Source organism: Cydia fagiglandana, chromosome 27 (assembly GCF_963556715.1).
Source record: "Cydia fagiglandana chromosome 27, ilCydFagi1.1, whole genome shotgun sequence".
Classification (NCBI taxonomy): Eukaryota; Metazoa; Arthropoda; class Insecta; order Lepidoptera; family Tortricidae; genus Cydia; species Cydia fagiglandana.
The window spans coordinates 87,708-159,212 of NC_085958.1; the positions used below are offsets into that span (position 1 = coordinate 87,708).

At 39.8% G+C, this 71,505-nt stretch overlaps 4 protein-coding genes and 1 long non-coding RNA gene across 5 annotated transcripts; 1 reads left to right on the forward strand and 4 right to left on the reverse strand.

Moving 5' to 3' along the window:
- Nucleotides 1-22,324: 22,324 nt before the first annotated feature.
- LOC134678056 (zinc finger protein 888-like) lies at nucleotides 22,325-26,989 on the forward strand. Its single transcript, XM_063536500.1, has 2 exons — nucleotides 22,325-22,606; nucleotides 25,090-26,989. The coding sequence occupies exons 1-2, from the start codon at nucleotides 22,408-22,410 to the stop codon at nucleotides 26,166-26,168; spliced, it is 1,278 nt and encodes a 425-aa protein (XP_063392570.1). The 5' UTR covers nucleotides 22,325-22,407; the 3' UTR covers nucleotides 26,169-26,989.
- On the reverse strand, nucleotides 26,983-30,441 carry LOC134678057 (zinc finger protein 583-like). The gene is made up of 2 exons (XM_063536501.1): nucleotides 30,150-30,441; nucleotides 26,983-28,147 (listed from the first exon to the last, which is right to left on the reverse strand). The coding sequence occupies exons 1-2, from the start codon at nucleotides 30,319-30,321 to the stop codon at nucleotides 27,474-27,476; spliced, it is 846 nt and encodes a 281-aa protein (XP_063392571.1). The 5' UTR covers nucleotides 30,322-30,441; the 3' UTR covers nucleotides 26,983-27,473.
- Nucleotides 30,442-38,105: 7,664 nt separating this feature from the next.
- Nucleotides 38,106-41,623, reverse strand: LOC134678033 (zinc finger protein 91-like). Its single transcript, XM_063536468.1, has 4 exons — nucleotides 41,415-41,623; nucleotides 39,172-40,924; nucleotides 38,743-38,894; nucleotides 38,106-38,336 (listed from the first exon to the last, which is right to left on the reverse strand). Exons 1-4 carry the CDS (start codon nucleotides 41,549-41,551, stop codon nucleotides 38,186-38,188), a joined length of 2,193 nt encoding a protein of 730 aa, XP_063392538.1. The 5' UTR covers nucleotides 41,552-41,623; the 3' UTR covers nucleotides 38,106-38,185.
- A 2,732-nt stretch (nucleotides 41,624-44,355) lies between these two features.
- LOC134678042 (uncharacterized) lies at nucleotides 44,356-45,391 on the reverse strand. Its single transcript, XR_010100156.1, has 2 exons — nucleotides 45,311-45,391; nucleotides 44,356-44,599 (listed from the first exon to the last, which is right to left on the reverse strand). It is a non-coding gene; the product is annotated as an uncharacterized LOC134678042 (long non-coding RNA).
- A 1,528-nt stretch (nucleotides 45,392-46,919) lies between these two features.
- LOC134677782 (uncharacterized) lies at nucleotides 46,920-52,450 on the reverse strand. The gene is made up of 5 exons (XM_063536210.1): nucleotides 52,066-52,450; nucleotides 50,503-50,566; nucleotides 48,750-48,993; nucleotides 47,715-48,023; nucleotides 46,920-47,003 (listed from the first exon to the last, which is right to left on the reverse strand). Exons 1-5 carry the CDS (start codon nucleotides 52,274-52,276, stop codon nucleotides 46,920-46,922), a joined length of 912 nt encoding a protein of 303 aa, XP_063392280.1. The 5' UTR covers nucleotides 52,277-52,450.
- Between the last annotated feature and the right edge of the window lie 19,055 nt (nucleotides 52,451-71,505).

A 71,505-nucleotide genomic window follows, 5' to 3' on the forward strand; every position in this document is an offset into this window, starting at 1 on the left:
CGTAAGGTTATCGTATTGGTAGCATGGTATAATAATATACTCCGCCTGGTACTCTCTTCCCGTCTTTTCTAGGTCACCTTACTGACACAAGCCTACGTCATCATGCGACAGCGGTATATGATAATAATATGCGATAGCGCTATATATAGCGGCCATGTTATTATGGGAAGAGAAGACCATGTTTTATTAGACTAAGTATAGGTAGGTTAGGTTAGGTTTGTTTTATCGCAATCCTGAAAAGTTACGCGTTACTGAGAAAAGCAAAATTAGTAACGAAAATGCGGACAAACAATAGGTGCATAATGATTTTTATAGGAAACAATAGAGACGCGAGACAGATAGCGTTTCGTTACTTCCGTTTCGTTTCTCTGCGACCGATTGTCATCTCATTTCATTCGTCTCCGTTCATTCCAGCGGTTCATTCGGTCAAGATCCTAATCAATTATACACAGCCTGCACATGCAACAAACTAAATGTACTTACTTTAACCTGAAAAAAGCAAAACATTCATAAATTAACATAGGTATTAAAACATACTAATACCTACCAAGCAAGTCTAAATTCGAATCCGGCTTATATTTGATAACAAATGAGGCTAGAAGAAGAATGAGGTTGAGGAGGATGGGGTTCAGAATGAGCGGGGGAGGAGGGGGGAACTCCATCAAGCGGGGCTGGCCAAGACACGCGTCATACTCGTGAACGGGTGCTGATTGTGGAGACTGATTTGTATGAAAATTACCTAATTTATTATAAATTTTTCGACACTTTTTTGGAATACCTACAACCGAAACCATGCTCTCATTTGTAAACGACATTCTGAATTCAGAACATGAAATTTAATATGAATATTCAAATTATGTGTCTGGTGTTTAGTTTTTAATATCGTTCATCACCTCATTTCATTCTCACCTTTTTAGGGTTCCGTACCCAAAGCGTAAAACGGGACCCTATTACTAAGTCGGACTCGCGCACGAAGGGTTCCGTACCATAATGCAAAAAAAAGCAAAAAAAAAACGGTCACCCATCCATGTACTGACCACTCCCGACGTTGCTTAACTTTGGTCTAAAATCACGTTTGTTGTATGGGAGCCCCATTTAAATCTTTATTTTATTCTGTTTTTAGTATTTGTTGTTATAGCGGCAACAGAAATACATCATCTGTGAAAATTTCAACTGTCTAGCTATCACGGTTCGTGAGATACAGCCTGGTGACAGACGGACGGACGGCCGGACGGACGGACGGACAGAGAAGTCTTAGTAATAGGGTCCCGTTTTACCCTTTGGGTACGGAACCCTAAAAATACTGATTGTATATTATGAAAACTATTTTGAAATAAACATATACCTACTTACACGTTTTAATTTGTTTATTTTTTATTTAAAAATGAGGAAAATATAAGTAATACTTATTTATTTATGTCGAATAACATTTAGATGTTAAAAGTAATGTCGATATATTTTTTTGTCAATAATATATTTTGCTACATCACTTTCGTATAGATGCTCCGAGTTATCCCAGGTATGGTTATGAACCCTGGCAGGGTTGACACACTCTTTATTTCATTTACGCGAGCGGAGCTGCGGGCCCGTCTAGTTTTCAATGAAATTTTTATGCAAATATCGCTTTTTAGCTTAGGAGGGCAGAGTTACGGAGTCAAAAATTGTGTTCCTTTGGCCTACTGGGTTTTCAACTTTTCAGTCACTTTATAGAGGATTAGAGGCAGCCCCCTGGTTGTTTGCACCGCCTGCGGTGCGCCGCGCGTAGGTATCAATACGAGCTCGCAAGGAGGGTTCTATAGGCCTGTTATACCTTTTATAATACTACATGGTGACAAACATACGGCCCATCTAGCGGTTACCGTAGCCTATAGACTCCAAAGCTGTTACATGCGCGTTGCCGACACCCCGCACCCTCGTTGAGCTCTGGCGAGCTTACCGGCAGGAACACAACACTATGAGTGGGGTGTAGCGGGCCACGTAGTTATCTGGTTTGTCCATCTTTTGTACATAATATACTATATAATATAATATACTATAAATATGACTAACGTAATTGTTACCTGAGGTGGTAGTTGCCGCACCATCTATGCAACGTCTCCGGGGGCTGGCTGGACACGAACTTCTTCCACGGCATGATACTCGACCATGCAATCTCCCGCCTGTTTGGCAAAATACGCCAATCAAATTAGATCTTTGCCAGGAATTAATTCCCAGCATCCCAGCGTCCCTCAAATTCGGTGTACTCGACTGCGATCGCCAACCCGCCTGCCAAGCGTGGCGATTATGGCATTCAGCCCCCAAAAAAGGGGGAGGCCTATGTTCAGCAGTGGATGTCTTATGGCTGAGATGATGAATTCCCATCAGCAAGCTGGAATTTGTCTTAAGACGAAACAGGAGCTGAGTTTTAAATATTTTAGGTATATATACCCGTCTCGCTAACGGAAGCGGCTCCTAAAACTAGTGCGATAAGCTCAAGGCGAAAAATCCCGCGTAAAAATATCATAAATCGACGTTTCGTACTCGACTGTTTCCTCCTCCAAAACTTAACCAATCCTAACCAAACTTGGAAATCTAAATGATTATGTAATTATGTGTGTCGGACCGTTTTGCTTTTTTGGCTGATTGATATCAGTTTTGAATACTACGCCTCTCATTGCGGCATAGTCAATGAGGCCATTATGGCCATTTTTGAAGGGCTCTAGCGCCATAAAAAACAAAAATATCAATAAAAGCAAAACGGTCCGACACAGATATTGACAATATTAACCAGTGTTGAAAAAATCATTGCTCTAGCATCAAAACCCACGGAGGAAACAGTCGAGTACGTTTGTATGGAGAAATGACCACTCCTGTTGGCTCTTAATACCTTCATTTTGACGACCGGTCTGGCCTAGTGGGTAGTGACCCTGCCTGCGAAGCCGATGGTCCTGGGTTCGAATCCCAGTAAGGGCATTTATTTGTATGATGATACAGATATTTGTTCCTGAGTCATGGGTGTTTTCTATGTATTTAAGTATTTGTATATTATATATATCGTTGTCTGAGTACCCACAACACAAGCCTTCTTGAGCTTACTGTGGGACTAAGTCAATCTGTGTAAGAATGTCCCATAATATTTATTTATTATTTATTATTTATTTATTATTTGGTTCTAAATTAGTGTAATCCGAGTTTACTCCATTTTAGGAGTTGTGGAAAAAATATTTCTCTTTTTCAGTTTTTTGGTTGTAGGTAGTTCAAAAACGGCTGTCGCACATACCGCTAAAATTTGCTCTAATCATAATAAAAATTTACATCTGTGGATCGGAAAGATACATTATTAATATGAGTTCGTAGTCAAAGATTGTATATGCGACTTGCAATCCAGAGGTCGCGGGTTCAAACCCCGGCTCGTACCAATGAGTTTTTCGGAACTTATGTACGAAATATCATTTGATATTTGCCAGTCGCTTTTCGGTGAAGGAAAACGTCGTGAGGAAACCGGACTAATCCCAATAAGACCTAGTTTACCCTCTGGGTTGAAAGGTCAGATGGCAGTCGCTTTCGTAAAAACTAGTGCCTACGTCAAATCATGGGATTAGTTGTCAAGCGGACCCCAGGCTCCCATGAGCCGTGGCGAAATGCCGGGATAACGCGAGGAAGAAGAGAAGAGTCAAAGATTGTAAAAAAGCCGCCACATTGAATTTCTTTCTTTTTGTATAATCGTGTTAAAATCCGATTTTTTTTTCACCAGTGTCTGATCCACAACCCACAACAACCTTGCTGGTAGTGACATTGTAACTAATGGTGGGTCCCTTCTACATCGAGTGGTTTTATCAATCCAAGGTAAATTATACCTCTAAAGGGCAAAATGTATCCACACCGCCTGGGATGGAGCAAACTCTGATTAGTTATACGAATATACTTAGGACCTAATGATTTCTAGCTTGCTGGGAATTAATTCCTCAAAACGCTTTTTTAGGGTTCCGTACCCAAAGGGTAAAACGGGACCCTGTTACTAAGACTTCGCTGTCCGTCCGTCCGTCCGTCCGTCCGTCTGTCACCAGGCTGTATCTCACGAACCGTGATAGCTAGACAGTTGAAATTTTCACAGATGATGTATTTCTGTTGCCGCTATTGAAGTGGTCAGTACTTGGATGGGTGACCGTTTTTTTTTTTGCTTCTTTTGTTTTTTTTTGCATTATGGTACGGAACCCTTCGTGCGCGAGTCCGACTCGCACTTGCCCGGTTTTTAGATCTAATTTGACTGACCTATAGGTAAATAACATACAATTAAACATTGTAAAAACGCTTAAAATCTTAGCTATAGTCAGTAGTATAGTAGTGTAGTAGTAGTTAGTGTAATCTAGTAGTAGTGGCGAGACTTGAACTCGCGACTCCGGATCACCAGCCCAATGCGCTGCCAACCGAGCTACCGAGACCCATCCGATTACATCGAATATTCCTGATGATGATGATACTGCCGTATAAAATGTTCTTCCCCGGGACTCAAATCTCTAAGTACCTATATAGATGCCAAATTTGAACTTAATCAGTTAATTGGTTTATTGGAAAAGATAGCAGACAGACAGACGGACACACTTTCGCATTTATAATATTAGTATCGATTTAATATGTAGAGTCTCACGCAAGTTTAGTTATTAAAATTATTTAAAAAAACATATAAATAACAATGTGCCAAAGAAAGAGAATTTTGTTCAACGTTTTTGCCAACCCGTCCTATGCCGGAGCCACGCGATACCACAGAATAAGTAATAGTATTATCATACAGAACGGATACGCACCGCCCCGCCCCGACTCGGATTACCTCGCCCCGCGACTGAGTTCTGACGGACTCCTGACATACTCTCAGTTCGGCTAGCAACGCCGCGGCGCGATGACGCAACGTTCAAAATGCCGATGTATTTTGCGATGTATGGTTGTTTTTCAAATTCACGAAATAAAGAACATTTATTTTTATTATACATATATTAAAAAGTAGGTAGCGTTTTGTAATTATTTAAATTTAGTTGTGTATCGACAATTCGACATGACATTTTTGGTAATTTATTGCCGCACCATACTTTACGTAATATTTTACGGCCTTTACGGGTTACGGGTGAGTTCGCATATACGTTCAAATAATATTAGCTGTGACCTGTGAATAGAACAGTTTATTATAGCAAGGATCTAGGAGAAAATACCATCTTGTAAATTAAGTTTGTTTCTTTAATTTTAGGAATAAAAATGTTTGATATTTACGTTACGAGTACAACGATAACGCTCCTTGAACTCAAAAACATGTAAATAGTAGCCCTAAGCGACTTACTCACACAATGACGCGTGTACAGACGTGCCGTTCACACATATACACGCAAACGAGTTTTGATGTATGGCGTGTCCGCCCTGTGACGATACTAACGGAAACGGCGGGAATCCCAAAATGGCCGTATCACAGAAGAAATAATAGTACTACCGTACAGAAAGGACACTTCCTACAAACCCGAAGTTTGACAGCGGTTCAGGGTCGAATCATGCTATCTCTTTCTAATATATAGCACTATCCCTTTCGGCTATTTAGGGTTGTCAAAATTCAACTGATTATTGTATCTGTGGTCGTGCACGCACAAGGAAGTCAAGTGGTGCCAACCCTATTAATAATTGCTCGGAGCAATGCTGAGCCGAACGGAGCCGACTTCGACCGAAGTCAGGAGTGTCTCCCCACTGGCCGTACGATAACGTCTATTTGAGACGTTATCAATAAAAAGGGACCTTATTGTCGATGGCGCTTACGCCATTATTAGCGATGCTCCGATATAATTTTAATGCCGCGCGACGCTGTGCGGCGTGAGCGCCATCGACAATAAGGTCCCTTTTCATAGATAATGCCCCATTTATCGCAGTAACCAACGGCGTAAACGGCGTTCCTGTTTCCCGCCGTTTCTCATTAGCGCGGTTCCGGCATTACAGTTAGTTTCGATTTAAACATAGAAGTAGCATCCTATAGAAGTGGTATACGCGTGCCTCCGTGAGGGACAAAACATACGCAAATGCGACACTGTGATTGGTCGAATTCATTTGTTGCCCACCATTATCAATACTAAAAAAAAGGTGGGGAACAAATAAAATGTGAGACTGTGACAAGGACAAACAATAATAGCGCTTTCGCTGCTACTCCTACTGAAAGATACATAAGACTATCCCGTTCTGTCAGTTATCCCCACCACTCATGCCCAATCCAGTTTAATACTAGATTCATGGATTTAAATGACACTTGAAATCTCGGACTTGAAATAGACGCCAACGAGTGACGTAAATGATAAAGCCGTTACACACTACCGCACCGCACCGTAACAGACTACCGCACCGCACCGCACCATTTTGAGTTGAGTAATAATTAAAAATATGAACGGGAACAGTGTGGAAGGGGCCTAACAGTGCATGAGTACCGGTCACGGTAGCCGGCTAGCCGGGCGTAAAGTCACCATCAGAATACAGCATGTGTCTGACCATCGGGCTTTAATTCCAGGGCTTGATTTCACTCGCTAAACTGAGCTACTTTTACTATGGGACCAACCATAAAACCGGGCAAGTGCGAGTCGGACTCGCGCACGAAGGGTTCCGTACCATAATGCAAAAAAAACAAGAAAAGCTAAAAAAAAAACGGTCACCCATCCAAGAACTGACCACTCCCGACGTTGCTTAACTTTGGTCAAAAATCACGTTTATTGTATGGGAGCCCCATTTAAATATTTTTAATACAGTTGCTCAAAAAGTGCTACTTTACGTAGCTGTTTAGCGTGCGGAAAGTTGGTTATCTCGAACTAAGGTCGCCTCCATAACTCGCGAACTAAATTGACATGAGTTTGACAAATAAAATGATACCAGGAATAGCAAAGAAAAAATAGTCACGGGTATATGTCGATAAAATGATATCGATAAGTAAAATATTGCACTTACTACCCATGTCATAAATTATAAAGGGGTCACAAACGATTTCGATTAATATGAAAGTGACGAGAAAAGTGGTTAATTCGATTGTAAGATTGTGTCGTTACCAATCAAATCAGGAGGTGCGGATGAGAAACTGACAAATTTCAGTGTCATGTTAGTGTGCAACAACTTGCAATAAATATAAAATTGGTGATTTAATTTTATACATGTGGCCGGTAGATGAGATTGATCCATAATTATTTATACTTGGTCAAGCAGATCTTGTCAGTAGAAAAAGGCGGCAAATTTGAAAAATGAAGGCGCGAAGGGATATCGTCTCAAAGTAAATTTGAATTTCGCGCCTTTATCCAAAAGATTTGCTTGACCATCTATAAATCTTGACCTAATTGTCAACTTAAACGTCCAGTTTAGGGACTGGTCTTCACAATAGAAGCCATAGGGATACCGAGGCGATTTAATTTTTGCGTCCACACCACTCGAATTAAATGAGAAATTAATCACATTATACGAAATATTTCCCCGTCTGGGCCGGCCTTTTTTGTATTTTGAGCCAAAATCACTTTTTCTATGTTATCACCTACAACTTAATTGTTACTCTAGCTGTAAGTTTTCCTAACAAATAAAACAAAATAAATTTAATAAAATATTTATTTAATTACAATATGTTTATTCAATATCCTTGTCTCTATTAGGTACTATAAAATTGCACAATTTTGGAAATACCGACATTCTCTAATTCAAACTTTTTTGAAAATATCGATATGAACAACACTGGCCAAACTGTGGTATCATTTGTGCACATTGACCTGTCAATTTAGTTCGCGAGTTTCTGGAGGCAACTTTAGTGCTTTTTACTTTTCCAATTTTTTTTAATTTATACTTGTTCCAATTCACGACTACTTATTGATGAGTGTTAATATTAGTTTCCTTTAAACGTCGTAATCAGCATAAAAACCTACCGTTAATGTAAGAATACGAAAAATATTACATATTTCATATTTAATTACTTACCTCTTCATCATTATAACACGTTTATTTTTTAATATTCAATATTGAAAATTCCGTTCTTAATAAGTTGACGAATGGAACGGAATAGCTGCCAAACGCCCATAGATATAATAAACTTAAAGACGACGTCTAACCGAGCTGTCACTGTTACCACTTTTGTTTAGTGTACGATTAACAATGTTTTTCTTTTTTTTTCGCAACTGTATTAAAAAACGTCGTTCGATACACGTGCGGAAATGTCATTCTTCACTCGTCCCGAGTCTTGCCACTCGCCTGCGGCTCGTGGCAAGATATCTCGGTACTCGTGAAGTAATGACATACCTTCCGCACTAGCATCGAAATGTACTATTATTTTATTCTATTTTTAGTATTTGTTGTTATAGCGGCAACAGAAATACATCATCTGTGAAAATTTCAACTGTCTAGCTATCACGGTTCGTGAGATACAGCCTGGTGACAGACGGACGGACGGACGGACGGACGGACTGACAGCGAAGTCTTAGTAATAGGGTGCCGTTTTACCCTTTGGGTACGGAACCCTAAAAATCGGAGAAAAATTTATGGCTTTTCCATAGAAAACGTCGACATCTGATCAGCCAAATGTATGAAAAAGTAAATTTATTTTTTGGGATTTCGGGGTTGGTGCCATAATAAAAGTAGCTCAGTTTAGCGAGTAGAATCGAGCCCTGGATTTAAAGCCCCATGGTCAGTAACACCCTGTATATTCGGCGAGATGATTGAGATCCGAACACGCACCCTAACAATCGCCTCTATTATGAACTATTTTAGATATTTGTGAGCGTCTTGACCGCTCAGATATATCTGATGGCGAATATACGTGAGTTAAACCATATATAATTACCTAGAGTTAGACCAAGAAAAGTCTGCAGCGATTTTGATAACCCTCGCAGTGCAAGTGTTATTTATACGTCATAATTTCACAGAAGTTTGACGTTGAAAATAACACTTTCACTTCTATCAAAATCTTTTCTTGGTCTAACTCTAATTAATAGGAAAGACAGTTTAAATTGGCTTATCACAATATACGTACTGTTTCTGTCCCAAAACCCAGTCGCCCTTAGTGGAGCGCTTGGAGGCTCCCATGTACGGGAGGAAGAAGTCGTCAACATACTGGAACATTAATAACATTAGGTAAGGCCCCATCCGCACGAGAGCTTAGTCTGAGGCCCACCTTAGTACATGGAGTTAGTATGCAGGGGAGTACATATGTGAGTAATGGGCATTATTAATAATAGGACTTTCTTTTTAGGGTTCCGTACCCAAAGGGTAAAACGGGACCCTATTACTAAGACTTCGCTGTCCGTCCGTCCGTCCGTCCGTCCGTCCGTCCGTCCGTCCGTCCGTCCGTCCGTCCGTCTGTCCGTCTGTCTGTCACCAGGCTGTATCTCACGAACCGTGATAGCTAGACAGTTGAAATTTTCACAGATGATGTATTTCTGTTGCCGCTATAACAACAAATACTAAAAACAGAATAAAATAAAGATTTAAATGGGGCTCCCATACAACAAACGTGATTTTTGACCAAAGTTAAGCAACGTCGGGAGTGGTCAGTACTTGGACGGGTGACCGCTTTTTTTTTTGCTTTTTTTTTGTTTTTTTTTTTTGCATTATGGTACGGAACCCTTCGTGCGCGAGTCCGACTCGCACTTGCCCGGTTTTATTGATATGTTTCTCACCCTGATTATCTAACTTATTGATCTTTAAATTCAATGTTATAGACAGTATACGAGTAGACTGTTTGTTAATAAAATTGTAATGTACTTATAATTATGATGTAAGTTAAGTTATTTTTTTTTGACATGTGTTTTTATTGTTACAGTGGAATCCGTTTATTATGACTCCGCTTATACTGACCAACCGCTTACTATGACGTAATTACTGTGCGAAGTTTGGTTTTTATATAAAATTCTTAGTGACAAATTCGGATAAGATGACTTCGCTTATAGTGACAAATCGTTTACTATGACCAAAAAATCCCATTTTTATGAAATTATGTCCGGTTATACTGACACTTATGCTGGTTTTCGTGGCCGTCACCACGTCTTTCCCTGCGAGGACGTTTGGTGCGTTCGTGGCGTGTAAGGTATTTTAGTTTTGATCATCAGTGACAAGTTGATATTTGTTACGAGTTTAATAAAACTTATTTCTCACAAAGGAATTTGAGATTAATTTGGAAAACATAACAGAAATAATAAGTTGTACAACTATGTTTTATATGACATCCGCTTAGTGTGACGTGTTTGTCACTTCCCTTCGATGTCATTATAAGCGGATTCTAGCTGTATTTTAATTCCAGTTTTTTATTGATTTTATTGTACATTAATGTTAATATTCGAGCTTTCGAACACAATATTTGTATTGTTATATGAATGAAATAAATAATAATTACCAAGGTGATGAAGGCACGCACTTTTTTGACAAAAAACTGTTAAGTAGGTATGGACTTTTGTGAGCCGAGTAGCCGACTGACAAAGCGCTTCTTCGCCGACCGTCTTATAAGTACCCTCGAAGACTGTAATTTTATATTTCACGGGCCTATAAATCCCGGTCTTTTGTAAGACTTGTGAGGGCAAATAGATTAAACGTACAGTCAGTTTGGAGAGTTTTAAATAGCTTTAATTTCATGTAGAACGCCTGCTGGAACCCGTTCACAGGTGCAACAATAGACACCCATGAACCGATTTCAGCAGGCATTAGGACTACTGTAGAAAAACCGGGCAAGTGCGAGTCGGACTCGCGCACGAAGGGTTCCGTACCATAAAGCAAACAAAAAAAAGGAAAAAATGCAAAAAGAAAACGGTCACCCATCCAAGTTCTGACCACGCCTGACGTTGCTTAACTTTGGTCAAAAATCACGTTTGCTGTATGGGAGCCCCACTTAAATCTTTATTTTATTCTGTTTTTAGTATTTGTTGTTATAGCGGCAACAGAAATACATCATCTGTGAAAATTTCAACTGTCTAGCTATCACGGTTCGTAAGATACAGCCTGGTGACAGACAGACGGACGGACGGACGGACGGACGGACGGACAGCGAAGTCTTGGTAATAGGGTCCCGTTTTACCCTTTGGGTACGCAACCCTAAAATGAACATGCGGTAATTTAATATTTCATAATAAATGAAATGAAATGAAATCATCGAACAAATGCGCCTAACTTGCCCTTACCAGGATTTGAACCCGGGACCATCGGCTTCATAGGCAGGGTCACCCACCGGCCACTAGGCCAGAAAAAGTAAAAAGTGTTAAGGTGCGTTTAAGTTGAGCAGTATTACCAGTGTTTGGCGCGTCCACATCTGTGGAGTAGTTCTCGTAGGCGGCATAGTCAGGTTACTGTAAGATGAGCAGTATTACCAGTGTGTCGCGCGTCCACATCTGTGGTGTAGTTCTCGTAGGCGGCATAGTCAGGTTACTGTACGATGAGCAGTATTACCAGTGTGTCGCGCGTCCACATCTGTGGTGTTGTTCTCGTAGGCGGCATAGTCAGGTTACTGTACAATGAGCAGTATTACCAGTGTGTCGTGCGTCCGCATCTGTGGTGTAGTTCTCGTAGGCGGCATAGTCAGGTTACTGTGCGATGAGGAGTATTACCAGTGTGTCGTGCGTCCACATCTGTGGTGTAGTTCTCGTTGGCGGCATAGTCAGGTTACTGTAAGATGAGCAGTATTACCAGTGTGTCGTGCGTCCGCATCTGTGGTGTAGTTCTCGTAGGCGGCATAGTCAGGTTACTGTACGATGAGCAGTATTACCAGTGTTTGTCGAGTCCGCATCTGTGGTGTAGTTCTCGTTGGTGGCATTGTAAGGTTACTGTAAGCGTCGGTCTCCTGCTTATAGTTAGTACTATGTCCCTGTCTTCGGCTGTAAAAATAAACTGATTTTACACTTCTTGCGACTCTCGGAGGACATTTAAAATTAACATTAAATAAATATGATATCATATGACAAATATTTTGGAAAGAATTGAATTGTTTGGAATAAGCTTTTATCGCTGACTGTACTTTTCATTCCACAAGCAATCAACAATTCTATCAACCACCATAATAAAGTTATTCTAAATGACGTTTTATGAGGACGAAAACATAATATATCACCATTGTCACACCTCTTAAACGGCTTAACACTTTATAAAATATGCACTTCCACACTTATATTACCGCCTAAACACAACTAACTAGGGATTGCAATCCGGTCCGGCGGATCCGGCAAAATTCACCGGATCCGGCCTCGGCCTGCCTGCCCCATAACGCTGGCTACATACCTAACTATAAATCGTAGCGATTTATCTGTGCAGTCCGATTTGCGCAGTTTTATCTACCGTGTGTATGACAATTCGTTGTCGATTATCGTAACGATTTGTCATACACACAGTAGATAAAACTGCGCAAATCGGACTGCACAGTTTAATCGGTACGATTTATAGTTAACGTGTGTAGCCGGAGTAAGTGACGTTAGTACAGTCACCTGCAATAATATGTTACTCTTCGAAGGCCGCAAAAATATCTGACACGATCTTATTTGTAGTGCCATAAGAGCGTGTCACATATTTTTGCGGCCTTCGAAGAGTAACATAATATTGCAGGTGACTGTACCTTCGACCAATTAAATATATTAACAGCCATGTGAGATGCCTTAGACTAAACGTGTAACAAAGACCAAATGACCAGCCAGAGTTAAAATGAAGTATTTATTGCACTAAATAATGTATTATTTTATGCAAAATTTAATTATCGTTCCAATGATGCATAGTATATACTGTATATAGTTTAGCGTAGGACATACAGATGTGGAGTTATGCTACATGTGTTGGAGGAAACGCCACACAGGCATATTGCGTGCACTGATGTAACTTTTGCATACGAGTATTATTGTTTTCTAGCATCTAGTAGGTATCTAATAATCACAGTGTTAATTTTACTATCAAAAAAAAAACAAAAATATTTATTTCCTTAAAAACTTTTGACAATATGACAATAACGTAGAGACTTCCTATTAGGTAAAGAACTATGCCTCGCTTTATTTATTTAAACTTTATTGCACAGTAAAAGTTGTACAAAAGGCGAACTTAATGCCAGAAGGCATTCTCTACCAGTTAACCCTTGGGCCAAACAGAGAACAAGTAGTAAATAGGTGCAAGAAAAATTAAAAGTACGAAAAATTAACTATTAAGCATACATTTTTATGTTGAACAACATACAATTTCAAATATACATATTGCTATAATATAATTACTTATATATACATACATAATATACTAATATACATATGTGTACATATACTATAATATATATATATATATTTATGTGTGTAACATGTCATGAATAACAAGATTACCCGTCAATCTGTGTAACGGACACTAATTCCGTCATGTTCGTATGTTCTGTGTTATTTGTATTTTCCACGAGCGTTTCATTCGGCTGCGGCGGCGGAGCACCTTCACCTTTAAAATACAAAATTCGGATCACCTTTAAAATACAAAAACACAAATAATTAGGTATATTCCAGTCACTACCTTATTAGTGTTCCGTCCAAAACGTTATTCACGGAACAGATGGGATCACTTCGGTCTTGCAAATCAGTTAAATGCGTTTTTATCAGAGACCGTTTGACGAAATAGTTACCTATGTATAATTTGCAATAGTCGAACGAGCGAGCGAAGCGGCACGTCCCGGCATTTCGATGTTTTTAAGCTGAACTGTCAGGAGATAGTTTGATACTCAAGAACTTAAGTAAATTTGTTCTAATTTAAATGAAATTGGGTAAACGTGTAGTTGAGGGCATTATATTTTAGTCATTAAATTATGAGCAGGCTCGATCAAGGGATTATTGAGGTAGAAGAGCATAGAAGGCCAAAAAGCTGTCTGTGAGGGTTCTCTTATTTATCGCCGAAAATGGTATGGCCGATTATCACTTCCCAACTCACGTTTGGCGGAATTTTATTACGCCGAATTTTCATTTCCCAATTTATCAAATGGTCTTTTTTTATTTGCCAACCGTACACTTATCAACTAAACGTTTGGTCTGTGTTTTATAATGCCAATTTTCAAAATGCCGACTTTCATGTCGCAGAATGTTTTAGTTGGCATAATATACCTACACTTAGTTGTTTATTGTCTACAAATTGCTTCATTTGGTCAGACTGAGCCAAAGGGGGGCCGTTTTGTAGGAATAACTTTTCTCTAAAATCAAAAACGGCCGAGATATTTGACACGAAAGTTGGGATATTTGACCCGAAAGTTGCTGTGTAATTACGTACTTTAGGTTGTTGAAAAAAAAATAACCTCGAAGACTGTTAATTAGTCTTCTAACCTAACCATATCCAAGTCGGCTCTGCCCAAGAAGGTCATGCTCGCTCGCTTCGCTCGCTCGCTGCCACTGGCTTCAAATATTAATATTTACCATTAGCTTATTATATTAATACTTACCCGCAGAGCAGATATACAAGACCATCAGCAGTGAACGAAACATCTCGAATGGTATGAAATTATTACAAGTAACATTTTGTATTAGGTACATAACATTTTTATTATGATTAAACTCAAAATTTAATTATAAATTTAATAAAACTTAATCAACTTGAAGTGACTTGCGGCGCGATTCGGGAAATGAATTAGAGATTCACTAGATATGAAATAGTAAAATCAAATGGTATATAAATTATGCCATTTTTTATGTCATTATGCGCAAAAATATTGCATCAGTAGTACACCGTATACGTGGGAGCACCAACGGGATCCTGAAAATGATAGCCGAGCGGTTTGATTCTGTTATTTTGGGACGATATATCGAATTGCATGTTCACAAACATGCAGGTCGGTAGATCGGCCACAATAATTAGGGCGAGCGAAGCGAGCCCTATCACTATTCGACAAACTATGCATTCTTGTGGTACACTTTACGGAAAAACTATCGCACTGATAGGTTTGAAATTTAACATAGTAATTTAAATTCATGTCTAGATTTGTTATCAAACATAAAAATATCATTTTATAAACCTAAAAAAATAAAATAAAGGAATAACACTTTGTATTACTACTAGCGCCATCTGTTTGAAACATTATGAATTAAAATTGGTGCTAATGTACTATGTGCTAACAACGATGAATACAAAAAAGGGTTAAAATTTTGGATTCTGGCCCATCTCGCTCCGCTCGGTTTGATTCCCAATTTAGCAATTAAGTTTCTGTGAATACGGGAACATTCAATCTTGCTGTATATTCACTGCGGAGGTCAATTTATTCGTATGTTCTGTTCTGTGCATAGACTTATAGTCAAAGTCAAAGTCAAAAATACTTTATTCATGTAGGCCTAGTAACAAGCACTTATGAACGTTTTACATAATAATATATTATCTTAAGCTAATTATCAGAGCAATTTATTGAAGTTAATATTATTCCATAGTAATATTGGATTATTATACAGATCAAATTTATATCTGCTGTCACTGTTGCCACTTTTGTTTAGTGTACGATTAACAATGAGGCCCACGTTGCTGTAGCCATGTCGATAAAGTCATATCGATAAACTATCGACATTTCTTGCAATTTTAATTTTACTTCAAAGGCTTAACGATACCTAAAATGACCAAAAACGCTTTTATTCTTTATTGTGGTTATCAGATCACAATTTTATAGTCACGCCCCAGCAGGGAACCAAGGGAAAGTTCAGATATTTAATTAAAATACATAAATACCTCCTAAAATAGGTGTTCCGCAATAATTGAATTACATTATTTTATTATAATATAGTCATTATCCATTAGCATTTCGTTTATGTTTAACGAAGATATTGAAGCTTCAATTAATCGCTATTTCGTTCCGCTGTGTAGCGTTTATCGATATATAACATGATTAAAATCGACTTTTCACATCCCTAAAAGAGCACACATATACGCTTTTACGCACACATACACAGCCTGGGCGCATCAACAAAGGCAACACTTGATTTGAAGTCCACCTTGTCAACAGTATGGTTGTCCTTTTTTGACAAACGGCATTTTAAAAGAGCGAGGAGAGAGAAATGATACTAGTTGCTGCGTCGTGAAAGAGAACAGAAAAGGTTGGGCCCTTGGTTCTGTGACGCCGATGAACTGATCAGTCATGCTGTGTTAGCTCGGGTATTTTCAGTTCGAGAAACAGTTTTAATTAGTGTTACTAATTGCTTGGAACTGTCATAATTATAAATAAAAGATAAGCATATCAGGCCGTCTTTTATTAATACAAATATCAGTGATTTAGGACCGATACAGACGGACTACAACCCGACTGCAACTTGTAGGTATGAAAACTGCACGCCGACTACCCGCCAATTGCAACGTCGGCGTGCAGTTCAACAAAATGACCCTGAACTCTGGCATTACCTAGTGGAACTCAGGTTTGGTGCAACATAGGCACACGCTGTTTTAGTAATTCGACACGTCTTGATGAGCACTTAGGAGAGCAGTACGATAGAGGTGATGCTGAACCCTGGCTGTACCTAGCAGAACTCAGGTGTGGTGCAACATAGATACACACTGGGTTGGACATCCGACTCGTCATGGTGATCACTTGGTAGAGCAGTAGCCAAGATAGCTGATGCTGAACCCTGGCAGTACGTAGTGTACGTAGTGTAGTGTACCTCGGGTTTAATACAACATATGCACACGCTGTTTTGGTCATCCGACTCGTCTTGATGAGCACTTAGGAGAGTAGTACCCAAGATAGAGCTGATGCTGAACCCTTGCTGTAGGTACCTAGTGGAACTCAGGTTTGGTGCAACATAGGCACACGCTGTTTTAGTCATTCGACACGTCTTGATGGGCATTTCGGAGAGCAGTACCCAAGATAGAGCTGATGAGCTGATGCTAAACCCTGGCTGTACCTAGTAGAACTCAGGTTTGGTGCAACATAGGTACACGCTGTTTTGGACATCCGACTCGTCAGAATGAGCACTTGGGAGAGAAGTACCCAAGATAGAGCTGTAACTGAACCCTGGCAGTATTTAGTGGAACTCAGGTTTGTTGCAATATAGGCACACGATGTTTTGGTCATCTCACTCGTCTCGATGAGCACTTAGGAGAGTAGTACCCAAGATAGAGCTGATGCTGAACCCTGGCAGTACCTAGTGGAGCTCGGGTTTGGTGCAACATACACACACGCTGTTTTGGACATCCGACTCGTCATGATGATCACTTGTTAGCGTAGTCCTCAGGATAGCTGATGCTAAACTCTGGCAGTACCTAGTGGAGCTCGGGTTTGGTGCAACATACACACACGCTGTTTTGGACATCCGACTCGTCATGATGATCACTTGTTAGCGTAGTACTCAGGATAGCTGATGCTGAACCCTGGCAGTACCTAGTGGAGCTCGGGTTTGGTGCAACATACACACACGCTGTTTTGGACATCCGACTCGTCATGATGATCACTTGTTAGCGTAGTACTCAGGATAGCTGATGCTGAACTCTGGCAGTACCTAGTGGAGATCGGGTTTTATACAATATAGGCACACTCTATTTTGTTAATAAGCGCTTATGAAATTGTATATTGAATATGTGGATGATATTGGCAATTTGAATTTGTGGTCTGGGCACGTAGGTATGTATATATGTCGCAGTCAAAAGTGTGAACTGGTCAAAAGAACTTTTAACCGATGAAAACAGGCAAAACTGCTTTTGACTGAGCATGTTGGTCAAAAGTAGTTTTACCTGAAAATCATTGGTTAATAGTAATTGTGACTGTTACTATCAGTCAAAAGTACTCGCAGAGATAGGTAGGTTAGGGTTATTTTTTTTTTGCTACGCCCAAAAAACAAAACTGTTCCCAGAGATAGGTAGGTTAGGGTTATTTTTTTTTGCTAAGCCCTAAAAACGAAACTGATTTTCAAGTAAAACTACTTTTGACCAACATGCTCAGTCAAAAGCAGTTTTGCCTGTTTTTGTCGGTTAAAAGTTCTTTTGACCAGTTCACACTTTTGACTGCAACATATGTATGTATAAACTCTTTATTGTACGAAACACAAAACACAAAATGGCACAGGATAGGTAGGACGTTTTTAATGGACAAAGTATAAGCTGTAACAGACAGGCGTACCGGACATCGTACGTACCCACTCGATTGAACATGGGACAAGCCTCGGACTGGATCAAAGTCGCGGTTCAGTACGTTTAGGTAGAAATCTCCGCGAGCCCTTACAAAGCTCTGCCTTTTTCTAGTTTATTAAGTACGTACCTATGTAAGATATATAACTTCATTTATGTAACTTAGTGTATTTGTACTGTAACTTAACATAGCCTGTAAGTTAGTACTAACAACTATAGTTGACTGTAATTGTCTGAAAATAAATAATTTTTATTTATTTATAAATAATTTGAGTCCCGGGACAGGACATAGGATAGTTTTAATAGTTTTTATGTCGCAAATCATCCCTGAAGAAAGTGCAAAGGGGGTTGGAATTGAAGAGTCAATGAATTGCCTAATAATTGAAGTAAGCAATGCGCGAATTGAATGATTGCTATTAGCATTATCCAGGCGCTATACCTACTTTAGCTGCTGTCACTAATTCCACGCAGACAAAGTCGCGGGCAAAAGCTAGTACAGTGAAACCTGAATAAGTGAGACTTCAAGAGGTATTCCACTTACCCAGGTACAAATAAATTTCTGTCTCATTTACAGAGGGTCCCATTAATAGAGGTGAGAATAGAGGATATTTCAGTTATAGAGGTAGTTAATAAGGTATATTGTAATTATATTCAAAAATAAATAAGGTAAAATAATCCTTGTCCCCAAACATTAGGAAAATGTAATATAGTCTCAGTAAAAGAGGTAAAATACACTCTCTGTCTCAATTCTAGAGGTAAATGTGACTATAAAATCACAAAAACTAATCCCAGTTATAGAGGTTCGTTTTATCTCACTAATAGAGGTAATTCAGTGCTAAAGTGTCGGGACCACACCATGAGTCCCAGCTATAGAGGTTTCTCACTTATCCAGGTCCCACTTAACCAGGTTTCACTGTATATATATATATATATATATATACAGTGTTCATTATTCAGTGCAGTGACTATAAAATCACAACAACGAATCTCAGTTATAGAGGTTCGTTTTTTCTCAGTAACAGAGGTAATTCAGTGCTAAAGTGTCGGGACCGCACCATGAGTCCCAGCTATAGAGGTTTCTCACTTATCCAGGTCCCACTTAACCAGGTTATATATACAGTGAAACCTGGTTAAGTGTTACTGAGAAAAAACGAACCTCTATAACTGAGATCCGTTGTTGTGATTTTATAGTCACATTTACCTCTATAATTGAGACAGAGAGTGTATTTTACCTCTTTTACTGAGACTATATTTATAAGATTACATTTTCCTAATTGTTTTTTAGAATTTTATAGGGAATTGACTTCTGTATCTGAGATAACGTGAATCTATGACCTCTCTAACTTGGACTTCATTGAACAATTTCCGTATTCTTACTAACTCTTAGTTTACCCACAAATTCCGCATTTGCCTAATTGTGTCTAAACAACTTCAAGTTCGATTAAGTTAATTTATGTAAGTAGTTAAAACTATCGAAACGAAAGCTGAAATTTTGATAACTAACACGAAAAAATAAATTTTCATATTAAATTTCTAATACGCAATGAAGTCCGTATCAAATTTAATTTAATTTTGAAATATCTATCCTTTGGAGAATCATTCTAAATAAATTCAAAGAAATATTTAAACAGACTTAAAAAATATTTAGGGACCAGGATTATTTTACCTTACTTATTTTTAAAGATAATTACTAAATACCTTATTAACCACCTCTATAACTGAGACAGAAATTTATTTGTACCTGGCTAACTGGGAGCCTTATCCAGGTTTCACTGTATATATATATATACAGTTACAAAGTAGTTAGTTAGTTAGCCAGGTACAAAAAAAATATATATATATATATATATATATATATATATATATATATATATATATATATATATATATATATTGTAAAGAGGGCGACCTAGCAGGAGGACACCATGGGCAATGGAAACACTTTCTTAGATTGCTCTTTTAATAAGCTTTTTAAAGAATTCACATAAATGATCAACAACTATTCTAGGTAGCTGCCTCCCATCGAATGCCGAATGCGCTCCGCGTTCTCTTTGACAGCGGGCTGATATTCTAAATTTAAATATCAAAACTAACCAGTCACAGATTAAAACGGCTGTAAAGGTTGCAAACCTTTACATATCTCGCCTCCTCGGGTGAAAGAGGCAGCTATCTTTCACAAAACTACGCCCTATCCTATTCTATCCTAACTACCGATTGGCCCTACCTAGATCAACCCCTACAATTTTTTTCCTAACATCCCCTCGCTAATGGTCGGCCTTATGCAAGGTAGCCAACATCTACGACTTATTTATATATATATATATATATATATATATATATATATATATATATATATATATATATATATATATATATATATATATATATATATATATATATACACCGTGAAATTTTAGTGGTTGTTTTCCCGCGGCAGGGCGATTTGCTATCGGTAGTACTTTCGAATTATGATAGACAAACTTATAAATAAACTGTTTTCCAAAAAAAAATATACAAAAAAATAACCTAAACTCGAACAAGCGAAAAACAATAGTAACACACTAAAACTGCAAGTCGACGACAGTTCCCGATATTGTAAACAGATAAACAAATAAACAAGCACATGTTACTTTTTTAAACTGTGTAACAGGCTAGAGTGCTTTACTGTTTGACAACTGAAATTAAAATTTACTTAGACTGTTCCTTCACGATTAACAGTTGAAATAAAACCTTTTTATTAGTTTGATGATTGCCATTACGTTGTGTCAACTTTGGTAAATCGAATAATTACATCCTCTTCGCTTATTAAACTAATGTGATAACAGATCCTGTCAATGTCATCACTGCTATTTCTAGTAAAATGGATCGACATTACGAATATTCTAATTTAGAGTAAGTACGTCGCGATGGTGCAGCTGTACGCTAGGGCTAACTACGACTCCCACGCCGCCCGGCGACTTTACGCGTACCGGACCATTTACAGTCGCTGCGTCTTCGGGGGATTTTAAACCTCCAAGTTCCACACGGATGAACAATTGTCGCCGCAACACAGCGGCTGCTTAACCACGGGCAGTTTCAAACGCCAGCACATGCACAGGGCAGAGATGATTGTGTATTGAACGTGGCGGATTGCAGTTCGAACAATTATTGCGGTATCGGGAAGTTTAAGTGTTTGTTTAAGTTTTTGATCATATCATTAAAAGCTTGATCTTAACTTGTTATGTTTACTTTTAAGGATCTGCAAACTAACTGCACGTAAAATGTGTGAAGGAAAAATAAATGGAACTACTTTTTAGGTTATTTTGTTCCATTCACTCGAAAGAATAAGGTAGGTACTACTGCAGTGCTACTACTGGTGTTAGGTCACTTTCGAGTTTCGTTCGACACATTTATAAATCTGGCATTTCTTAACATTATTTTAAAAAAAGATTACACATCGACTGTATATCGATAGCAGAATCATTTCGGTGCGGGAAAACAACCACTAAAATTTCACGGTGTATATATATATAAATAAACAAGAATTGCTCGTTTAAAGGTATTAGATAGATAGACATGGAAGCACGGTACCTATTACTCTTTGCTGATGTATTAGGGATACGAGTACCTACTTACTAATCATAATCATAATCATTTAATCTTATTATACTCTTTGCTGTAGGGTCTGTCTACACATTGATTAATGTTTTCAACGTTGGCCAATATAGCCATAACAGACTACTGCACCGTACCAAGGTTACGAAGAAATATCTCTTTCTCGTTCTCACTTGCGGTGCGGCTCACCAAGGTCGCAGTGCGGTGCCATAGTCTGTTACGGGTATAATTATTCGTATCGAAGATTCATACGCCTTTGTAAGAGGCCAGTCCTGAGGGCCTACCGCGAACCACGTTCGAAGTGTTGCCTCCCTGTGACAGTTACGTACGAATTTACAAGTGCGACAGAGAGGCAACACGTCGAACGTGGTTCGCGGTAGGTCCTCTAAAGGGAACAATTTTTCGCCAATCTGATTAATTTGTCTGATCAAATCAGTTGGTACGGACGCAAACGCCAATAAAATTAGGCTTGCCGATTTCAACACCGATTATGACCAATATTACCGATAACGTGGAGGTGCGAGAAGAATATCAATTTGTAACGCTAGTATTCGCGTTCTGAGGCATATTGTTTTATTTAGAACGCTCAAATAAATATCACCATAAATCTAAAATTGGTGATGATCAAATCGGTCCGGTTGATCGTCCCGTCTGGACTAGCCTTATAGTAATACTGGGTCTGTGGCACGGAACACATACGCGAAACGAAATGTCAAAAAAAATGAAAATATTATAATTGAAATTATTTCAATTGTTTTTATTAAAATCATATCAGAAATGGAACAAGCAACTATTAAAACAGAATACGATGTATATCCTGAGGTCGAGGTACAGTACGCCGAAAGCCAACATCAAGAAATCATCTGCAATGACGATATAAAAGAAGAACGAATTGAGAATGTTTGCGACAATAATATTAATAAACTGAAAGAAGTTTACGATAACTACAATGAAGGACAAACAACCAGTAGCAATGGTAAATAATATATACGTTTTCCATTCCGTACCCAAAGGGTAACAACGGGACCCTATTACTTACTAAGACCACAGAATAAATAATAGTACTACTAGGTACAGAAGACTCACTCTCTAACAAAACGCGTCTGTCACGATCAGCACAGATATGGCCGCTATGTGGCGACAGCGCCACGCGCGGCTTATGGCAAACCCCAAAATTGGGGTGGAACGGATGGACTTTTAGCTACCTGTAGCAAACCGACGAAATCGCGGAGTGAGCCACGCCTGCTAAGACTCCACTGTCTAGTAGTACCACGATCCCGACTATCGGGTCGTCCGGCCTGGGAAATCATAAAATACCCGATAGTTTCGGCACGGAATGTGTTAAAAGCCACACTACCTGTCCACAGCTCCGTAATCAGAATTGTTTATTGCACTCATATTATTATTTCGTTTTAGACAGGCAGCTGATGCTGGTGCGTCTAAATCATAGTTCACTTAGCACGATTTCACTGTTTAGATAGTTTATCCAGTCTATTTTTAAATTGATTCAGCTTGTAGAGTTCACAACTCAACTTCAGAGGGCCAAGCATTTACTATCCAGTTTGCAATGAAGTTTTTCGCGATATTTGTTTTATGCTTTGTGGTTACTAGTTTAAGGTAGTGTCCTCTTGTGCGCGTGTTTGGGTTTCGAGTGAACAGCTGAGTTCTGGACAGTCGTAATATCCATGAATGATTTTAAATGTCTCGATCAATTATTATATTTAGTGGGCGGAGTACCGGTGGCAAATTTCACACAAAAGGTATGGAGTCGTTTTTATAATTATTATTTTAGGCTTGAATAATAAAATTATTCATTTACCTAATGTACTTAGTATGGTACCTACTCGTAAATTGGAAGTAAGTACTTAACATTTATTTTCATAAATTGATTTCAGGAACACCTAATTGTTTGAAAATGAAAATTTAAAAAACGAGTTAAGCTTTATAAAAAATTGTTACTAAATTATACCTGAATCGATAGAAAAATTAGAATGCACTAAAATTCCGATAGAAGAAAGTTTTCTGGTAATAGATATATGTAGTTAGGAGTATTTTAAGCCTCCAAGAAAGTGAAACCGTGCGAAATAAACTCGAATTGGTTCTAGATAGAAACCCAGATGCTGACGAATTAAGGAATATGATTACAATGGAAAATTATAAACAAGTCCTTAAACATGCAACCATGACATCGGTAGATGTAGAGCGATCGTTTTCCACTCATAAATGGATCTTCAATAAATTAAGAAACCGATTCACTCCGAAAAACCAGGAACATGTGGCCATAGTCCAGTCATTTTATAACATGGATACGCACTTAAGTGTAGATTGTGAGGAGGACCTTGAACACATAATTCCAGTCCTCAATTGTATTTGAATGGTCTTGAAAATAATATATCGTTTGGCAGGTATAACTTCTTAGTCTAGTATTTAGTACCTAATGATAATGTTTTGATAAGAAAACATATTATTATGTATTATAGATATTAACACCATATTACATTATATTTGTATGCTCGTAAGATAATTTCTATAAGTTCCTAAAAATTATTATGCAAAATTAATCATTTATTCGTTATTTATTTAATCATAAGAATACTAAGGCGACTCCATACATTTAGTGTGAAATTTGCCACCGGTACTCCGCCCTCTAATTATATTGTATTAGTATACAGTTTTTAAAAAACTATTTAGTACAGTTCATCTTGAACCCTGTAAGGGTATATACATAATAGCAATATACTTAACTCTGTTCCTGTTGTGCATAATATTCTTCAATTGCTCTATTTGTTTTACAAGGAGGCAAAGTTGTTGTTTAACCGCTCATGCTAATATTGATACCCAAGCAAAAGATCCTAAAATTGAATTTGACAAATGGAATCTTGAGCGTTGCGAGGGTTTTAAAGCACGAGGACTAAACAAAACTTGCCCCGGAGTGAAACACAAAAATTTTCACTGCTCCAACCCAAAGCAAATATTAAATGTAAAATATCAAACAAAAACAAAACAGAATTAAATCCAAATGAATGTTATTAAATATTTATCATCCGAAATCATCATTTAAATGTCAATTCTACCAGCAAACATAAGAAAACAACTCAAAATTTGCATTTACTTTGCCTCACATGTAAATAAAATGTAACTTTGCTTTCAGTTTTTGAAGTGCAAAGTAAGCATTTCCGAGCTGGTGTGGTGAAAAATTATTTGTTATACTACTCAATAGTGCGACTTGGCATGTTTTTACTCACTCATTTAAATTTTCATGATTATTGTGGATTAACTCACGACACAACTAAGTTTAGAAGTAATTTTGCCTATATGGAGACTTCATGGAGAGAAAGAAACAAGTAATAAGTTTGCAAAATCTAAAGCCGACTTATTGCGAAATTGAAATATGTCCCAATATGTGGTTACATTATCAGTTATCACTTTTAAAAACTTTCATTATTTCTAATTTTTCAGCAACAAAGACTGTATCAGAAGCTCCCGGGCACTTCCCATGCCACATATGTGGTGCAGTCTTCGATCAGCTCTTCCAAGTCACCCGACACCTCAACGAACATGTTCGACGAACCTTTCCGTGCGACCACTGCAGCTGCATCTTTAACTATGAGTCCGACTTGGACACTCATCTGCTTATACATACCCTCGGGGAACAGTTATTCGACTGCGATGTCTGTCAAGAGAAATTCCCGAGCCAAGAATTACTAGAAGCACACAAAGATGTCCATAAAGACAACAGCGAAGGCATCCCATGTCAAATCTGCGGAGTGAAATTAAAAGCAAAGTACAGTTTAAAAATTCATATGAGCGCTAAACATCTCTCCGTTCAACCGTTTTCTTGCGAAGTCTGCGGGAAGCTTTTCCCGGCGCAATGGAGGTTGACGGAACACATGAAACTGCATACCGGAGACAGCTTGCCTTGTACATTCTGCGATAAACATTTCATTTCTCAAAGCAAGCTCGATATGCATCTAAAGACTCATACCGGTGAGAAACCGTTCGAGTGCAAAGTTTGCTACAAGCGTTTCTCAAGAGAATCCAACTTAAAAGTACACATGCGTTTACATACAGGAATGAAAAACTTTGCTTGTGATATATGCGAGAAAGCTTTCTACACAAACTCAGATTTAACGTCTCACAGGAAAATACATGACAAGAATAAACCGAGGCCTTTTAAATGTCCGGATTGCGAATCGGCGTTCGCTTTAAAAACTCAACTCAAGAACCATTATATGGCTGTCCACAGTACCGAGACACCATTCTCATGCGAAAGCTGTAACGTTAAGTTCAAAACGAAAAAGGCCTGGAAGTATCATATGATGCAACATTCCGACGAGAGGCCGCATAAGTGCAGTGTGTGCGACAAGGGGTTCCTGATCAAGCATCTCCTGGTGAAGCACATGAGAACACACACCGGGGAACGACCGTACGGTTGTCAGTATTGCGACAAAAGCTTTAAATCTAGATCGAATTTAAATACTCATATGGGTAATGTTCATAATGATGTTAAGAAAGCTCAAAAAGCAGAAACTGTGTAAAACTGTATTTCTCAAACTATGGGTCGCGACCCACGGTGGGCCCTGAAATTAATAGGAAATCTGAGGGTTACCAATAATGTTTTATGCCCCCTTTTTAAGGGCTAAGACTTGGGCTCCAGAAATTGCAGTTTTTGTGAGTTGGGTCGGAGCTCAGTCAACTTTGGGAACCCCTGGTGTAAAATATTACAATGTATTATTTTAAACTGATGTTATTTTATGAAATGTTGAACACCATTTTAGATATTAAGCATGAAAAGGGTGATTCTGTTTTGCGAGAGCTTAATAAGAGTGTTTTTATACTTTCCGATCCAATATCGGATGTAGGATCCTACGTCAACAATGTCGGATAGCCTCTATGAGAAAGACATACCCGGTATGCATAGCGCGCGGCTGCCGCGCGAGCCAATGTTCGATGCTTTATAATGTGAAGGCCTGTCTCCATATTGCGCGGAAAACTATCGAACATTGGCTCGCGAGCCAATGCCAAGCCAATGTTCGATAGTTTGCCGCGCAATATGGAGATAAACCTTTAGAGAGTATCATATAGCATGATGGCCACCTTTTTTGGGTTAACATTTTATGCCATGCGGATCTCTCTGTTCTCTGATTAAATAAATACAGAAAAACATCTGTTATACATTTTTATACTTATACTTATTGTATAGGATCGGACAATGTGAAAACGCTGATATTAAATATGTCACGATTAGGTATTTATTACTTTAAGTATAAAAAAATATTCATTTTTATTTATTAGCATGCTTTTGAGATGTAAATAGATAATAATAATTTGTATCCAATAAAACAAGCTAGATAGTTGACTATATCATTTATTTGACACTCAATGACGACATAGACAAAATATATAGGCGATAAATTAAAACACGACCATAGGTAGGCCCTCTGGCTATGATTACAATTAAGGGTAAAATCACACCTATAATATTTAAAACTTCCGCGTTTTGAACACATTAACTCACATTTATAAACGGGTTTAACGAAATTTATTCAATTACCTTTATTTACCGACGTTTCGACTCAGGTTTCACTGGTCGTGGTCGCGGCTGACTGATGTCCCAGCAAAATGTCAAAACAGAGATTTGTGCAACTACCCGTCGAAAAGTGTATGGAAAAGCGTCACGTTAGACCCGTCTATAAATGTGAGTTAATATGCAATCACACCTAAACGCATCGAGCTGCATTTTCTACATATGAGAAATAGCTCGTTAGTATGAAGATGCGCCTACGCTGCTTATAGCGTTCCGATGCGTAAGCTTTTTCACATACTTTATCTAAAACGAATCTTCAAGTGGCAATCGCGTTACCAGCAAAAGCGTCCTTATGTCGACCGAACTTAGAACCCACTTTCCTGTGCTTATACTTTGTGTGTAACCGATTATGCTGCACTAGATGTCGCTTCTGCGTAAACGCTTTTTCACACAACTGGCATTCGAAGGGTCTTATTCCAGAATGAATTCTCGTGTGCCGTTCTAAACTGATGCGCCTTAAGAACTGCTTATTGCACATATCGCATGGATATGGTTTGATTTTCATATGACCTTGGGCGTGGTACTGCAAACTGGCCAATTGGGAGAACCTTTTATTGCATGTTTTGCACTCGTACGGTTTCTCTCCCGTGTGTACACGTAAATGGACCCTAACATCTCTCTTATGTGCAAACGCTTTTTGACAAATGTCACAAATATAGTCTTTTGACACTGGTTTGTCGTCTGTATGTATTTTCATGTGACGGTTGACTGTGGAACGATTGCAGAACTCCTTCTGACAGTATAGACAGATGAATTGCTGTTCTTTCTTGGCTCGCTCGAGCCGTAGCTTCTCCTCTTGGAGTTTGAGGGCTAGGTGTTTGAATTCCGGGTGTCGTTGGCGGTGCGCGGTCATGTAGCGTTTTTGGGAGAACGGTTTGGTGCAGATTTCGCAGGTGTATGTTTTTGTAGAGTCTGGCGGTGGGTTGGAGTCTGTTGAGAAAAAAGTTATTTATTTGTTAGTTATTACTAGTCAAGTTTACTTCATAATCTTTAACCTCTAGCGCCCACCACACAAAATAGTTATTTACGATACAAGTGCGGTAAAAAGGAATCTGCCAATTACCTATACGCACGTGTATCGTACAACGTTTTACAGTGCCTACATATGGCCCTTTAAACTTTTGACATACGCACGAAAAGTGCTATTTTACGCACTAGTGCGGGAAAATAGGACCATATTAGATTTCGTACATGTGAGATCCTTCACTGCAAACTAGATACGAAAAAAGTGTTTTTTAGACAATGTTTAAAAAAATCAGAAAAAAATAAGTATTGTTTTTTTTTCAAAATCCGGTGGACAAAACCGGAGATAAAAGATTGAAGAACCGATAACCGTTTGTCTTATAATTCTATCTGTAGTGCAAAAAAAGGAAATATGATTCAAAACTTGTCAAAAATCGATGAAAACCTCGTGTAGCCCATTAAGCTAGGCATAAAAGCAGTAACACATTTAGAAATCTCTTTCAATTGTAGACTATATCATACAGGTACAAAGTATACAATAGGGATGTTTCCTGTACTTAAAATAAATTATTTCAAACCGTGCACGAAATAAAGCACCAGATAATTATGAGAAAAACATAGATAGCAGCTATTTTTAAACACAATTTGTATTTAATAAATCGGATTGAAATATAAAAAGTAGGTGAGTTTACCGTGACGTCACTACATTCGTTTTCATATAAATTCCATATTAGCAAATCGTTTTGACAGTTCTAAAAAAGAAGCTGATTTGACTAGTAGGAATGTAGCCTATTGAAAACATTTCACAATGAGTTACTGCTGTTATGGCTGTTATGCTTAGCGCTCCAGAATCACAACACACATGTTATTGTTAGACCTTTAACATGTTAGGCTATTGGTATTTAGAAGATCTTTTCATTTTATGGTAATATTTAATGAGTGGATAACCAGCACATTTGGCAGCGACTGATTCATCATTACCTACAAATATCTCTTTTTTTTTTTATCTACGTATTTAGAAGGAGCCTTTATCTATGGGACATGTCGGCTCCGTTGGGCCTCTACATTACATTACTCTACATTACATTAGTTTTGCTAGATATCAAAGAAATGGTACACGAACTTCGCATGTTTAGATAGGGGTTCCGCCAATATCGACTGGGAAACCCCAACATCTGTTGCTGTATAGCCCCCAGCTTCAAATAATTGTGCCCTCTTGTTCCGAACCTACAAATATCTCTTAAGCATGCCATGCATCCTTTGCATGACACAATGCCAAATTATAAATTATTTATTTGTTAAACATAGGCTATACCTCAACTGCAAATCTCGTCCTTATTAGAGATGCCCCGAATTTGGCCGAATACCGAATATTCGGCCCCTCTCTCAGCCAAATACTGAATATTCGGCATGACATGCAAACATTTTGAGTCACAATTATTATGGAAAACTGTTTGCCAACAAAGCACAAAGTTTGTTAAGATTTTTATGTTGAACAGAATTAATGAATGTAGTTAGAGTCAATCAAATCAGACCCATGATAAAAATAACATCTTTTGTAATCAACAAATGGTCAAAAACGTGCCTTCGTATTTAGCCACTTTCGAAGAATACATTTTAAATATACCTAGCTTTTGGTTATTTCTTTGTGTAATTTTTCTTTTTAGGTAGGTGCAACAGATATTCCGTACTCGGCCGAATAGTAGATAACATTCCGCCGAATACCGGATATTCGGCAAAGTGGCCGAATACCGAATAGTTGCCGAATATTCGTGGCATCTCTAGTCCTTATGGCAAGCGACAGAGAGCGACATTTCACCGGCTACGGTCACATATTTTATAAAACATATATGACGTCCCACGGGTAAAGGTACCTTATGGAGATTGGCGTTTATGCTATTATTAACGCCATATATAAGCACCAGCCGCCATAAAGTACCTTTTGCCGTGGAACGTCACATATACTCACCAAGAGAAGTTCGTCCCCCATCTTCATTGTCCACAAAATAATTCCTCTCAATCTTTAAGTCATATGTATGTAAGGTGTCTCCTGTCTCCTCTCCCCCCTCGTCTTGCTCCTCTTTCATAAAAACGGCGCAAACATCGAGAGGCTCCTGACTTACAGGGACATATTCTTCCATGATTTAATTCACGAAAATAAGTTACAATATTCATTCAGAACAAGAATAGTTCACATACTCTATTCTATAGGTGTATATTACCAAAATGTTTGCTTATTTAGTGATAAGTAATGTATTTAGAGTGAAACTATTATAATTATTCGGAAAAATTAAAATTCAGTCGGTGATTTCGATCGCCCACTTTTGTTTAGCAAGCTGTCACTGTCAAAATGTTTTTTTTTAAATGCAAATGACAAACTAGGCTAGCATAATGTAACGCGGTATTAATATTGGCTTGAACATCCCTAATGACTCCTCTACAAGTCTACACTATCGGCAATGATAATGATTAATGAATGATAGATGGCTGGCGGAGACGATATTCGGAAGTCCCCGCCCGTAATCGTCTATCATCGCCTGCGACTCGCTAGTCGTCGGTTTTTAGCACAGGCGATCATGTGGATGCTTGCACGATGACGCCATCGCCGATAGTGTAGAGGAGGCATTAGTGGTCGCCGTACGTGCGACACAACTATACGTTAGAGCGAAAGAGATATTTTGACCGAACCAAGGTCGCGGTCCGGTGCGGTAGTCTGTTGCGGCTTTATGCATAGTAGATTGTCTAGAATAGGTACAATCTACTTCGAGTACTGCGGGATAGAGAATAGAATAGAGACAAAGTTGACGAAATATAATAAAGCGAGCCGATATCTAGAACAAGATCGGCTCACTTTATATTTTGTCCACTTTAATTTATTTTAGATAGGTATTGCTTTTGTGATTACCTTTATAATTTAATTACGTTTATTACTTTTTAGAGGGTCCCGTACCCAAAGGCTAAAAACGTCTGTCTGTCACCAGTGGCCTATTTTATAAAGCTAGGTACAAGTTACAATTTACAAGCGGAAGTCTCTTTCTAACCCTATGTGTTAAGCCCCCTCCAGACTATGCGCGTGAATCGCGGCTTCGCGCCGCGATTCGCGCACGACTGTGGAGGAGGCTTTAGGACGAGACTTCCGCTTGTAAATTGTAACTTGTAGCTTTATAAAATAGGCCACAGGCTGTATCTCATGTACCGTGACAGAAGTATTTTATAGCCTGACAACAGTTTATTTAACCCTGAGATAGTGTCGCTGCAAACAGCTCACGTATGGCAATAATGTGTGTACGTCATGTATAGTTGGGGTAGTGGGCATTGGCTTCATGTTGATACTCGTATAATGTCAGAAACATTGCTTACAGAGAATTCGGTTCTTTCAATTTACCTGTTCGTCAAAATCTAATTCTAAATATTCAATATATATATATTGTTCGTTTTCTGACTCTGACGAAGTCTGATTTTCATCAGATGTTGTGTCGATTTCAGGACCACTAACCTCGATTATAAAACGTCCAGTCTCCAATTCGATTATAGGACCTTTATTCCTATAATCATCTTCAATTTTTTTAATATGGTCACAGCAATTGCTCCAATTTTGTTGAGTCACTTCCTACACGATACGATAACCAGTTCAATACAACCGCACTATAAAACGTCAATACCGGTCATGTCAACAACCAACTTTAAAACATTGTTTATTGGAATGCTATGTAATCCTTCATCTTTTTTAAGCTGTAAGTATTTGATTGCATTCACTACAATTTTTTTCACATCTTTGGAATATTTTTTTGTCATTTTTTAATAAAACCGTTTATATTTGAATATATTCGTAGATATTTTCTATTTGTTTACATCGGTGACATTCGATGACATCCAACGTTCGTTGTCAAAGAGTACTTGTTGCCAGTAAAAGAAATTAGTACCATTGAAAATCCGCAAAATGGCGAGGGTCAAATAAACTGTTGTCAGGCTTTAACTGTCTAGACAGTTGATATTTTCCGTTTATTAAGCCCCCTCCAGACTATGTGCGTGAATCGCGGCGCGACGTCGCGGAGCGAACATATCGCGAAGTTGACGAATGACTCCACACTCGCACACTTCACGGCGATTTCGCAGTTTGTTTTGCGGCAATATGGCGGAAAAGCATCAGCTGATCGAGTTTAACTGTTAGTTATCTATGGCATCATACGTAATTTAGCTGTTTTTCCATTTTGTTTTATTGTAAAACCGTAAAATATAGCTACTTAATATAATATAATCAAGGTCACCTGGGGAGCATTTTTTATTTATAAGTTCTGTTAAATTTTAGTTTTAATTTTAATGTTGTTTTTATTAAGTATCACTTTATTTGTTATTGGTAAATAAATGTTTATATAATCATAATATCATTCATATTTATCTTGCCACAGAGGAGCCAAAATATTGTGTAATGTGGAGTCTTGCAAGTTCGCGCTTCGCGTCTCCTTTGACGCGGGCCGAAATACCGACAAAAAACGGAGAACAAGGCGCGAAGGCGTGAACAATCTGCGAAATCGACGCCACACTCGCATTCGCGGCTTCGCCCGCGATTCACGCGCATAGTCTGGAGGAGGCTTTAGTCTAGCGGCCAGCGAACGAAAAGTCTCTTAGAAATCGTTTTTCGGTGCATTGTGAAATTTATGAACGTTTTCTGAATATTTGTTAGACAAAGTAGGTACTGAAAATGTTACCTACAGTATGTTATATATTTGTGATCTACTCACAGAGTCCTTTCAATTGGTACCCCACATGATATGTTTAAAATCAAATCAAAAAAAGTTTGTACTGCCGACTTGACGTCACAGCAACTACCCCCACCACTTTCGCGCTTGTCATCTCATATAATTTTATTTTATTTTATTTTTATTTTATTTATTTGGAGAACCAACAGCTATGACAATACCATAGAAATTATAATGGATACAGAAAGCCAATTATAGGAACTCACAGGTAGTAACATAATACTAAACTAACAGGTACTACTTATACTAAGGTTACGCACTATCGCAAGCACATATGTGAACAAAGCCAACACAAATCATATCTAATAAAGATAAATTGAAAGTTACAAAGATACTAATTAACAAGTAACAAAATGAGGACTATTATAAAGTAAAAATATTAATAATACATTTGTAGGTATTTAAGAAGGCGACAACACGCTCACTCTATCAATATCAATAGACTCGAAATATCTCTGCACTAAATTACGTCTCACGTTAGGGATTCTACAGTTGAATATATCAATATCAAATTCTTTAGACAACTCGTTAAGGTTACGACTGGCGCGCGTTAAAAAACTATTCTGTCTGTATTTGGAAGATGCATTTTTGATTGCTAATGGGGGATGATACCTTTTAGAACGAGAGGGGGTTTTGAAACACAGTTTACTTAGCAACTCGGGGCAATCGATTACACCATTAGTAATACTTATTAGGTAGCTAATATCGGCTACTTCACGGCGTTTTTGTAAAGGGACAAGGTGATGGTGCTTACATATTTTAAGATAGTTGGAAGAACTGTAGGGATATTTCAATTTAAAGCAAAGGTGTTTTACGAATTTTTGCTGAATGCGTTCGATTCTGTCTATATATGTATGGTAGCAAGGGTTCCAGACCTGAGAGGCATATTCTAACTTACTTCTAACATATGAACAATAAAGCACTTTAAGCGTCTTAGCCTGAGTGAAGTGAATAGAATTGCGCATTATGAAACCTAGTGCTTTATAAGCGCCACTAATAATGCTATTGATGTGATTATCAAAAATCAGTTTTGAGTCGTGCATGACACCTAAATCTCTCATACATGATACTTTCTGAAGAGTTAGGCCCTTTAAGGCATAGTTAGTGTCGATTAAGTTACGTTGGCGTGAGAAGGTCATTGTAAAACATTTAGAGGGATTCAAATCTAATCTGTATAATTGGCAGTAATCGTCAAGGCGTGCAAGGTCAGACTGAAGTAATATAGAGTCAGCAGCAGATTTTATCTTTAAGAAAACCTTCATGTCATCGGCGAAACATAGAAGGTTAGAATGCAGGAGACATTTGTCAATATCATTAATGAATATATTAAAAAGCAGTGGCCCTAGTAATGACCCTTGCGGTACCCCACTAGGAACAGTGACCCAGCCAGACATATAATTATTTACCACAACAGCCTGGGTCCTATTCTCGATATAGGATATAAACCATCTCAGTAAATCCCCACTTATCCCGATGTTATTCAGCTTTGATATTAATAAACTGTGGTCAATACGATCGAAACATTTGCTGTAATCAGTATATATTACATCAACTTGGGACCCACTGTCCATAGCATCAGTAACATAATCATTCAATAGAATAAGATTAGATACTGTAGATCTACGTCGCAAAAACCCATGTTGATTAGCACTAAAACAGTTACTTAAAGAATTATAGACTTGTTCAAATACAATTTTTTCAAGCACTTTTGATATAATACATAGTTTGGAAATGGGCCTGTAATTCGCAATATCAGTTTTGGGCCCTTTTTTATGTACTGGGGTGATAAAAGCAGACTTCCAAATGGAAGGTATAGAGCACTCTGCGAAGGAACGCTGAAAAAGCATAACTATCGGCCTTGCTAGGTTCTCCGCACATTTAATTAAGAATTGTGCTGGGAGCTGATCGGGGCCTGCGGACTTGGAGGAGTCTAACTTAAGCAATAAGGTGGTGACGAGATCTGGGTCGACCTCTATTGAATTTATGTTGGCGATTGACTCAGTGCTAGAGACAAGTGAGTTACAACTTGTCGAATTAATTGATGGTGAAAAATTGGTAAAAAAATAATCAGAAAAGGCTTCACAAATATCTTGTCCTGTATTAACCGACTGACTTCCATATTTCATACTGCTGGGCAGACCGTGGGAGGTTGATCGTGATTTGACGAATGACCAGAATTGTCTAGGATTACTAGTAATATTTGTTTCAGCACGACGCACAAAAGTAGTAAAGCATTCGTGTTCTAATTTACGAACTCTGTCCCGCAACACATTATATGAAATTAAGTCGGAAATATTTTTGTAAGTTCTGTATTTTTTTAAATATTTATATTTTTCTTTTATTGCTTTTTTCAAAGGAACCGAAAACCAAGCGGGATAATTGTCTTTTTTAATATTTTTGCTAGGAACAAATTTGTCTCTAAGTCTACGAAAAGTCATGTAAAAGAAATCCAGCGATTGGGCCAATGAGCGACCAGAAAATTCCTCTTCCCAGCATATAGATCCTAATTCACTATTGATAGATGTATAGTCACCTTTATTCCAATAATATTTAACTAAGGGAGCTGACTGTAGAGGGTTAATCGTAGTATACTCCATTTTAACAATAAGAGGCTCATGATATGGGTCAATAGGTACTAGAGGACTCGTGCAGTGACTAATTGATACAAGGTCATTAGATATAACCAAATCTAATATCTTGCCGAAACGATTTACAATGCCATTGTACTGGTTAAAATTAACAGCGTTAAGTTCGTCAACAAAACTGCACTCGTCGCTACTTACATAATTAGACGGTACCATAACGGAGTCCTGCGCTGTCCATACAATATTGCTCATGTTAAAATCTCCAATTACCAAGAATTTGTCATCAGGGTTATTTAATACGATATTACTTAAGTTGCTCAGAAAATTATTTAATTATAATTTTGTGTTCAGGCCATTACACTGAATCAGTGGGGAGACACTCCTGACTTCGGTCGAACTCGGCTCCGTTCGGCTCAGCATCGCTCCGAGCAATTATTAGGGTTGGCACCACTTGACTTCCTTTTGCGTCCACGACCACAGATAAGATAATCACTTAAATTTTGACAACCCTAAATTGCCGAAAGGGATATTGCCATATATTAGAAACGGATAGCATGATTCGACCCTGAACCGCTGTCAAACTTCGGGTTTGTAGGAAGTGTCCTTTCTGTACGGTAGTACTATTATTTCTTCTGTGACTGATATACCGTACTCACCCATATCCGATCCGAGACGACATGGACGAAAACTAACCTAAAGCCTGTGCGGCACGGGGTACTATAATGAAAAACCGGGCAAGTGCGAGTCGGACTCGCGCACGAAGGGTTCCGTACCATAATGCAAAAAAAGAAACAAAAAAAAGCAAAAAAAAAACGGTCACCCATCCAAGTACTGACCACTCCCGACGTTGCTTAACTTTGGTCAAAAATCACGTTTGTTGTATGGGAGCCCCATTTAAATCTTTATTTTATTGTTTTTAGTATTTGTTGTTATAGCGGCAACAGATATACATCATCTGTGAAAATTTCAACTGTCTAGCTATCACGGTTCGTGAGATACAGCCTGGTGACAGACGGACGGACGGACGGACGGACAGCGAAGTCTTAGTAATAGGGTCCCGTTTCACCCTTTGGGTACGGAACCCTAAAAACGGGCAATGAAATGATTAGTATCCTTATTCTTCCTTTTACCTTCAATTTTATTTACAGATCCATATATACAATAGTTATTTCTTTTACAAGGGGGCAAAAGTGTTGAACAAATTTTGCCACCGATACCAGTGAAACACAAATTTTCACCACACCAACTGATCCCGAAAATTGGAGTAAGCACTAGTTTTTACGAAAGCGACTGCCATCTGACCTTCCAACCCAGAGGGTAAACTAGGCCTTATTGGGATTAGGCCGGTTTCCTTCACCTACAGAAGGAGGTCTTGAGGTCTACTTACAGAATATTGAATTTTGAAACAAAATACAGTATTACACATATAAAAAAAAATTTGGTTATAGCAGGCGAGGCTCACTCCGCGATTTCGTCGCTTTGCTACAGGTAGCTAAAAGTGCATCCGTTCAACCCCAATTTTGGGGTTTGCCATAAGCCGCGCGTGGCGCTGTCGCCACCTAGTTCTCTGTCGCCTGTTCTCTCCGCAACCCTTTTCCTGCTCCACATTAACGACATGCTGCAACCCAGCATTGTAGGTTATGCAGATGACAGTACGGTTGTTGAGAGATATTTGGCTAGTGCAGGGGACAGCAGGGAGGATATACGTTCACAGAGAGAGGCCATGGTTGAGCGAATGAACTTGACCCTTAGTCTCGTTTCCCAGTGGGGTGATGACAATCTGGTCACGTTCAATGCCTCCAAAACGCAGACGTGTCTATTTTCCGCAAAACGGAGTCCATTCGACTTGACTCCTTCTTTCCGGGGTGCATCTGTACCTATTGCCGACAGCCTGGAACTCCTCGGCATGGAGCTGAGTTCAGTCCTCAGCTTCGGCAGCTTCATTGAGTCTAAAGCACAAACTGCGGCCAGAAAGCTGGGCGTCCTAAATAAGGTGAAGCGATACTTCACACCTGGACAGCTTCTAACACTTTACAAAGCTCAAGTCCGGTCGTGTATGGAGTATTGCAGCCACCTGTGGGATGGCTCAGCTAAATACCAACTCGCCGCTTTGGACTCAGTGGAGCGCAGAGCCAGGAGGATGATTGGCGACAAGAAGCTAACGGCTAAGCTTCAGTCTTTGGCCCATCGGCGGAAAGTCGCCAGCCTGTCGGTATTCTACAGGTTGCACTTCGGGGAGTGTGCCCAAGAGCTACACGAGCTTATTCCACCGTCCCCATTCTACCATCGGACTTTTAGACGCACGGCCGGTTTCCATCCTTACTTGGTAGATATTCCACCAATTCGCACGAAGCGCTTTGCTTCTACTTTCCTTATGCGCACTGCCAAGGAATGGAATTCCTTGCCGGCGTCTATATTTCCGTGTTCTTATAACCCGGCAACCTTCAAATCAAGAGTGAACAGGCACCTTCTGGGCGAGCTCGCTCCATCGTAGGCCACGTCTACGCCTCGGCTAGTCTGTGGCCATGAGTAAGCCCATTCATAATATAAAAAAAAAAAAAAAAGCGGCCGTATCTGTACTGATCGTGACAGACGCGTTTTGTTAGAGAGTGAGTCTTCTGTACCTAGTACTATTATTTATTCTGTGGTAATAGTGTGGTTCACTCGGGTGTAATAGATGTTTCATGTAACTTGTGATGGTGCTTCAACGTGCCGCTCCTAGTGAACTGCTTGTTGCATATGTCGCAGGAGTAGCGTTTCTCCCCGCTGTGCGACCGCCGATGCCTGTTCAGGTCACCGCTGAGCGCGAACCTATACGAGTATAACAGGAATATTTAGTGATTAAGTCATCTTATTACAGCTGGTAAAAGTCTAAAATATAATGTTCAAAAGAGCTGTTGATTTTGAGTAGAAATAATTAACGCAAAAACATCAAAAGAAAAATAAAGTTGAGTGTACACTGTAACCCCCTTATTCATAAAACTTTACGGACCTGATTCAGTTAAATTGTTTTATCCCTTTCTTACAAATACATAAGTCAAAATGACTGATAAAAACAAACGATTCATAGCTAATTCAGGCCAGTAACGCGTTTATGAATAACGCCATAAGACTTCAAACAAAATAGCCCTGTTACAGCAGTTCGTTAAACTTGCGCCGTCTGCATATGGGTCGATTTCTATTCTGTTGTAATTTAATAAAAAGAATAAACACATACTTCTTATGACACTCTTCGCACTCGTACGGTTTCTCTCCGCTGTGACCGCGTGCGTGTCGCTCCAGCAGGTACACGTTAGCGAAACGCCGCCGACATATATTGCAGGCGCATGGTTTGCTCGGGTCTTCTGGTATTACTTCCACTTTACATACCTAATAAAATAATAACTTAGTTAAAATAGGGGACACTTTTAAGAAAAAAGTAAGAAAAAGTAGAAGTATGTTGCAGTAAAAGTGTCAATTGTCGCGAAAAATGCAACCTTATCTACTTTGCAGCGCTGGTATTAAATACCTAATCATCAAATCAATGTATGTTCTATTAATTCTGGAAAAGGACCTTTCCATCAGAAAAGAGTATTATACCCCTTATACATGCATAAGGAACCTTCTCTGATGGAAAGCCACATATATAACTATTAACAGTACTAACCTTATTAGTGTGAACCCGCTTATGCTTCGTTAAACTGCTATTAGTGTAAAACTTCTTCTGACAGACTTCACAAGTATGCCTCTTATCGCCTCTATGTATTCTCATGTGGCTATAGAAATTACTGCTAGTAGTAAACTGCTTATTACAAATCTCACACAAAAACGGTTTGATGCCATTATGAATTTTATTATGATTTGTCAAAGTGCTGTTGCTTGTAAACTGTTTGTTACAGAGTTTACAGGAGAATGGTTTTTCCCCAGTGTGATTTCGCTCATGGATCATCATAGCGCTTCGCTGCGTAAATGTTTTAGGGCAATATTGGCAGGAATACGGTTTTACTGTGCTGTGAACTTTCTTATGGTTAAGCAGAGTGAAGCTTCTAGCGAATTTTTTGTTACAAATATCGCAGGTATAAGGCATCTCTCCCGTGTGTATTCTTTGGTGCTTAATTAAAACACTCTTTTGAGTGAATCTTTTCTTACAGAACTCGCATTGGAAAGGCTTCTCGCCTGAATGCATCACCATATGTCTGATTAGATTACCATTGCTATTAAAATGCTTTTTACATATTCCACAGTAACCTTTAGCGTCGTGAGCTTTTAAGTGCTTCCGGTACTGCGTTTGTTTCTTAAATGTTTTTTTACAAAGCTTACATGTCCATTTTTTGCGAACTTTTGCTATTTTTTCATTGCTAATTGGTTGGTATTTCTTTTCGTTGTCTATCAATATATCTGTATCAGTATTTATTGTTGAACTGTTTTCTTCTATATTCGCAGTGTTTGTTAGTAAAGTGTCAAAACCATTTTCATGTTTAATTTGATCACTTGTATTATTGGATTTTGTCTGTTCTATTCTGACTTCTTCTTTTACATCTATATATGGACTGTGACTACTTTCATTATCTTCGTGATCGCTATAATCGATTTCTGGCACATTATCCTCACAGACATTACTCATTTCCAATTTATTTACTTGTACACATTCATGTATATAGAATTCTTTATTGTTGTACCAATTATCACAGTTTACACACCAAAATGGCTTCATATCGCACTCCGACTTCTGAGGTTGAGACTTCTCCTCTTCAGTTTCAGAATTTTCTTTTTTAGGTTCAGCAGTTTCTTTCTTAGACGAGGTAATTCCATTTTCAATCTTCACAACTTTTTCCTTCTTATGAACTCGCTTCAAATGATTCTCCAAAGTAAAACTTCTAGAAAACTTTTTCGAACACATTTCACATTGGTATGGCATCTCCCCCGTGTGTATCCTCTCATGTTTAATCAATACCGACTTTTGCGTAAATCTTTTACTACAAAAACTACAAGGAAACGGTCGTTCCCCTGTGTGCACTAACATATGTCTCGCTAAATTAGCTTGAGTTTTCAATTCCTTCTCACAAACACTACACTTAACCTGGTTATGTACTGTCAGATGTTTTTCTAAACTACTTTCACTAGTCAACTTTTTCTCGCAAACATTACATTGAAATTCTTTAGTCCTTGTATGTATTAGCATGTGTGCGTGTTTGTAAGATTTGTTTTTAAACGTTTTATGGCACATATCACATGTCCACTTTTCTGGAGGTGGTGGTATTTGTGCTACAGGGGGTTCTTGTTTAATGTCTCCATGGACGCGACGGTGGCAAGCAAGTGTGAAGCTACGGGAGAACTGTTTGTGGCAGATATTGCAGGAATATGGTGTCTCTCCTGTGTGGATGCGGACGTGCTTGATTAGCACAGACTTTTGGGTGAATCTGAAAGGAAAAATATATTTTTATAATAGGTATGCTAGTTTTAAGGTATGTATTGGCCGCTAAGATTTTCATTCATTCAAAAAATAACTTTGTAATCTTTGAATGCAAATGCATAGACATGGTCTGATCAATGTTTGTGTTTCAGTTCAAAACTATTGACCAGACCAGGCTACGTGTACATTTTCGGGCTTTTATGATACCACTTGTGACGGTTAAGTAATTCTTACATTTCTTACTCTGATTCAAAGTTGGGCTAGTTTAACTTAGATTTTTGTCAGTACGGAGGTCACATGTGTCTTTGTCTGTATTACTACATTCTAAACCACGTTCAATTACAGTTGGTGACATCTGTGATATTTACCCTCTGTTACAGCGTTCGCAGGCGAACGGCTTCTCCCTACTGTGACCTATCAGATGGCGCGCTAAGGCGCCGCGTATCCATCACCGTGCGCCGCATAAGTCGCAGGATGCAGATGTGTATAAATCATACCTTCTGCTACAGTGCTCGCAGGCGAACGGCTTCTCCCCGCTGTGAGCTCTCAGATGGCGCGCCAGGTTGCCGTGTGTGCGGAACTGTGCGCCGCATATATGACAGCACGCGGGCCGCTCGCCGGTGTGCACTCGCATGTGGATGCGGAGGTGCGCCGGCGACCAGGACACCTTGCCGCATTCCGGGCACGCCCATCTGCGGTAACCATCGTTTTCAATACTTAGGGGTCATCCATTAATTACATCACACGTTTAGGGGGAGGGAGGGGGTCAAGAAAATGTGACATATTATGACATGGGGGAGGGGGGAGACACAAACTTTGTGACGTCACATTAACTTCATCAGTAGGTAACCGAAAATTTATTTAAATTATTTTATTCGCTGTACATTTAAATAACAAGTTTTTAAAACGATAATCGTTTTTATTCGTTTAATTTTCTTTCCTAAGCAGTTTTGGGTTATAAAATTACTAATATTTATATCGTCGTCGTGTGTCGTCGTTTTTTTTTTAACTCCTTATTGTTTTATAGCCTCCTTTGTCATCTATATATTTATTTGTTATTTATATAATGTTTATATAGTAATAAATGTAGTATATTTTTATTTCTTATATTTGTAGTATATGTATTTTATTTTATTTTTATTATTTGTTTTATTTTCGCACCACCCGTTAACTTGAATTTGTTTCGCCTTCTCACTATCTGAAGGTTGTCTGGAAGAGATCGCTGTTTAGCGATAAGTCCGCCTGTTGTTACCTACATATTTGTACCTGTTCATACTTTTGTACCATTTCTTTTGTAGTGTGCAATAAAGCATTTTATTATTATTATTATGTGTCTCCTTTTGGATTTCACGGGCCTATAAATCCCGGTCTTTTGATAGGCTTGCGTGGGGATATAGATCCAACACGTAGAGGCCCCTTGGAGAGTTTTAATGTCATGTAGAACGCCTGCTGGAACCCGTTCACAGGCGCAACAATAGACACCCATGAACCGGTCGCAGCAGGCATTGGGACTATTGTAGAAAAAGTGAACAGTATTCCGGTCTATGGATTGATGTTTGGGTGGACAATGAGACTGGGCTATTGTAAAAGAGGTCCGGACACCTGCCATAACAATGTTAACACCGTCATCGAGGCAGGCGGTGACTCGCCGCTGACTAGATGGGCCCCTGAAACTGCCGTCGCGAAGACGACCAGGAGCAACATCGGTGTGAGCGGCTCAGGGGTGTCGAGAGGTGTGCGCCGCTTTCTACCCAGTGACTGTTAACAGCCACTGTGCCAACTCGCGTCTTATGCATCTTTCACTTCCACCCCTGGAGCATATAGCTCTAGCGACTCCTCTCTGGACGGCCAATGAAGGCAAGCCAGAGCTGAGAGTCCTGCGGGTCCCCTTGGGGTCCACTCCGACCGACGAAGACACGCCGGAGACGGAGACCCTGACCGACTCTCGGGAGCACTCGGGTCCGTGGGGTCGTTACTCCCCAACAGCTCGCCACAAGCTGCCCTGCGGGCTTATTATTATTATTATTATCGTCAAAAATATTTTGATAAAATATTAATAATACTTAGGTACATACTTACTTAATTCGATTTGGCGATTTCGTAGAAAAAATGTGACGTCACACTAGGGGGGAGGGGTTTGCCAAATGTGACCAAGTGTGACAAGGAGGGGGGAGGGGTCAAAAAACCTAGAAATTCGTGTGACGTAATTAATGGATGACCCCTTATACTCGTAAAAGGTCTTTGTCAACTTGTTCGACAACACTCGTAACCACAGAGAAATATAAGTAAGCAAACAGTGGTAACTCCATACGTCACTTTTCTTACCATAACCAGGCGTGGCTCACTCCGCGATTTCGTCGCTTTGCTACAGGTAGCTAAAAGTACATCCGTTCGACCCCAATTTTGGGGTTTGCCATAAGCCGCGCGTGGCGCTGTCGCCACCTAGCGGCCATATCTGTGCTGATCGTGACAGACACGTTTTGTTAGAGAGTGAGTCTTCTGTACCTAGTACTATTATTTATTCTGTGCCAAAACGCGAATTATTTCGTAGTCGACATTTAGCCTCCATACGCACGACAGCTTTTTCAACGCGCGTTAAAAAAGCGCTTGAATCTGTCTGCACTCTAAACTCGACTTAATGACCAAGGCTTAAAGTCGAAAATCCAACAACGCTTGATAAAAAGCGCCAGCTCTGTCGTGTGAATACATACAAGGCTATCCATTTGTGTCATTCAAACGCTTTTTTAACGCGTGTTGAAAAAGCTGCCGTGCGAATGGGACCTTAGCGTCAAGTAGCGGAATCTATTAGTACTGCTAATACCAGTAGTAATCAATAAATAAATAACTTCACTGACAATTTGACTAATTTTCCGTCAAAAAGATTTTTTGTTGTAATTTCTGGTAATATTAAAACAACAAAAATTTATTACATTAAGACAATCATAAGTACATAGGCAAAGGGTTAGGTAATACATATGTGGGTAGGGTAGAAAAGTGGTTTCAATCGATGTGTGGAAGGGCGGCACCGTCGTCGAACCCAAGCCACCTGGCGGTCGACTTAAAACGGTGGCGTGTGCCTCGGATACACATGCTGGTGGTGCGTTTTTGTTGTAATTTTAATTGCCTGATTTACCATTGTCCAATATTGGACGCTTACTCGTACATTGAGGTTTATACTGGCTTAATCGTATAAATGCCGCTGGCGTGTGAGTGATTTTGATACCTATGATGGCTCCTCTACACGATGGGCCGACGCCGGCCACTCCAAGGGACGCAGCCATGCGGTAGAATGAGATAGCAATATCACTTGCTCCCTCTAACGCATGTGTCCCTTGGAGTGGCCGGCGTTGGCCCATCGTGTAGAGGGGGCATGAAAAATGACAGCCAAACGCTTATATGCTGCTTTCACCTTGGAGGCCATAAATAACAAAAACAGTAAAATTTGTACAAATTTAATTTTTATTTTGTTTTCCCAATAAGCTAATTTCCAATTCCAATTTTCTCTTCTTCAATTCATAAATGTCTCTATCTTCTCTCCTCTTCTCTTCCAAATGCTGCAGTTTAGTCTCGAATAATATCCTATCGTATTCTCTGGTACACTGTATTGCTTCTAATTTTGTTTCTCGTAATTTTTGATTTCTTTCATATTCCGTGTCTGCTGGTTTGACTCGTTTTCGGAAACCTGAAATAAATATACATAAAAGAGTCTAAATGTAATGTGGTTGACGTTTAAAATAACACTTGCACACATGCACAGTCTGGGCTATCAAAATGCCAACTTACCTTGGTCTAACTTATTTTTTAAATTATCTATTTACAAACAACTAAAGCATTTATTACAACAATCATAATAAATAAATAAATATCATAGGACATTTTTACACAAATTGACTAAGCCCCACGGTAAGCTCAAGAAGGCTTGTGTTGTGGGTACTTAGACAACGATATATGTAATATATAAATACTTAAATACATAGAAAACAACCATGACTCAGGAACAAATATCTATATCATCATACAAATAAATGCCCTTACCAGGATTCGAACCCGGGACCATCGGCTTCATAGGCAGGGTCACTACCCACTAGGCCAGACCGGTCGTCAGAATCATAAGTAATACATAGGCAAAGGGTTAGGTAAGACATATGTAGGTAGGGTAGAAGAGGGGTTTGAGTCGATGTGTGGAAGGGCGGCACCGTCGTCGAACCCAAGCCACCTGGTGGTGGACTTAAACCGGTGGCGAGTGCCTCGGATGCACATGCTGGTGGCGCGTATAACGGCGATACTGATCCTGCATCTCAGCCAGCCCAGTATGGTGCTTAGAGAACGGTCTAACACTTGCACAGTCTGGGCTATCGAAATGCCAACATGGCCTGGTCTCACTACTACTTACGGGGCTGTGAGCCGGTGTGCCGTGATGCTCTAGAGACCCTAGTCCTGGGCAGAGACGGCGGACTCGGGACTAAATCGATCTGATAACACAAAATTTCTACATTGTATTTTTATAACTTTGGGGTCATCAATTAATTACATCACACGTTTAGGGGGAGGGAGGGGGTCAAGAAAATGTGACATATTGTGACATGGGGGAGGGGGAAGACACAAACTTTGTGACGTCACTTTAACTTCATCAGTAACCGAAAATTTATTTAAATTATTTCATTCGCTGTACATTTAAATAACAAGGTTTTAAAACGATAATCGTCTTTATTCGTTTAATTTTCTTTCCTAAGCAGTTTTGGGTACTAAAATTACTAATATTTATATCGTCAAAAATATTTTGATAAAATATACTTACAACTAAATATAATTAGGTACTTACTTATTTCGATTTGGCGATTTCGTAGAAAAAATGTGACGTCACAGTCACACTAGGGGGGAGGGGTTTGCCAAATGTGACCAAGTGTGACAAGGAGGGGTCAAAAAACCTAGAAATTCGTGTGACGTAATTAATGGATGACCCCTTTTTATTATGAATGTTTTGTTTCTTTTTAAAAATAAAAAATGTCTCACACTACATACTAGTATACAGAGGTATTACAGTAAGTGTACAAATACTAAGCTAAATGTGAGGGTTAGTTGTTTGGTTTTGAGTAAAATATCTACAAATAAAATAATGAAATTGTATACAAAATTAGAAGAAAAATATAGTTCATAAACTTGTCAGATTTCTGTGACGTGCTTTGTTGTTTTATTTTATTTTTAAACAGAGTCCCGTTTTCGTGATTAGGGTTCCATACCCAAAGGGTAAAACGGGACCCTATTACTAAGACTTCGCTGTCCGTCCGTCCGTCTGTCTGTCACCAGGCTGTATCTCACGAACCGTGACAGTTGAAATTTTCACAGATGATGTATTTCTGATGCCGCTATAACAACAAATACTAAAAACAGAATAAAATAAAGATTTAAATGGAGCTCCCATACAACAAACGTGATTTTTGACCAAAGTTAAGCAACGTCGGGAGTGGTCAGTACTTGGATGGGTGACCGTTTTTTTTTGCTTTTTTTTTTGTTTTTTTTTTGCATTATGGTACGGAACCCTTCGTGCGCAAATCCGACTCGCACTTGCCCGGTTTTTATATTTAAGTGTATAACTACCTCAGAACATTCCACTGGTATAGGATCGATCACGATGGCTGTTGAATGCGGTTCCTGAAATGTTAATAAATAACAAATATTATATCCTCCTAAGGTCCAAGGTCCTACCTATAGTACCTCATCAGTTCGATGAAATTTAAATCCTATTCAATTGGAACAGAGTCGCTTTTGCTTTGTTTCGATCAATTTTCCACCAACGAAAAGTCAACTCTACTCCTACACTGCAGGTTCAAATTTCAGTGGCAAATTTTGGATTTTTCATTTGTATGGCTGGGCCTTAGGAGGTTAAGACAGAAACACAAATTACACAAATTTGTGTTTTAGATAAAAATCGGTTAATTTATCATAGGTTCATACTGAATAGTTTTATTATGGGAACAGTGCCTCAAAAAAATTTGGCTGTTTCATACATCCCGCAAGAGCCGGTATTCGCTGGCGAACACCGAGCGAGCGAGCTTGGGCGATAATGGTGTCATGGCTTTGAATATCTAGAATATACAGGGCGTCCCACGGCGATGCCACATGGAGGGAAAGTACCTTAAATATCATAGATAGCATATTTTGCTGAAAGAAGACTTCATTTTATTTTTTAAACTTAGTAAAGTTGCATTCATACTTTTTAAATTTTTTTTTGAAAAAAAATGTATGGAAAAAAATTATCGCGTCATTGGAGGAAAAGTACCTTAATTATTGTAAATGAACATCTTACTGAAAGAAGACATTATTTCAATTTAAAAAAACAAGTTGAATTGCATTTTAAATAATTTCATGGTTAAACCGGGAATCGAACCCGCTACACGAGAAAAAAAAATACCTTGTAGCTTTGTCATACCGATCGAAAGGCTTATTTTTTTACCAAATTTTTCTCGTGTAGCGGGTTCGATTCCCGGTTTAACCATGAAATTATTTAAAATGCAATTCAACTTGTTTTTTTAAATCGAAATAATGTCTTCTTTCAGTAAGATGTTCATTTACAATAATTAAGGTACTTTTCCTCCAATGACGCGATATTTTTTTTCCATACTACATTTTTTTTCAAAAAAAATTAAAAAAGTATGAATGCAACTTTACTAAGTTTTAAAAATAAAATGAAGTCTTCTTTCAGCAAAATATGCTATCTATGATATTTAAGGTACTTTCCCTCCATGTGGCATCGCCGTGGGACGCCCTGTATACACTAGGCTTTCCTCTCTACTCACCACGTTAAAAGGCTGTTCGTCTACATCAGCGAACTCTTCTGGCGAGACACAGTTGTTCGCTGTTGTGTTCAGCGAGACACCGTTGTTCGCCGTTGTGTTCAGCGAGACACAATCGTTCGCCGTCGTATTCAGCGAGACACAGTCGCTTGTGGTTGTGATCAGCGAGACACGGTCGTTCGCCGTTGTGTTCAGACAGTCGTTCTCCGTCGTGAGCAGCGAGACACGGCTCTCGCTGTCGTTGTTCGTCGGCGTCGCTGAGCGAGGTATAACGACGACTTTCGTCAGGCTGTTTGCTTCTGATCGTTCTTTCTGTAATTATATGACGTAGCTAAGTCGCAGCTGGTTAAATTAGCCAGCAAACTGGATGCCTGGGCCGTTCATTAAGCGTCGGCATCAATTTGAATGGCTGTAGAACAACCAGTCAGCAGATTTAATGAACGGCCTAAGCGTCCAATTAGTAGGCTAATTTAACCAAATGGCTATGACTATGACTGCTATGCTACATGGTGGCCCAAAAATACGTTGGCAATTTTTTTACTGCGGCATATTTTTGCTGCGGAAATTGTTTTTCGCGCCTAATTCTTATAATAATCAAAAAAATCTAAAAAAAGAACATAATCAAGGTTAATGTATATAGGTACATCAAATAGTGGAATATATATACGTTTGTATATGGAGAAGCGCTTATCCACATTGTCTTACAAAAGCTTGTAAAAATTACTAAGGGCCACTAGCACCATTTACTAACCCGGGATTAGTCAGTTAAACATGGAGTTATTTTTGTAACTCTAGTTCTATATTCACATACAAGTTCTTGGCAATGCTAACAAAAATTTTGTAACTTTACATACTTAAGTAAGTATTACTTAACATGCCTCCAACATATCAAAAAAGAAAAAACTTTAAAGCAATCAAAGTCAAATTTTATTCATCCACTGGTCTATTACCACTATTACCAGTACAATTTGTGGGTTAACGGTTTAACCGGTTAACCCCGGGTTGGTGAGGTGCAAGTAGTGCCAACTAGTAACTAACCTTTCTTCTATTCCTTTTCATATTATCCAGCTTCGCCTGTAATTGCCTCAATGTCCTCTTATTCGTCGACACCGCATTAAACTCTGCCTCAATCTTAACCCAAGTCGCTTTTTTCTTCATATTAGTTGCTGAGTCCGTCTTCTTGTTGAACATTATTTCACTGTATTTGTCGATTATGCCGTGCAATAATTGGCATTCTTGTTTGGAGAAATTGCTTGAACGCTCTTTAGCGCACCAGATGGTCCTTAAATAATTAAAATAAAATATATAAATATTATAGAGACATTCATACACAAATTGACTAAGTCCCAGTAAGCACAAGAAAGCTTGTGTTGTCATGTTGTGGGTACTCAGACAACATTAGTCAGGAGTTGTGAGTTTGGTAACTGGGATATAAAACACAGAATAAAGATAAATAAGACTGTACATATGTTCGAATTTAAGCTGTTGTGAGACATACTAACATTGAATAATTTTACGGTGTAGCGGTTTACGGGCGAGCCGCAGTACGCGATACACGGCCGTCGTGAACGCTGCTCGCACTGTTAGTGCTTGAGAAAGGAGACCTCATAGGCTCTCCGAAACATGTCGCGCGAGTGACTAAAAACAAGTGAGTCTAAACCGTAAAATTATTCAATGTACATTATGTTGAAAAGAATAACAACATATGTACAGTCAGCAGCAGAAGTTGCTAAGCGGGCGAGTTGTTCGAAATTATTTCGACGCGACTTTATTGTTAAGAGAATAAGAGCGTGTCGAGGTAATTTTGAACACCTCGCCCGCTTAGCAACGTCTGCTGCTGACTGTACTGTACAGTCAAAGAATTTAGTTTCCGTACCATTTTGTACAGTCAACTGTAAGAGTATGGTTGTAGTCAATTTATTATGTTTATATACTTATTTATTTAAATAATACATATTGAAATTACATTAAAATTAAAATCGATACAACTTATTCAAAAATATGTCCCATAGTTCTTAATTCGCTGACATAGGAGCTATTGGACATACTTTTGAGATGATTAGTGCACCCATATTTATACAGTTGACTGTACCTTGTCACAGTGACAATCAATATGAAAGTCGCTGGGTACTGTCGCACACACTGTTAACTGTACTTCTGTGGACCGAATGCCTTTTGAAATAAGGTCCACCGATGTACAGTGTGGGCGATGGTACATCAATCCTCATACTATTGGCATTGTGACAAGGTGCATACGATATGGTACTGAAATTAAATTCCGTGACCATATTTGTAAGTTTTAGGTTCCAATCAAAAAGTAGCAAGAGTGGTAAGGATATTGTGAAATTAAATTAATTGATTATTAAAATCACAAATATATGGCTGTTTTACTTATCTTGCTATGAATTTTCCTGACTTTTTAAGCACTTAGCACCATTTTTAGTTAAAAAAAGTATTGAACATTTTTTTTCAGTGTTGAAATTAGGTTTTAAAACCACTTTTTCACTTATTTGGACAAGGAAATATTATTAAAAAGTCAATTCTTTAATTTTTTAAGACATCTAGCAGCATTTTCACATTGTCCGATCCGATATCGGATGTAGGATCCTACATCCCCATAGTCAGTCCACTCAGGGGCGCGCCCGGGCGCAGTCTTTAGTCGTCACACACACTACAATAAACATTATGCTTACACATACACACACAAACTTATCGGTCTGACAGCAGCCAGCCAGAATATTGTTAATAGACACCATTATCTGTGAGACTCAAATAATAGTATGTAACATACCTGCGGTGGTAGCCAGGTGTGGATACTCGGAGAGGCTCTCCGGGCGCTTCGGCTGCCACTGGCTCTAAACCAGAATATTTCATTTTTAAGTAACCCCTTATAAAAAAAACCGGTCAAGTGCGAATGAGACTCTCGTTCCAAGGCTTCCGTACATAAGTCCGACTCACGCTTGACTGCACATTTCTAATAGGTTTTTATGTCATCTATAATAGGCAAAGAACTATTTTGGGCATTTTTTTCAAAATTTTATACCAAGTAGTTTCGGAGATAAAGGGGGCAGGGATGGTTATTTTTTGGCTATTTTCTTAAATAACTTCTAACCTATGTATTTTAAAATTATAATAAAAACATGCCCATCTTTGGGTCACTAATTTACATACATGTACCAAATTTCAACTTAATTGGTCCAGTAGTTTCCGAGAAAATAGGCTGTGACAGATGGACAGACAGACGCACGAGTGATCCTATAAGGGTTCCGTTTTTTTCGTTTGAGTTACGGAACCCTAAAAGATAAAAAAAAGTAAAGTACACTGAGTAGTTATGCTAGTTACCCTTTTAAATGTTCATAAAAAGATCTTTCATATATTTACAATAAAAATATTAACCTTTACCTCAAGTGACATAACTTGAAAACTTACTGAAGCTAAAACTAAAACTGATTTATACAGTCAAGTGTAAAAATATGCACTCATACTCAATCTCTCTCTCTCTTTAGCCTTTTTCTACCCTTCGGGTGTAGGCCTCCTTCATTTTACGCCATTGGTCACGGTCTTTTGCAACCTGAAGCCACTTCTTCCCCGCAGTCCTTTTGGTGTCGTCGTCCCAACGCATCTTGGGTCTACTTTGGGGACGCTCAATAATATGTCCCATAGCTTTTATATCAACGAATTAAGAACTATAGTCATATTTTTGAGTAAGTTGTATGCACCCATATTTTTACTCTTGACTGTACCAAGAAAGGCATATTTACAAGCAAATTAATAAACTCAACAACAGGACTAACTAACTACTACCAGGCGTGGCTCACTCCGCGATTTCGTCGCTTTGCTACAGGTAGCTAAAACTACATCCGTTCCACACCAATTTTGGGGTTTGCCATAAGCCTACCCTACATTACCCCTCCGGGAAATAGGCGTGATTATATGTATGTATGTATGTATGTATAAGCTGCGCGTGGCGCTGTTGCCACCCAGCCGCCATATCTGTGCTGATCGTGACAGACGCGTTTTGTTAGAGAGTGAGTCTTCTGTACCTAGTACTATTATTTATTCTGTGCTACTACTTCAACTCCTTATTTCTGTACCTACCACATTTCTAGCAAATAAATTTCTAACAATGTTTAGACTCTTATTACTTATTGATTTTCTACATTTAAACAATGACATATAAAAATAAGATGACTTTTTGATTTAGATTTGTACCAAAAACACGTATTTTATATAATGAATGAATGAATGAAATTAATTTATTCCAGAATAATAAAGAACCAGCGAGAAATATGTATTCAGCATACATATCCATAATCCACTTCATTCTATTACTTATAATTTTTTATTTACTAACCATTTGAGCTGGACTCTGCGGCAGCCAGCTTCATATGAACAATGCTGGAGTTTACATTCTCCTTTTTAATTCTTTGGTCAGAAACATGAGCGCAATCATCTATACTGTTTCGGCTTTCATTTTGATCCAAATTATTACTCCCTGCAGCGGGTATAGCCCAATCAGGCTCTGCTTTTACGGATATATGATATAGCGACATCGTTCGATTCATTCAGACATAGAAAGGTAGAAACTTGCTTTGCGCGGTATTGTACATATGACGTTACACAGTTTGTAAGATGTAGTTTGGAATTTAGAATGGTTTTTAAAGTAGTGTTGTCAGAATTTAGGAGTTTTAGGCGCCGTAATAAAAATAAAACGAACGGCAAAAGATCCCGAGACTATGCTCAATCCAAACTCAGCCTCCTTGCGGATCATACGTGGTCCAAAAGGAGCCGGTCACAAGCCCGGGTAAATGAGGAGTGCACTGGTCGTGTTGTCGTCTTGGGGGAAACCCCATCATGGCAACACGCCCCAAAACCCCCAGGGTCAAGGTGGGAGGACGTGCCGAGGGCCCTCACAGCCGGCTGTGGGCAGCGGGGGGTTGGTGCTGATTGGGCTCGCAAGCGGAAGAGGGGAGGGGGAGCAGGGCCTGTGATGTGTCTAGTGGAAGGGGAGGGGCAGTTGTCGAGGAACCCCGGGGTGTCGCGGAGAGATGCCCTTGGGGTGAACCGCTTCTGCTCTAAACCGGAAGCTGGAGTGGTGGGAAACATGTGCACAAGTGTTCGCCCCGGGAGGTCATGAGCGACTTCCTTGGGGTAAACCAACGTGCACATTCCCATCACAATGAAGCAACACAGGAGCTGCTCTTTCATGCTTGCGAGCTCACTCAGCATAATCGCTGTCGCTAACGACTATGCGTAGGGGAGTGGCGTCACTGCGTAGGAGTAAATGTTGCTGGGTATAGGCAAGGGAGCACTGCCGACCACCCTAATTTTAGTTCTTCCCACAAACTTAAATATTGCATGGATAAAGATTTAAAAAAACAAAAACGCAAAAACAACACCGCGCAAGCGGAGAAGAGACCCGTAAGGGTAGAAGTGCGTGAGGGCGGGAAACCAGCTGAGGGACCCCCGACCGTCTCGAAAGAGCGGGAGGGCGGGAAGCCAGCTGATAGACCCCCGATCGTTGAAGAAGGTGGGACTCTAAGCTCCGACGAGGAGAGTGGAGGAACACAGAGAGAAGCAAGGCAGGGCACTCCAGATGTCTTACAACTGGGGGGCCTGACTTTGAACGAAGAGGATGCACTGCTCAAATCACCATCGAAGGGGGAAACCATTAGGGAGGCCACACCGATGGAGCATGAGCAGTTCCACAAGTACGAGTCGAAGGCTCAGAAAAAGAAAGCCAAGCTGCTTAGGAGGAGGGCTGCGACTGCTGGGGAAGGGAGTGGCATTCCCGAGGTATTTACCAAAGGGGAGGCCAAGTCCGGCCCGAGCAGACGCGGCTTAAAGATAAAACGCCAGAGTACTGATGAGGGTCGCTCGGAGCGTCCTCCAGCGAAACGCCCGAACCAAGGCAAGGCGGCCGCGGAGGGACCACGGAACGTCGCTAAGGCGAATCGGGGTCTCGCTGTGGCTGTGTGCCGAGAGGACGGAGTTTCGGTGGATGAGGCTCTGGCGAGACTCATCAGAAAGAGGCTTACGCAGCTGATTGAGGTGGTCGTCCTGAAGGTAGTCAGGGGGGAGCCTGGCTTAGTAGCGCCAAGATTCGCTACGTCGGGGTTGGTGTCGGAAGGATTCTTCCTTGTGACACCAAAAACGACGGAGTCGAGGGAATGGCTGCTAAGTCAGGACTTCGGAGAGTTGGATGGCCACAAAATCATCGTGCGCAAGCTGGAGCAGACCAGGGTGCAGGTTTGGGTTCCGGGCGACACGGACACTGAGTACGTAAAGGAGTTCCTTTACGCTCAGAATCCCGATCGACCGGAACTCAAAATTCTGCACTGGAAGGCTGTAGGTAGGGAGGCTCTAGAGCTAGGAACCCGACTGACCTTTATGGTTCCAGACGGAGTCGAGGAGAGCTGGGGGCAAGAGAAGACCAAGATTCTGGACTTCTCGGCCACCAGCGTACGAGTCCGGATTCTGAGGGCGAATCCAAATCCACAACCCTCAGAATCCAAACAAGAGGGACCAGTAGAAGCACCCGAGCTGAAGCAGGAGAGTGCTGAACCCGTCGATGTCCATACGGGAGGAGAGGGGAGTATGGATGTCGCCGGCAGTGAACTCTTCGAGTAGCAGCTCGGGGACAACAACACTACACACGAGATGAAAAGAAAGGGAGACACACAGGGAACACTACACAAACACACACACACCAACACACACACGAACATATGCCAAGTAAACCTCCAACATTGTAAGGATGCGATGTCCGAGCTGGGACAATATGTTAGGAGGGCCGAAGTTGACATAGCACTGCTGCAAGAACCTTATGCATGGAAAAATCGGGTGGCAGGCCTGGGACATCTGGGGGGAGCTCTCTACTACGAAGGGAATGGTGAGCTGCCTCCTAGAGCATGCATTTATGTGAGCAACAAAATAAGAAACATGGGTTGTGTCATGACCTTATGTTACAGAGACCTTGTTGTGGTGGAGACTTACTTCATGAAAGAAGATGGCAAGAGATACAAGGTGGCGCTAGCGTCCTGCTATCTGCCGGGCGATGGAGTGGCACCCACGAAGGAGCTAGAAGAAACGGTACTGTGGTACAGAGGTAAGGGGATTCCACTGATTGTTGGATGCGATGCTAACGCACACCACGAGGTGTGGGGTAGCACCGACACCAATGAAAGGGGCGAATCATTGATAGAATTCATAATTAGCAATGACCTAGAAATTATGAACATAGGTAATACACCAACGTTTGTAACGAGGGCCAGGAAAGAAGTGCTTGACATTACCATGGCAACGAAAGAGGTGAGCGACAAGGTAAAGGGCTGGAGGGTGGATGTGGAGGACAGCATGTCTGACCACCGCAGATTACTCTACAGCATCGATAGTCGCGTAGAGAAGATGAAGGTAAGAAATCCACGTAAAACCGACTGGACGAAGTACGAAGAGGAGCTAAGGGAATTGGCTGTCTCGGGAGTCAGGTATGAGAATGTGAATGACCTAGAAAATGGGGCTCGCAGACTGAAAGAGATCATATTAGGAGCATACCACAAGGCCTGCCCGGAGAAGCTGCTACAAACAGGCAAAGGGCAGCCATGGTGGAACAGAGAACTACAAAAGGTAAGGAAGAAAGTGCGAAGGGCAATGAGAGTGGCGACAAAGAGGGACGACTCTCAGAGCTGGGACACGTACAGAGAGGTCAGGAATAAGTACACCAGACTAAGAGAGAAAGCTAGACTAGAGGGCTGGAGGAGGTTCACGGGAGATTTAAACAGCTATTCAGAGGGGGCACGAGTAGTGAAACTGCTGGCAGGGGATCGATCGTGCCAACTGGGTAGTCTGAGAGTAAATGGAGACTTAGTTACGGAACCAGAGGAGATATTAAGCGTCATGCTGAAATCACACTTTCCGGACTGCAAAGAGATGACAGAAATGGAGGAGCAGGAAGGTCAGGAGGAGTCAGACTGGGCAGCGGCATTGGAGGTGGTGGAGGAGGAGAGGGTAGAATGGGCGATCTGCTCCTTTGCGCCCTTCAAGGCTGCGGGCCCTGACGGAGTCCTGCCGGCACTACTGCAGAAAGGATATAGATACATAAAAGAGGACTTAGTGGAATTATACAGGGCAAGTATTGCACTAAAATACATTCCAAGGGTGTGGAGAGAGGTGAGGGCGGTTTTCCTGCCGAAACCGGGTAAGAAATCATACCAAGAAGCGAAGTCATTCAGAAGCATAAGTCTGTCGTCGTTCGTACTAAAGACTTTAGAGAAAGTGATAGACAAACATATAAGAGAAAATGTGGAAAGCAGTGGAGACCCGCTACATGGGAATCAACATGCTTACATGGCAGGAAAGTCAACGGAGACAGCCCTACACAACCTAACTTTAAGGGTGGAAAGGGCACTAGAAACGAAACAGTACGCACTAGGCTGCTTCTTCGACGTTGAGGGGGCTTTTGACAAAGCAACCTTCGAGGCCGTAGAAGAAAGTCTGAAGAGAGAGGGCATCCGACCGACAATAGCGCAATGGATAGGGAGAATGCTAAAAGGTAGATCCATTACGGCGGAGCTGGGAGGAGTAACAAAGACGATTAGTCCGAGAAGAGGGTTCCCACAAGGGGGATGCCTGTCCCCCCTGATGTGGTGCCTACTTCTGGACTCAATGGTAAAAGAGCTCAACAGAGGAGGCATGTACATGCAGGCTTACTCTGATGATGGAGTGCTGCTAGTGAGAGGAATGGTTCCCACCGTGATAAGAGATATAATGATAAGAGGTCTCAGACAGGTACTGAGGTGGTGTAGAGAGAGAGGGTTGGATCTCAACCCATCGAAAACGAAACTAGTGATATTCACTAATAGAAGAATAAAGGAGATGAAACCCATAAAGATACAAGGAATAGAACTAGACATGGTGGAGGAGTTGAAATATCTGGGCGTTACTTTAGACAGTAAACTCAGGTACAAAACTCACATCAAGGAGCAGACGGCTAAAGCTATAAGAACACTGTTCCAATGCAAAAGGGCAGTAGGAAAGAACTGGGGACTGAAGCCAGGAATGATCCACTGGATCTACAAGGCGATAATACTACCCAGGGTGCTATATGGAGCAGTGACATGGTGGCATAGAGCACATATTAAAGAAAACCAAAGAGAGCTAACCAAAGTCCAGAGATTAGCGTGCCTCATGATGACGGGGGCTATGAGAACAACCCCGACACATGCAATGGAGGTAATGCTAGGCTTGAAGCCACTCTGGATTGAGGTGGAGAAAAGAGCCACGGAACAGTGGTATAGAATGAAAGCATGCAAGGAATGGAGAGGAAGCTGCGTGGACAAGAGACACGCGCTAATACAAAGAGAGGCACTATCAAAACTTGAAATGTTGATGGCTAATAACGACCTTATAAAGAGGCAGGAGATTTTTGACAAGAAATATAGAATACACATAGGAGAAAGAGACAACTGGAAGGTGGAAGTCGGACACCCGACGACCATCTGCTTTACGGATGGCTCAAGAAGAAGCTCGACGAAACTAGCAGGAGCGGGCATAGTGATTCCCAAACTGGGAGAGAAAGTATCAGTACCACTAGGTAGATATGCAAGCGTGTTCCAAGCCGAGGTATGTGCTATAACACGCTGCGCAAGCATAATCAAAAAGAGCGCAAAACAAGAGGGAGCTGTTGTAATATACACAGACAGCCAGGCAGCACTAAAGGCACTAAAGAAAATATCAGTTACCTCCTCGCTCGTGAGAGAATGCCGAGAGGAGCTCAACTTGATAGGCAAGCAAAGAAGTGTCACGGTGGCATGGGTACCAGGACACCAGGGAGTAACGGGAAACGAGAAAGCAGACGAGCTGGCGAGGATAGGGGCGGAGACGGAATACATAGGTCCGGAACCGGCTCTGCCTATGTCAGCTGATGTCACGAAGGGAGTCATAGAGAAGGTAAAAGAGATGGAAGCACAGAGAGAATGGGAAGAAGAGACTGGATGCAGACAGTCGAAGATGATGATCAAAGGTATAGACCACAGGAGAACCAGGTATCTTTTGAAACTAGGTAAGAGCAGTCTGAGACTACTGACAGGTATCATTACAGGTCACAATACTCTCAACAGACACCTTAAGATAATGGAAATTAGCAGAGATGCCTCCTGTCCACATTGTGGTAAGGAGGAGACCAGCGTACACTTACTAGCAGAATGTACTATGTACGCGGCACCGCGATATAATACATTCGGTAGAGACACACTAGAAGAAAACGAACTAAAGGACGTCGAACTCAAAGATGTCCTTCTGTTCTGCAGGAAAACAAGAAGATTTGAGGAGAATAGTGTGGGAATGCCGCCGGGACAGTAACCTGCAGCTCCAACTCCAGGGAACCGGGCTAAATGAACGCGACAAGCGATCGATAGCCCGCCTGCTTCCGGCCGGGCGTCCCTACACTACATCTACATCTACATCTACATGCTCAATCCAGCTCAATCAACGCCACAATTGACAGTTACTGAAATAACATTGACGTATGAATTGTGCTCCGTTACACGCATGAGACTTCGTGGATGTTTTTTTTACTTGTCTTATATTATACCATAGAGTATATTGAATATTAGGGTATAGAGTTATCAGTCAAGGTTTTCGAATGCAGCGCCATCTATTGATAGTTCACTGCAACTTTTCAAATGTGTATATATCCATACCTATTAATACAGCTATACAAGCAGTGGCGGGCTTTTTAAATAGCTAAGGTTTGACGTTTGCGTTCTGAGTCCGTGCAAACGGAACCAGATCACATCAAGTGTGAACCTTCATTGTAGTCCTCGCCAGGAAACCGCTAACGAAGATCACACAATGATGTGACCTCGTTCAGTTTGCCCAGACCATATTATACATACGAGTCATATCTAAATTAAAACAAAAATAATTAATAAAATTGGAAAGTAATTTTGATTAATGAAAATAACAATCAATCTTGAAAAATCATAGCTTTATGAAAATGTATGATTAAAAACAGTATTTACACCAAGGCCTGTTCACTTCCTAAGAAAGTTATGTCCCCAAATAATTGCGCATGTGTGCGCCTTAAGCTTTTATGTGTGCGTTGGCCTCCGGGAAAAAGTTGCGAGTAATAAAAATAAAAACATTTTTCTACAGCAACATTGCTCCCAACTCTGATTTAAATTATCACGAATTTTATACAATATTAATCATAAAACGGGACTTAAAACGCTTAAAACTTAATTACATGCGATTAAGTTTTATAATGAATATTTGCTTTCAACTGTCTTTATCAATGTTCATAAAATATATGGAGGGTAGGTACGTCTACCCACCATAATAAAAAATATATTTGTCAATGACTCTGTCCAACTGCTGTGGTTAAAGTTCATAACGAAAATTTTATTTATTAACTCTTTAAATAATACATACAACGTGTACCGCTACGTACCACTTAAGACTGTTACCCCCTTATTCATAAACGTTTACTAAAGTTGACAAGCCGATAATAATCGTTTGTCCCTTTCCATCATACCAATACGTCGGAAAGGGACAAACGATTATTATCGGCTTGTCAACTTTAGTAAACGTTTATGAATAAGGGGGTAAGTCTGTACCTACATGGATTACAGCAATGCACATAGAAAATGTGCTAAATGCGGAGCAACGGCTGTTGAAGCAGCCAGAGTGAAATTTACAACTTTAGTGGGTTCAGAAGGAACCGAGTCATAACGCATCTGGAAAGCGTATTAATTAACCGTGAAGAAATGTATGAATACAAGTTGGAAATCTGTGTAAAATGCCGTGTGTAAAGTGTAGTGTATCTGTGTGTAAAGTGTAATAGGTAGGCAGGCCTAATGTTATTTGTATAAAAGGTACTGAAAACTTTGTGAATGCGCTTTATTAATGTCTATTTTTTTATTAAGTTGCCAGTTGCCAGTTTTCAGTGTATATTTTTATATGTAAAACATTTTTTAATAAATAATATATATAATGTTATAAACATAAACATGCCTTTTATTTAAATCAATTGATAATACCACAAACAAGGGGTAATATTTGCATCTTGCATATATTTCGTGATATGAAGATAACAAATATGTTTATCAACAGAATTACTACCTACCAATACCCGCCAGGCTAAACCGGTTGTCAACTTTAGTTCCATTGGTACACAAAGACGGCGCCACTAGTATACGGTTGGGGACATTTTTTTGTATGGAGTTACCGTTCTTCTCCTAGTGAGTATTATATTCTTTGATTTACACACTGCAATAACTAAACGCGTCTATCAATTTGACATTTCTACCGCCTATCACTTCCTATAACTTCCTATCGCGTATTGTGATTGTGCTTGCAAATATACTAAAAACCCTATTAAATACACTCAGTTACGTGCCTAATCGATCATTTACTTCAAGTTTCAGTGTTAATATATATTCTCCGGGAGCCATTTGATGTATTTGTCGTCAAACTGGCGGGCAATGTTAGGATGTATTCATCTAATTTCGATTTACACATGGATGGAATTGGTAAACGCATTTAGTTATTTCCGGCAACTATATCTGTTTATCGTTAGCTTTATTTTTAGCGCCGCTCAATAGTATTAATGTGTTATTGAAATTAGTAGCTTTATGGCACAAATGTACTGTTACAATGTTGGTTTTTACAAATGAAAAAAAAAATACTCTAAGTAGACATTAGAGTGTATATAAGTGTAACTTATTAGTTAAGTAGCTTATCCCCGCGACTTCATCCGCCTAAAAGTTGTTAGGTTAGGTTAGGTACATCTACCTATTTGTCCTATTACTACAGTGAAGTGTAAAAATATGGGTGCACAAATCATCTCAAAAATATGTCACGTAGCTCTTATGTCAGTGAAGTAAGAACTATGGGACATATTTTTGAATAGGTTGGCTACACCCATATTTTTACAGTTGACTGTACGAACAGCAACACGGTTAACTGTCCATCGGTGGACCTTATGCCTTTTGTAATAAGGGCCACCGATGTACAACAGTAAGGGAGTTTTGCTGTTTGTATGTAAATTGCATCTTGACATGCAAAAGTACCCTTGTGCCGTATTTGCTAAATAAATATTAGAGTTTTGAATTTTACAATTTTCAGTTTTTTCTCTTTTTTGTCAAAACCTTTCAATCTTTTGCTATCCTTTTTAGGGTTCCGTGCCCAAAGGGTAAAACGGGACCCTATTACTAAACATCGGTATCAACGTTCAAATTTCGTGGCACTTGGTAAGGGTCGCAAAAAAAGAAATACATAGGTATCATTGTTTTATTTATTAGTAATAAATAACATTTAATTTATTTTTATTCTTAATCGTACTTTGGTAAACTGTACATATATTTAAAGAGGTTTATATTCTTAATACGTCATAGAACCTCAATACTCATTTCATTATCCATTTGTAAAAAAAATTCTAAATGCCAAATAGGCAACAAATGTCAATTTAATTGTCATGCAAAATGATATGTGGTAAAATCTTCAACGATAATAGTTCTTAAAAACACTTACAACTACAATTTAGCATTGATAAATCTTTACCCAACTCCCTATCAGACTTGAGAAAATGGATTTGACGCAGTATACTGATTTTATATTCACTAACGAAGGTGCTTGCTGTACTATTTGCGAAATGAATATAAAAAAGAAAAGGTACAATATAGAGAAACATTTGAAATCAAAATCTCATCAAGATAAATTATCTGATTCACGCTGCCATTTACAGGATATAATACGAGATAATGCTGATTTCGAAATTAAAGACGATATCGTATATTGCAAATTGTGTAATTCGAAATTATTTCCCTCTAAATCTAGTATCGACCGCCATTTAAAAACAGCTTTACACAACAAAATTCATAAAAATAATGCACAAGAAAAATTTAATAAAGATTTAACAGAGTTTATGATTTGTTCGAATATACCGTGGTCAAAATTAGACAATCCTAAATTTAGAAATTTTGTAGAAAACCTTTTAAATCATAAATATGGAAACGATATAACTGTGCCGAGTGAAACAAAAATACGAGTAAAATGCTTACCTGAATTGTATGAAAAGAAAAAAAATGAATTGAAAGAGAAATTACAAAATAAAATGATTTACCTCAGTGTTGATGAAACATCAGATTCCGTGGGAAAAAAAGTGGCAAATATTTTGATCGGAGCTCTAGATGGAACTAGTACCCAGCCACATTTATTTGCTTCTAAGGTATTGGAGGCGACTAACCATTCGACAATAACCAAACTCGTTGAGGAAACCCTTGAAGATCTTTGGGGCGATGAATACAAAAAAAACATGGATAAATTATTATTTTTTATAACGGATGCCGGTTCCTACATGGTAAAAGCAGCTAAAAACCTTGTTCAGAAATATAAAAATATGACTCATGTAACATGCATAGCACATGGATGTAATCGAGTCGCAGAGATAATTAGAAGTCTTTACCCGACCATAAACAGTTTGATTGACCTTATCAAAAAAATATTTCGTAACGCTCCTTCAAGGACAAAATTATTTCATCAAATGTGTGTAAATATTCCTCTACCACCCCGACCCGTGATAACAAGATGGGGAACATGGTTAAATGCTGCCTCATATTATCACATGCATTATGATAAAATCAAATCTGTCATCGATGCCTTAAATCCGCGTGAAGCGAGTGCAATTTCTAAAGCAAAAAAAATTTTCCGTAACCGGAATTTAAAAACTGAGTTACTATTCGTCGATACACACTTTAGTATAATTGCTAAGTCAATAAAATTATTGGAGGATCCAAAACTGAGTCTAGCAGAATCATTAAACATTGTTCATGGTTTGCAAAAAAAAATATCAACGTTAAGGTTACATCAAAATGCCAGAAAAGTTTATTTTAAATTAAAAAGTGTATTAAAGAAAAATCCTGGTTATAAGACTGTACAAATAATTAACCAACTATCTAAAAACAACGAGGCTGAAATACCAGAAAGTGTAAATAAAAACTGTGTGCAAAATTTTCAATGCTTGACATACCTTCCTATTACCTCAGTCAGCGTGGAAAGATCTTTTAGTCATTTAAAATGGATATATTCTTACAGACGTCAAAGATTGACAGCAAAATCTATGGAACAAATTTTAGTGATCTATTCTAACTCGTAAAATATTGTATGCCACACCTGGACATAAAGTGGCTTTTTCCGCACGCTACGCGTACGGATAGAGCCGCTTTCTGGCCAAATGTGCACATATTTTTCCAACACGGGAGGTAATAAAGAAAGCCCTCGATCGCATAATTACGTCCCTCGCTTGCAGCTTGGGCCGCAACAATTGCGATTGCGCGGCCTTTCTTTGTTTTACCACCCTAATTAGGAAATGTACTATTTAGGGGCTTTTTTATTTACATATACAAAATAAAGGTTAAAAATACTAAGTGATTTGTTTGTATTTATTTTTCTGCCAACCGTACATTGCCACGAAATTTGAACGTTGATACCGATGTTTACCTATTACTAAGACTTCTCTGTCCGTCCGTCTGTCACCAGGCTGTATCTCACGAACCGTGATAGCTAGACAGTTGAAATTTTCACAGATGATGTACTTCTGTTGCCGCTATAAAAACAAATACTAAAAAGTACGGAACCTTCGGTGGGCGAGTCCGACTCGCATTTGTCTGGTTTTTTTTATATTGTGCCTTTCACTCCCTGCAATATTGCACAGAGTGATGTTGCAAAGAATGCTAAATTTGCTATCCTTTTATAGGAGTTAGCACACATTTAAAAGCACTGTCATTTTATCATGATTTTTAGATGATAACATGGCAGAACAGCCCGGCAGCGACACCGAGATAAAGCTGAGCTGCCGGACCATCTGCATCGGATCCTACTCATACAAGCCACACAGCAAGGTATATTGAGATATTATTGATCAGATGACAACATGTTATTAATCGTTCTATTATTACTTAGGTACTTAATTTTACTACTTAATTTTACAGTGCATTGGCACTGGTTAGCTGTAATGCTGTAAAATTTAATTTCAAAAATATCAAAATATCAAATGGCAGGGCAGCCCGGGGTGACACCAAGACTTAAAGCCTTTAGTAACTGGAGACTAGAGATGTCCGGATATTCGGTTACTATCCGGTATCTGGCCTATCCGGCCATTATTTAAATATCCGGATACTGGATAATGACCTACTATCTCTGGCCATATACCGGATAGTAACATTGCTTTAATTTCAGAGTAAACAAATTGGATCTAAGAAACATTCATGGTCATAATGGTCTTAATCGTATTTATAATTTTAAAACTATTTAAACAACAACTGAGATGAGAACACAGAAATGAGTCCGCGCGATCGTTAACTACGAAACTGGTCAAAACCTGCACAATATGCGCCTGAAAAACCGAAATGTTAAAACGATGGTCAGGCTACAACATCCAGTATAAATATCCCTTGTATCTCGACTGGAGACACCTTGGTTGTCATTTTCTTCATAAAACAGTCTGCCGATTTTTGCGGCGGAGGGGCACGTAAAATGTATAGCTATTTGTACACGACTTGTACAGGGTGGCCAAATAAGAGGTATACACTTTATTCTTGAAATTTAATTCTATAAAACATAAAAAATATTAAGTATTCCTTGTTAAATATAATATGTAGGGTCAGCAATTACACATGGAAAATAATGTCAGACAAATGTCCACCTCTAGCAGCATGGCAGATGCGAACCCTTTTCATCGCGTTTTTCATCACTTTTTCACACATTTCTGGCGTTATCTCAGCGACAGTGTTTCGAATATTTTGTTTTAATTGCTGAAGGTTCGTTGGCCTATTAGCATAGACACGTCCCTTTAGATAGCCCCACAGAAAAAAGTCAGGAGCTGTTAAATCAGGCGATCTTGGGGGCCATCAATGTCACCGTTTCTCGGAATTAATCGACCGGGAATAGTACATTTCGATGCTAGTGCGGAAGGTATGTCATTACTTCACGAGTACCGAGATATCTTGCCACGAGCCGCAGGCGAGTGGCAAGACTCGGGACGAGTGAAGAATGACATTTCCGCACGTGTATCGAACGACGTTTTTTAATACAGTTGCGAAAAAATAAGAAAAACATTGTTAATCGTACAATAATTATATCTATGGGCGTTTGACAGCTATTCCGTTCCATTCAGTCAACTTATTAAGAACGGAATTTTCAATATTGAATATTAAAAATTAAACGTGTTATAATGATGAAGAGGTAAGTAATTAAATATGAAATATGTAATATTTTTCGTATTCTTACATTAACGGTAGGTTTTTATGCTGATTACGACGTTTAAAGGAAACTAATATTAACACTCATCAATAAGTAGTCGTGAATTGGAACAAGTATAAATTTAAAAAAATTGGAAAAGTAAAAAGCACTAGTTCGAGATAACCAACTTTCCGCACGCTAAACAGCTACGTAAAGTAGCACTTTTTGAGCAACTGTATTAAAAACGTTATTTTTAATGTTTCTATTGTAACTCGTGCCGTGTGACACGCGGCCCCGTCTTGCTCCGCCGTAAAACGCTCCATAATAAATTTGCCGTATCTACACAAACTAATTTTCATGCAATAACTGTCATATTTACCGCCAAAATAAAATGGCGGCAAAAAAAAGTTGTATACCTCTAAGTTGGCCACCCTGTACGTAACGTACAAATAGCCATGTCAGATAAGCGTCAGTCCATACAAAAGTATGCACAATTGGGTAGGTAAAGTTTTTTGAAGATAGGCAAATTATATTTTTTCCCGATAGTATTCATTATAGCGATCACGGAAATGCAGCTCTTTTATTTTTATATCATTTTATTGATTAAATATAATTTTTTAAATGATCGATATGACGTTTGTGAGGTGAAATGGCAGACTCGAGTAATAAATTCCTTGGCGCGTAGTAAATGGGACGAGATAGAAAAAAAATCGATGTCAACTGTCAGTGTCACTTAGCTCTGATTCCCGAAAAATAACGGACAAGCCTCATGTTACCTTGCGAGTTGCTATTAATGTTATCATTGAGATTTTCGGCGACCTCAGCACGACCCACGGACTTCTGATTCCCCACGACATCTGCGCGTATTTGGACAAAGATTGAATTTACTTTCGATAACTTGGCACTGCATAAATTATTGGACAACGTTTTCTTCCCCACCCCTACACTACACGACGGCCCCTACGCTGACCCTTGGACAGAGTTTTGCTAGAAAAATAAGCGAGTTCATACGAGATTGCGAGCAGATTCTACAAATTTGAAATTATTATCATAACAGTGATAAGCACAATGCCGTTGAATTAGAGGAGCAATGGCCGTACAGGAGTACGTATCCGTGAAATACATAGGTACATAAAACTTTCTTCACTTGTGTTTTGATTTTTATTATTAAATTGCCATGAGCTGTTAAGTTCGTAAACAAGAAATCGGTCTAATTTTTTCTAACAATTTCAACCATCTGTTAGTTTTGTGTGGTTATCCTCATTTTATGAATGTTGTTCTTATTTTCAGGTGGATGTAAACATTCATTGGCGGTATTATACTGATGGCTAATTAGAACCATTGAGCCATGACATACTTCCTTGCAGTGTTATTCGGCTAAGCCTCGAGCATCCTGTGAATCTGAAGGATATAATTATTTCCATAAAAAAGAGCAATCGAATTAGGACCAAGATATCCCGAGAATCTAAAGACATTTTATAAAAAATGCAATAAAATGAAAATGGGAGACTCTCTTATTTTAACAATGTTACAAGATCATGACAATGTTATGGTCTATACTTATTAAAATTTTAAAACCAACATGTCTTTATCTTTGACTTGAAAATGTACAAATGATTTGGGTTAAGTTTTATGAAATGCAACTTATGCTAAAAATCTATTATTATTATATGTCAAATTATCGTGAACTCGATGTTGCTTAAGGCGTATCCAAATTAGTCAATTTTTCGCCAATCTGATTAAATTGCCCGATCGAATCGGGACGTACGGACGCAAACGCCAATTTGGCTCGCCGAATTCAACCGCCGATAATGACCAATAAAATGAGGTGCGGACACAAGAACACCAATTTGTGAGGCTAGTATTTTCGTTATGGGGCATTTTTTCAATTTAAATGGGTCTAATATCACCATAAATCTAAAATTGGAGATTGACGCCAATTTCATTTCTGATCAAATCGACCGATTTGATCAGTCCCGTCTGGATACCGCTTTAGCACCGCGAAAGGGCGCTGCGCGGTGCGCGCGGATTGACGCATGCGCGTACCGTATGCTTTGTATCTATGATAATATAATTTTAAAAATTATGCAAATAAAAGGCGGCAAAGTTTATTCGTTGTGCAATACTCAATAAGTTACCGCTTGTTATTTTAATACTCGTAATAAACAAAATGAGTTCAAGTGACGAAAACGACCTGGAATAGACGGCATGCACCGCCTCATTTTAAAGCAGAAGCGAACTTAATAATGAATAACTAGCTTCCTGCTAAGTCCTGGGACAAATACAACAGGACTTACGACATGCTCATGCTGTGGAAGGACACAAGAAGGACAGCCAAAAAGCAAAAAACACCTACTCTGAAAGTGGTTTTTAGCGTATTTCTGTGACCAAGTGAAAACTAAAAAGCCATCTACATTTAATATAAACTAAGAATATGCGTTGTTTTTTTAATTGTATTCGCGTCACTTTACCCCTATTAAATACGCTTTACTAAATTGAATTTGTTTTATTTCCTCACATAATTTGAGAATAGTGCTTACTATGTATACCTCAATGGAAGCAAAAATGTAGTATTTTTGCGAGTTGATACACTTGCTACTTGTGTATAGTGGCAAATGTATTAAACCCGCAATCAACACTAATCAATATGTAAACAGGCCCCAACGTGAAGCACATTTACCCTACAGACATACTTATCCATATTGACCATATTTGAACCTCTCAACTCTCTTCAAGGGCACGCCACACAGCGTGATTCTATATACTGTTGTAATTTTAATGCTTAAGGATAATAATTTGTGGATTTTAAAATAAAACGAAACGAAATTTACTGGATTTATATTATATTATTTTGGATTTATATTATAAGTTTTCTAAAATACAGTCGCCATCAGATATATTGGTGCAGCTAGGGTGCTCATAAATATCTGAACTCGCCTCTATTATCAGGGCGTGCGTGTTCAGATATTGTGAACACCTTGCCGAGCCCATATATAATAGCCAATAACGACCTAGTTATTAACACTATTACAATCTTAATCATTATGTATGTATAATACAACAATCACGTTTATATAGTCCTCACAAACGTATAAGTTACCATTTTGGCCAATATATCTTCAAAGCTTGGCACCGAATCGCTGTTAAAGACTTTGGTGTGCTCAAATACGCTGAATTTGGAAAGTAACGTCTGTACTTCCTACAAGACGGTACGACGCACTTTGAGTTCATCTCTGTAATATTCTATTTCCATTCGAACGTTTCCGGGATCGTCTCCATCTATTGTGTTGATACTGAGATCCAAAATGACTCGTGTAGCAGTCCAAGAGTCGTGGTGGAGGTGTTAATGAAAATGTTCTCCAAGAAGCAGTGCCAAGTAGTCGAAAGCAATCGTTATCATTATCAAAATATCCGTGTTGATCGTGCTAGGGACGTTAAAAATACTTATTCTAGAAATCACACCGACATCCAATTACAAGAAAACACAAATGTTTCGTCCGACCATTATTTTCCAATTATTTGCAAGTTATTTTCCAAGAATGACACTGACAGTTGACATCGATTTTTTTTCTATCTCGTCCCATTTACTACGCGCCAAGGAATTAATTACTCGAGTCTGCCATTTCACCTCACAAACGTCATATCGATCATTTAAAAAATTATATTTAATCAATAAAATGATATAAAAATAAAAGAGCTGCATTTCCGTGATCGCTATAATGAATACTATCGGGAAAAAATATAATTTGCCTATCTTCAAAAAACTTTACCTACCCAATTGTGCAAAGTTTTCGGCACAGGGGTAAGATCTTAAATGTGACTCCGGTTATTAAATTCTCTAAGCACCAAGATAACGCAATTTTACTAGTTTTGAACCCCCGACGCAAAAAGAGGGGTGTAATACAGGGTTACTTTTTTACCGGTACAATAAATTTTACCACATCATTGGTATCAATAATAGATCACATTGCACAAATATTTTTTATTTTTTTTATTTCGCATCAATTAATTTATCCTTCACCAATTTAGTAACTTTTGGTTGCACTAATTACAAGGTGTCAACGGTATGAAATCGCGCGCGATGACGTAAACAAACAGTTGCCAGTTCGTGCGTTTGTTCGTGTATTTGTAAGGCATCCACATTTTCTAGTACTTTAGCGGATAAGTTCGGGCATTGGTATTTTTGTTTTTTTGTTCCCAAATAGTAGTAACAAAGAATGCTGGTATTTTTTATTTTTGGCAACAATTACGTATGTTGATTTATTGTACTGGTAAAAAAGTAACCCTGTATATATGTATGAACGCCAATGTCTGTCTGTCTGTGGCACCGTAGCGTAATTCCGCTACTTGACGCTAGATGTCGCCTACGAAATAACTCGCGTTTTGTAAGAAAACTGATGTATGTAGTTACCACTCTTTCTTTTGCTTATATTTCTGTATGATAATAGTTAATTATGTATCGTCTTGGGTCGTCCCATTCGTTTTTCATCAAGTTCTTAAATTAGTCCTATTCTGCTTTCGTCACTCATTCTACATTCGTCACAATCCTCGGTGGCTTTCAATGTAGAATGAGTGACGAAAGCAGAATAGGACTAATTTGAGAACTTGACGAAAAACGAATGGGACGATCCAGGAAGATACCGTTAATTAGGGTTCCGTATATTATATTATCAGGTCCGCATATCATCGGAAGGCGTGACGATAGTGGCCCCGGGCCTCCGGCGGCGCGCGAGCGACGACATCATACTGCACATCCCGCTGAAGAGCGTCGTACACGTCCTGGCCAGGGCCGAGGAGCGGCCCGCCATACTGCTGTACACGGAGGCCAAGACGGGGGAGTATGTGCGGAGCGCGCTCGACATGCAGCTAGAGTCAGGTAGGATTACTTACTTTTCCCATAGATGGCGCTGTCTACCACATCCCGCTGAAGAGCGTCGTACACGTCCTGGCCAGGGCCGAGGAGCGGCCCGCCATACTGCTGTACACGGAGGGCAAGACGGGGGGGTATGTGCGGAGCGCGCTCGACATGCATCTAGAGTCAGGTGGGTTATCTAACAGACCGGGAGATGGCGCTGTCTACCACATCCCGCTGAAGAGCGTCGTACACGTCCTGGCCAGGGCCGAGGAGCGGCCCGCCATACTGCTGTACACGGAGGCCAAGACGGGGGAGTATGTGCGGAGCGCACTCGACATGCATCTAGAGTCAGGTGGGTTATCTAACCGACCGAGAGATGGCGCTGTCTACCACATCCCGCTGAAGAGCGTCGTACACGTCCTGGCCAGGGCCGAGGAGCGGCCCGCCATACTGCTGTACACGGAGGCCAAGACGGGGGAGTATGGGCGGAGCGCGCTCGACATGCATCTAGAGTCAGGTAGGTTATCTAACCGACCGAGAGATGGCGCTGTCTACCACATCCCGCTGAAGAGCGTCGTACACGTCCTGGCCAGGGCCGAGGAGCGGCCCGCCATACTGCTGTACACGGAGGCCAAGACAGGGGAGTATGTGCGGAGCGCGCTCGACATGCATCTACAGTCAGATGGGTTATCTAACCGACCGGGAGATGGCGCTGTCTACCACATCCCGCTGAAGAGCGTCGTACACGTCCTGGCCAGGGCCGAGGAGCGGCCCGCCATACTGCTGTACACGGAGGCCAAGACGGGGGAGTATGTGCGGAGCGCGCTCGACATGCATCTAGAGTCAGGTGGGTTATCTAACCGACCGGAAGATGGCGCTGTCTACCACAGCCCGCTGAAGAGCGTCGTACACGTCCTGGCCAGGGCCGAGGAGCGCCCCGCCATACTGCTGTACACGGAGGCCAAGACGGGGGAGTATGAGCGGAGCGCGCTCGACATGCATCTAGAGTCAGGTGGGTTATCTAACCGACCGAGAGATGGCGCTGTCTACCACATCCCGCTGAAGAGCGTCGTACACGTCCTGGCCAGGGCCGAGGAGCGCCCCGCCATACTGCTGTACACGGAGGCCAAGACGGGGGAGTATGAGCGGAGCGCGCTCGACATGCATCTAGAGTCAGGTGGGTTATCTAACCGATCGAGAGATGGCGCTGTCTACCACATCCCGCTGAAGAGCGCCGTACACGTCCTGGCCAGGGCCGAGGAGCGGCCCGCCATACTGCTGTACACGGAGGTCAAGACGGGGGAGTATGTGCGGAGCGCGCTTGACATGCAGCTAGAGTCAGGTGGGTTATCTAACCGACCGAGAGATGGCGCTGTCTACCACATCCCGCTGAAGAGCGTCGTACACGTCCTGGCCAGGGCCGAGGAGCGGCCCGCCATACTGCTGTACACGGAGGCCAAGACGGGGGAGTATGTGCGGAGCGCGCTCGACATGCATCTAGAGTCAGGTGGGTTATCTAACCGACCGGGAGATGGCGCTGTCTACCACATCCCGCTGAAGAGCGTCGTACACGTCCTGGCCAGGGCCGAGGAGCGGCCCGCCATACTGCTGTACACGGAGGCCAAGACGGGGGAGTATGTGCGGAGCGCGCTCGACATGCATCTAGAGTCAGGTGGGTTATCTAACCGACCGGGAGATGGC

Coding starts and splice junctions, on each gene's coding strand:
- LOC134678056 (XM_063536500.1), top strand. CDS start 22,408: ATGGAACAAGCAACTATTAAAACAGAATACGATGTATATCCTGAGGTC. Junction 22,607..25,089: donor ACAAACAACCAGTAGCAATG/GTAAATAATATA, acceptor CTAATTTTTCAG/CAACAAAGACTGTATCAGAA.
- LOC134678033 (XM_063536468.1), bottom strand. CDS start 41,551: ATGCGAGTGCACACCGGCGAGCGGCCCGCGTGCTGTCATATATGCGGC. Junction 38,895..39,171: donor AGCGGGTTCACACTAATAAG/GTTAGTACTGTT, acceptor TTATTTTATTAG/GTATGTAAAGTGGAAGTAAT. Junction 38,337..38,742: donor TGCGAAGAGTGTCATAAGAA/GTATGTGTTTAT, acceptor ATACTCGTATAG/GTTCGCGCTCAGCGGTGACC.
- LOC134678057 (XM_063536501.1), bottom strand. CDS start 30,321: ATGGAAGAATATGTCCCTGTAAGTCAGGAGCCTCTCGATGTTTGCGCC. Junction 28,148..30,149: donor TGGGGGACGAACTTCTCTTG/GTGAGTATATGT, acceptor TTTTCTCAACAG/ACTCCAACCCACCGCCAGAC.
- LOC134677782 (XM_063536210.1), bottom strand. CDS start 52,276: ATGAATCGAACGATGTCGCTATATCATATATCCGTAAAAGCAGAGCCT. Junction 50,567..52,065: donor CGCAGAGTCCAGCTCAAATG/GTTAGTAAATAA, acceptor ATTCTGGTTTAG/AGCCAGTGGCAGCCGAAGCG. Junction 48,024..48,749: donor TGAAAAGGAATAGAAGAAAG/GTTAGTTACTAG, acceptor ATATAATTACAG/AAAGAACGATCAGAAGCAAA.